At 34.5% G+C, this 72,089-nt stretch overlaps 1 pseudogene; it reads right to left on the reverse strand.

Moving 5' to 3' along the window:
- Positions 1-29,831: 29,831 nt before the first annotated feature.
- Positions 29,832-49,469, reverse strand: LOC141543918 (large ribosomal subunit protein eL31-like; annotated as a pseudogene).
- Positions 49,470-72,089: the final 22,620 nt, after the last annotated feature.

A 72,089-nucleotide genomic window follows, 5' to 3' on the forward strand; every position in this document is an offset into this window, starting at 1 on the left:
TGTGCTATGTAAACATTTCTGTAGTTGCTATTTAAACAAAGGCTTATCATAGACCAGTTTAGGGTCTGTTTTACTTTTTGAAAATGCTTCTGAAAATGTTGAACTTAAATGGAAAAAAGAACATTTCTGAACACTAACTCAAGCACAAAAAGAAAGTTCTTTATGAAAATGTGAACTCCGTTTAATATTGCTTGATTTTTTAAAAGAATAAATTTTACATGTGATTTTAATAAATATTGTCTTTATTTCCTTCTGATCATTCATCTGTTCTATTTTGTGTATTAAAAATATTAAAATGGCCATTTAAAAAATTTCACTAATATTGCCAACATCCTTTACCTCTTGACATTCCTCAATTAAAATCTGAGAGGGAAAAAAAAAAGATTTGTGACAATTAGGCAGAGTCAAGTATCATACAATTGCCATGAAAAATAATATATTGCTGCATGCTCACCTCTTTTGATAGAAGGTGGGTAACACACCTTATCATATATCTTCTAGATATTGGTCAGAATTATTAAATATTTCAAAGAAGTTTTTCTGTAGAAAGTTGTTGGCTTTGTGAAAATTGTTCTAATGGGACTACTAAGTTTACTCTTCATTAGTTACTTTTACCCACGATTATCATTTCTTGCAGAGCAAGATTATTCCATTATATTCATATGCCACAATCTGTTCAACCATTCCCAAATATATATAATGTTATCTAAGACATCTCTTTACATTTTAGCTCTTCTCCTTTCCCTCCCCATTTTTAATCTTATCTTCAGAATCAAAGAATAACTATTTCCATCAAGCATTATTTTTCTTCTTCAAAGCATCTTCCATCTCTGTTTTCTTCTTATTTCTATAGGAAACTCTATTTTTAATCCATTTTAGACAAAAAATGAGATTAATTTAATGCTTGCTCACCCATCCATTTTATTATTTGCATATTTTTCTTGTATCCCAATTGTTAGAAGTAGCAAGATCCACCATTTTATCCCCAAGTTTCTACTTAGTTCTGATCTTTTTATCAGGTAAGATTGAAAGTATTCTATTCAATTAAAGGTCATCCCTTATGGGAGTCTACTCAGCTTTTAGGGTATATTACTCCTGGGTATAAAAACATCTGCTTTTTGCCTTTTTGGAATTTTGTATTAAAAGATCTCCCCTGGTTTATAGGATTTTTATTTTTATTTATTTATTTATTTATTTTGTGATTCTAAGTTCCTAGGTATTTGAAATGCTTCTTTCTGGATATTTGCATTTTTTTCCTTTTGACTGGATATTGGCAATGACATTCCTGCTACTTTTCCTTTTATTGTTTCTTTTACAAAATGATCAATGAATTGATTTCACCTTGATTGGCTATCTGGTTTTTGTTATTTTTAACGTACATTTCTTTTTAAATCTTGAGTTCCAGATTCTCTCCTTCTCCAACTGATAGACATCTCAATTTTTAATTTAATTACAAAAAGAGCTGTTATGAATATTTTTGTATATATACAACTTTTTCTTATTATTTGGCTTTACTTTATTATTTCTTGATGTCTCATGGAGTTCTTAGCATCCACTTGCCCAATTCTAATTTTCAAGGAATTTTTTTTTAATGAACTTTTGTAACTTGTGTTCCATTTGGACAATTTTTTTTAAGGATCTTTATCTTCAGTGAATTTTTGTGCCTCTTTCACCAATAGGCTAATTATGATTTCTTTTTTTTCCTTTTTTTCTTTTTTTTTTTTCTGAGGCAACCCCAATTTTGCTGGGGTTAAGTGACTTGCCCAGGGTCACATAGCTAGGAAGTATTAAGTGTCTGAGAGCAGATTTGAACTCAGGTCCTTCTGAATTCAGGGCTGGTTCTCTAATGACTGCACCACCTAGCTGCCCCTAATTATTATTTTAAGGTGATATTTTCTTCAGTAATTTTGTGTCTCTTTTGCCACATTTTTCATTTTTATTTTCTTAATTTTTCTCATCAATTATTTCTTTTACCAAGTTTTCCTCTTTTTTCCAAGTGTTTCTAGAATTTCCTTTAATGAGCTATTTAATGAAGAATTTGTTTTTTTGTTGTAATGGTTATCATGTTTGCCTAACACATGAAAAGTACTTAATTCAAAATTGAGCAGAAACATCCTATATAGTTCTCATAGACTTAGACACTTTGATTTGTTATTTTTTTTAATGTAATATCCAGGATTTTTAAAAAATTATAATATTTAGGAAATACAATGATTCATCTTCCAAACTTTCATAACTCTCCTGAAATGCTCTCATTTCTTCTATCTCTTTTTTTTAGATCCTTTTTGAACTCTTCCAAGAGAACTTTTGAACTGGAGATTAGTTCATATTCTTCTTTGAGGCTTCACCTGAAGGCATTTTGCCTTTGCTGCTCTCTTCTGGGTTTGTGTTCTGGTCTACACCTCTCTCCATAGTAGTTCTTTGTGGTGAGAACTTTTTAAACTTCTTTGCTCCTTTTTAATGGTTGAGGTCTGCTCTTAGGGCATGGGGAGGTGGGGTGCTGAAGATTGTCCTGAGCTTACTTTGCAGGGCAACAGGGACTTCTCAGTGTTACAGTGGGGCTGATGCAACAAGTTTCCTTACTGCACTGAGTGGCCTGCCCAAGTTCCCCTTATCATGCTGGGGTTCAGGGGACCACAATTTTTTCTATGGCTCTGTCAGAGGTTTTACAGCTGGCCTGCTGATCTGGCTTTCTGAACTGGTACAGAGTATCCAATGATGCTATATTTTGGCTAAGGCCCTGTCCACACCATGCCTCTCCTGGGCCCCATTACCCCCTGTCCAATTGAGATAAACCTTACCTGAAGTCCTTCCAAGATATCTTAAGCTGGAAAATTATTACACTCTGAATGTTTGTGGGTTCTGTCACTCCTAAATCTACTCAAGAGTCTTGATCTACTGTTGATTCTGAGGGAAATCAGAAAAGCTTAGGCAAAGTCTAATTGACTCTCTACCATCTTGGCTTTGCCCCTGAATGCAATGATTTTTAAATCTCATTCACTGGTTTTCTGCTTGTTATTGTTGTTTTAAGATAATTTACATTTTCATCTATTTTTTCATTTTTTTAATTTTGTTTTAACATTTCTTCCTCCTTTATAAAATCATTAATTTGTTTTATTCTATTTTGGGTAAGTCTATTTCTTGCATGAATGAGGATTACTGATTTGTCTTCTGGGTTATTATTCTTGTGAGATTTTCTTGTGGAATGTTTATTTCATTTTTATCTTTTGCTTCATTTCTTGTAGATTTTATTGTATTTGTGGAAAACACTTTTTCCTCTGAATCTGTTTCTACTTATGCTTGCTACTCTTTTAAGGAATCTCTAGCTTTTCAATATTTTTATAGTAGTCAATGTTTTGCTTCACTAACTTTTCCAGCTTTGGTTCCTGAATTGGAGATAAGTGCCAGGTGTAGATTCTATCATGTGTTGCATTTTTGGTAGAGTGGTTGATCCTGATTGGCCTAAACCTGAGTATCCTGGGTTCCCATGCTTATCTAGAGCTCCCAGGATTGAGTGCCCTTAGATCTTTGAAGTTCAGAATTCAGGAACTTCAAAATACTTTCTTGGAATCTCAGGTTGGAGCTCAGAATTTCTGTGTATATAATGTTAACAAAAATATAAAGAAATTTTCACAAATGATTTTGCAGATTATGTCTTATTGTTATTAAAATTATTAATTATAATTATGTAATGTATAATCATACAACAGTACATATAATATATAATTATAGATAAATAATAAATATATGCAGTTAGAGTTTCTTGATTATAAAAAAGCATTTGACTCAGTTTTTAGAAAGATGTCTTCCACATGTTAAGATCATGTGTTAATCAATACAATTGTAGGGATAACTTTGTTCAAAGATTCTCTATTAGCTTAAAGCAAAACAAATATGAAGACATACACAGTAAGTTCTGTTATAATTTTACAAATACATTTATAAAAATCATTGAGCTATGCAAAACCACAAGATTAAAAACTGCAGAGCTAAGGAAGAAAATATTATGTTAGGGTTAAACAATAAAAGCTTTATCAGTGACCCATAGGACAAAGATAGGAACCTAATGAAATGACAGAACAGTATTATACACATTAAATGGTCAAGAAATACATATATAAAAAAGAAATACATAAATATTTAAGAGGTAAATATATGAATCTATAATAATAGAAATATACAAATATGATAATAAATTATAGAAATGTCTGTGGCCCAACATAACTAATGTGGAAACATGTTTAGCATGTTTGCACAAGAATAAGTTATATCAGATTGCTTGATATCTTGGGGAGAGAAGGGAAACGGTAGAGAAAGAATAATTTGGAACTCAAAATCTTATAAAAATGAATCTTGGAAATTATCTTAATATATAATTGGAAAAATAAAATGTTATTTACAAAAAGAAAAAAAAAAGAAATGTCTTTAGTCTTGGGTCACTGCTTGTCCTATGTCCTTAGTCCCACAGAGCTTCGACTGGCAAAGTTGAGTTGCTGCAACCTTGGAGTAAGTATACTCAGCCATGGTGGAGAGCCTTAGCCCACAGTGGTTCCTATTGTACCAGAAGAATCACAATAAATATGGCACTTGACTTTGAAAAAAAATCTGAGATTTGCTTGTAGAAATGATCATTGGAAAGGGTTGCAAGCTTGTGAGTTTTTGCAAAATGGTGTTATTTTCTGTATTGTCTAGCTGTTTCTGAAAGAAGAAATCTCACATAAGGAAACACAAAGCTTTAGTTACGCTCAAATCATTCTCTAATATATCAATCATGTAAAACAAATTCATATTTTCAAAACATTGTTACAGCAGAACTGACTACATTTGACAAAGGTGTTAACCACTTTTGGGGGGCATATTTTATATGAAATCTAAAGAATTTTGACTTCATTGAGAACTATAAACACAAAAGTCTAGGTAGGGAACCTATCAGTAGATGAAGGATGCATATTATGGAGATTATAGCATGTAGTTGGGTGAATGAGGTGAATTTTGGGAAGCATGGGAAAAATTCCATGCTTCTAAGCTGCTTCCTGCTGCCCAAACCCATCTTATTGTTATTAACATGATCTTGTAGGTACTATACAACTAACACAGTCACAGAATGGCATCATCTCAGCAAAATAAAAATTAATAGAAATTAAGGGATAATGAAAATCATATAATATATATTGGTGGGATGCAATATACTAATGATGATATTAGTATGAGAAATGGTATAAATGGCATCATCAAGGATATGTATATGTAGGAAAGGAAGTGGGCCAGAAAACTAAGAGCATACAATAGCATAGTAGCTACACTTTTTAGAATTAAATTTTCTTTAAAAATAAAAACAACTATATTGCTCAGGTTAGAACAAAGGCCACTCATAATACATTCTTATGAGTCTGGAATATTTAACCTACTCCATTTCTGCAAAACCTGTGATGATTCGCCCCTTCTTAGACAATCTGGTGAACCCCTGCTCCTGGGGGTTCATCATATTGGTGCCAGGGTTAATTTGGACATCTGATAACATTGCAGATCAATATGCCCAAGCTCAAGAGATGCATCAGTCTTGGCATCCCTCCTAGGGATTAACAGTTGACACCATACTCAATGGAAGCTAGGAAATATTAAGATACCTAGGGAAAAGCTTTTATCACATTGGGTAAATCCTCTGTGGGAGATTTAAAGAAATCCCTGAGCAATAATTACACAGGGGGATAGGTCATGATTCACACAGATGGGATAAATGCGGACAAGATGAGGTTATGGATCCATTGATTTAATAAAGTATCAAAGTTTGCTTATAATTTCTAATGCCTATCATCAAATATGGTCTCCACATCCATACTGATGGTGAATTATTCTACTATACTATCCTAGGGGCAGAAAGAGTGAGATTCAAATGCCACCACAGATTAGTTGAGGGGCCCTGGCCAACTCAAAATCTCTCAGACCTTCAACCATTTCTAATGGAATGAGTTGCATAGTAAGTACTGATATGAAAGTTGAACAGTAAGTACCTATCTCCAATTAAGAAAAAAAAAATTCTTTGCAACACAACATTCCACCAGACATGGTCTTCTCTTCAGAATTGCATAAACAACATTAAGAAGAAATGATCACATCCTCTTTGGCCCTCAAGAAACTTTCCTTTTCAGGGAGTTTTGGGAAATGTTCCGCAAACCTTGATTATACACTTTGATTTTAAAAAATCAACTTTACAAGTGAAAGATAGGGAAGATATGACTAGACAGAAATTTGAAAATCTGGGTTTTCAGTGGACTAAAAGTTCATATGAGTCAGCATTATAACCATAGCCAGAAAAGCTAATGAAACTTGAATGCAATCAGACAGTGTCTATATGTTCAGTTCTGGTGCAATGTCTTAGGGAGGACATCCAAAGTTAAATAGGGATCATAGATATAAAACTAGAAAGGACTTACAAGAGATCTAGTCCAACTTTAGGACTTTACAAATGAGAAAACTGAGTTCCAGAGTTTTAAGTGACTTGCCCAGAACAACTCTGCCTATTAGAATACCTAGCTTATTTCAAAACTCAGCTCATATACTACCTATTAAATAAATTATTCCTAATTCCCAGAAATTCTAGAAATTCTATATTATCTTGCATTTATTATACTATATTTTCTGCATACTTATATGTGAACATGGTATTTCTTCTAATAAAATGTAAACTTCTTGAAGGATTGTTTCATTTTTGTCATTCTATTTTCAGTGACTGGCACAGGGTCCAGTGCAATAGTAGGCAATAAATATTTTCTGACTGAGTTATTGATATTATACCTTAGAGCCAAATGAAAAATCATATCTTCTAATTCCACCATCCAAGCTCTTTCACTTCTCAATATCAAGTCATATGACAATATTTGAGCTGAGAAAAAGAAATATGGGTGGATAAGTGGTGGTAGTGTGGTGACAGAGAGGAGTATGATACTGTCTTTAAGTACTTGAAGAACTGCCATGTGGAAGAGAAATTAGGCTTGTTCAATTGCCCTTAAGAACAGTAGGAGGAACAATGGGTGGAAGTTTAGGTTTGATGTTAAGGAAAATTTCCTTAAAATTGGAGCTATGCAAAATGGACTGTCTCAGTAGGGAATGGGTTCTCCCTTATTTGAAGTCTTTGAGTAATGGCTACAAAATAACTCATCAGACATGTTGCAGAGATAATTCTTGTTTGGGTATAGTTTATATTTGGTTATCTACATAGCTCTAGACATCAGGAAGAACATTTGAAATCCAGCCTCAGATACTTACTGTGACTTTGAGCAAGTCACTTAATCAATGTTTTCCTAGGAAGTAGCTAGGTGGCTCAATGGATTGGGCCTGGAGTAGACAAGATTTGAATTCAAACACTCAATCAAACAATCATTAGCTGTGTGAAACTGGCCAAATTACTTCACCTGTGTTTTCTTTAATTTGTTGGAGAAAGAAATAGCTACTCCCCCCAAAAAACAACCCTATGGATATTATGGTCCATGAGGTCATAAAAAATCAGCCATTACTGGAGAACTGAATAAACAACAATGGCTTAGTGATCTCTGATATATCTTCCAATTCAAAGCTTCTGAGAGTCTGTGACCTCAATCCACACAGGTTTAAAGTTATCACCTTATCTTTTTTTCTGAATTCTGTGTTCACTTCACAATGGAAATTTCTAAAATAAAATATATCCATTTCATCCAAATGCCTGTGTTGCCAAATACAATGTCCTTTAAGGAATATAATATCTGGAGAGGAAAAGGAAAGGAAAAAAAAAAAAGATGTCTCTGGGATTGTCCAAATCCCAAAGGAAGAGAGAAATACATATCTCTTAGCAAGAATTCCCACAAGAATTAAGGACAGTATGTATTTGGGACAAGAGAAAATTGAATCACTGACAATTTTTCTTTCTATCTTGTTTACAAGTAAAAAGCTTTCAGCAATTTTTGAGTATCATGCTATATATGACATCTGTTAAAAATCATGATCTTTTCTTTGATTCTTTATTTCTTTGGCTATGAGATTTTCTCATTGATTTTTTTGTTTTGTTTTTAAAAGACAATAAAACATACTTAATAAACAGCTAGTGTTGAGTCAGTAAAACTCAAAAGCAAGTTCCACCTCCAATCCATAATGACAGTGTGATCCTAAACAAGTCACTTCATATGTGTGATAAGCTAATCCTTTGAGTCTATAGATAACACAGAAGGTGCTGGTCTGTTATAGTTGAGGAATATACTAGAAAATTCCTATAATAAAAACAAAAGTAAATATAAAAACCCCATTTTAAACCCCCAACCAAAAATTAAACTTGAAATACAAAAATTAAAAGGAGAAATCAATAAAATTGAAAGTAAAAAAACTATTGAATTAATAAATAAAACCAAGAGTTGGTTTTATGAAAAAGCCAATAAAATAGATAAACCTTTGGTAAATTTGATCAAAAAAAAGAAAGAGGAAAATCAAATTGATAGTCTTACAAATGAAAAGGGGGATCTTTCCACCAATGAAGAGGAAATTAGAGAAATAATAAGGAGTTACTTTGCCCAACTTTATGCCAATAAATTTGATAACTTAAGTGAAATGGATGACTTCCTCCAAAAATATAGGCTCCCTAGATTAACAGAGGAGGAGATAAATTGCTTAAATAGTCCCATTTCAGAAAAAGAAATAGAACAAGCTATTAATCAACTTCCCAGGAAAAAATCCCCAGGGCCAGATGGATTCACATGTGAATTCTACCAAACATTTAAAGAACAATTAGCCCCAATGTTATATAAATTATTTGAAAAAATAGGGGATGAAGGAGTCCTACCAAACTCCTTTTATGACACAGACATGGTACTGATACCTAAACCAGGTAGATCGAAAACTGAGAAAGAAAATTATAGACCAATCTCCTTAATGAATATTGATGCTAAAATCTTAAATAAGATATTAGCAAAAAGACTTCAGAAAATCATCTCCAAGATAATACACTATGATCAAGTAGGATTTATTCCAGGAATGCAGGGCTGGTTTAATATTAGGAAAACTATTAATATAATTGACCATATTAATAATCAAATTAATAAGAACCATATGATCATCTCAATAGATGCAGAAAAAGCATTTGACAAAATCCAACATCCATTCCTACTAAAAACTCTTGAGAGTATAGGAATAAATGGACTATTCCTTAAAATAATCAGGAGCATATATTTAAGACCTTCAGTAAGCATAATATGCAATAGAAATAAACTGCAACCTTTCCCAGTAAGATCAGGAGTGAAACAAGGTTGCCCACTATCACCATTACTATTCAATATAGTACTAGAAACGCTAGCCTCGGCAATAAGAGCCGAGAAAGAGATTCAAGGAATTAGAGTAGGAAATGAGGAAATTAAACTATCACTTTTTGCAGATGACATGATGGTATACTTAGAGAACCCCAAAGACTCTGCTAAAAAGCTACTAGAAATAATTCAAAATTTCAGCAAAGTGGCAGGATACAAAATAAATCCACATAAATCCTCGGCATTTTTATATATCACTAACAAAATGCAACAGCAAGAGATACAAAGAGAAATTCCATTCCAAACAAATGTTGAGAGTATAAAATATTTGGGAATCCATCTACCAAAGAAAAGTCAGGAATTATATGAGAAAAATTACAAAACACTTGCCACAAAAATAAAATCAGATTTATATAATTGGAAAGACATTCAGTGCTCTTGGATAGGCCGAGCGAATATAATAAAGATGACAATAATCCCCAAACTAATCTATTTATTTAGTGCTATACCAATCAGACTCCCAAGAAACTATTTCAATGACCTAGAAAAAATAACAACAAAATTCATATGGAAGAATAAAAGGTCGAGAATTGCAAGGGAACTAATGAAAAAAAACTCAGAGGAAGGTGGTCTAAGTGTACCTGATCTAAAGCTATATTATATAGCAGCAGTCACCAAAACCATTTGGTATTGGCTAAGAAATAGACCGGTAGATCAGTGGAACAGATTAGATACAAAGGACAAAAAAGGGTACATCTATAGCAATCTAATCTTTGACAAACCCAAAGATTCCAACATTAGGGATAAAAATTCATTATTCGGAAAAAACTGTTGGGAAAACTGGAAATTAGTATGGCAGAAATTAGATATGGATCCACACTTAACACCATATACCAAGATAAGATCAAAATGGATCCATGATTTAGGCATAAAGAGGGAGATAATAAATAGATTAGAGGAACAGAGGATAATCTACCTCTCAGACTTGTGGAGGAGGAAGGAATTTATGACCAGAGGAGAACTAGAGATCATTATTGATCACAAAATTGAAGATTTTGATTACATCAAACTAAAAAGTTTCTGTACAAATAATACTAATGCAAACAAGATTAGAAGGGAAGTAACAAATTGGGAAAATATTTTTAAAAACAAAGGTTCTGACAAAGGTCTCATTTCCAAAATATATAGAGAACTGACCATAATTTATAAGAAACCGAACCATTCTCCAATTGATAAATGGTCAAAGGATATGAACAGACAATTCTCAGAGGGAGAAATTAAAACTATATCCACTCACATGAAAGAGTGTTCCAAATCACTACTGATCAGAGAAATGCAAATTAAGACCACTCTGAGATACCACTACACACCTGTCAGATTGGCTAAGATGACAGGAACAAATAATGATAAATGTTGGAGGGGATGTGGGGAAATTGGGACACTAATACATTGCTGGTGGAGTTGCGAAAGAATCCAACCATTCTGGAGAGCAATCTGGAATTATGTCCAAAAAGTTATCAAACTGTGCATACCCTTTGACCCAGCAGCGCTACTACTGGGATTATATCCCAAAGAAATACTAAAGAGCGGAAAGAGTCATATATGTGCCAAAATGTTTGTGGCAGCTCTTTTTGTTGTAGCTAGAAACTGGAAGATGAATGGATGTCCATCAGTTGGAGAATGGTTGGGTAAATTGTGGTATATGAAGGTTATGGAATATTATTGCTCTGTAAGAAATGACCAGCAGGAGGAATACAGAGAGGCCTGGAGAGACTTAAATCAACTGATGCTGAGTGAAATGAGCAGAACCAGAAGATCACTGTACACTTCAACAACAATACTGTATGAGGATGTATTCTGATGGAAGTGGAAATCTTCAACATAAAGAAGATCCAACTCACTTCCAGTTGATCAATGATGGACAGAGGTAGCTACACCCAGAGAAGAAACACTGGGAAGTGAATGTAAATTGTTAGCACTAATATCTGTCTGCCCAGGTTGCATGTACCTTCGGATTCTAATGTTTATTGTGCAACAAGAAAATGATATTCACACACATGTATTGTAGCTAGACTATATTGTAACACATGTAAAATGTATGGGATTGCCTGTCATCGGGGGGAGGGAATAGAGGGAGGGGGGGTAATTTGGAAAAATGAATAAAAAAAAAAAACCCATTTTATGAAAAAAAATGATTATATTCATATCCAGATATATCTTTCCTCCTTCCCTTATCCAAAGGACTAATCTCAGAAAGAAGAAAAAAGATTTTTAAACATTTTAATGCTCCATATCAATAGTTTATTATTTATTAAGTTAAGGGAATAAAATCATTTTCTCCCTCATCTCTTCTTCAGGTTCTTGGTTGTTATAATTGAATTGAGTTCAGTTCTATTTTGGGGGATTGTTTCCATTCATATTTTTGTAGTCATTGTACATAATATTTGTTTGATTTCACATTTTGTATCAGTTCATGTAAGTCTTCCTGTGTTTTGTCCTTTATAATTTTTAAGTTTGATAGAATTCCATTATATTAATGTACCACAATCATTTTTAACATTTTCTAATCAATGAGTATCTGTTTTACAATTTGTTGCAACTACGAAAAGTGTTATCATATGTACTTTCATTTTTTTCTCTCTCTTTTTTATTGTTGACTTTCCTACAATATACCATGCCTAGTGGAGGGAGTTCCAGATCAAAGGGTGTGGGTCTTTCATTTACTTTTTAGCATAATGTCAAATTACTATTAAATATAGTCTTAGACACATGGGAAACTACAATCTCAGGATGAAAATAATAACATTATAACACCTACCTCCCAAGGTTGTTGTGAGGATCAAATGAACTTTTTGTAAAGCACTTAGCACAGTACCTAGCACCTAGTGAGAGCTAATGTTTTTATTATTATTATTGTAATATCAGATGTAACAGTAGCATGATATAAATCCCTTTGGTGGTTAAGAACCTAATTTAATGCCAAATGGTGCAAAGGGCATGTGATGGTTACTTTTTTGAAACTCCTTACAAAATGTTTAAACTATAGTATTGTCACTCAAAGACGACCTCCTCAAATCTCAGACATAGCAAATTGTTTCCCAGAGAGATGTTGATTAAGTTTATTTTAACAAATATCTGGAGAACTTATCATCTCCCTAGCTCTGTGTGATGAATTGAGGAAGCCACAAAAAAAAAAAAATTTCGATGATCTGCTCTTGACTTCAGGAGAATTAAGATCTCTTTGGAGAAGCAAACTCATGCAATTGGAAATCAATATGAGCAGTTATACAGACTCACAGTATCTTCAGGTTCACAAAGTGCTATTCTTACAACCACTTTATAAGACAGGTGATATCAACATAATTTTACAGATGAACTAAGTGACTTTTGCAAGAATACTCAGTTAACAAATTTCCCACATGGGATCTGAATTCAGATCTACTGAATAAAAATCTAATGTTCTTCTTGGTGTATTGTACTGTCTCACATCTCATTAAATGTATAAATAGTTAATTCAGGTGATTCATGTTAGAGATATTGTGGTAAGAGAGAGAAGTTTGGATTGGACCAGCCAGGAAAAGCTTGTGGAGGAGAAAAAACTTGTCATTGAAGGGTAGGGGTTTTGTTTATTTGATTTGTTCAATACATTTATTTTATAACTGAAGACAGATCCAAAAACAATGGGACTTGTGAAAAGTCACACAGATAATTAGTTCCAAAGTAGTATTAGTAGCTGTGGCATCAGCTTCTATTTAAACATTGTTTTACATACATTATCTAATTTGATTCTTAAAACAATGCTATTTGCCAGTGAAGAAACTGAGGTCCAGAGAAGTTAAATTTAAATTCAGGATCATTCATCTAGTAAATATCTAAAATTAGGTCTTCCCAACTCCAAACCCTTCATGCATCTTTTCTTGTTTAAATTTATTTAAACTTTTTGTCCTACCCCTTTACAATAACAATTATAAGAACAAGGGTTTCTCTTCCACTTTCCTTTTTCCCCACAGGAAAAAGGGGAAAAATAATAAATATGCAAAGTGAAGCAAAACAATTATTTCCAATGGTCACATAAAAAATCTTTGCATCATTCTCTACCATAGAGTACAACATTTATGTTAGGAGGTTCAAAGCATGCTTTGTTACTTGTCTTCTGGAATCATGCTTCATCATTGATCTTAAGTCTTTCAAGTATTTGAAGACCATTTTACTTGGAAAAGATAGTAGATATTAACTTTTCTTACTACTATCTTCTGTCATCAGATTTCTCAAACAAATGAGTCTATCTTTCCTTCATTTTGCTTTGCACATAGACAAGTTGGCTTTTGAATTATCTTTGCCAAATTTTGCATTCCATTTCCATTTATTCTGAATGTTCATCCTTTAGAAACAACCTTTGCCACTTTTTGGAATATTTTTATACTGTTCCTTAGTTATATGCAATTTCTTCTTTTTTGTATTTGTCTTTAAGTACTCATCAAAAAAATTTCCTGTGTACCCATACTTATCTCTTTAAATGTTTCTCATTTGTGTTTGGATATTTTAAAACTTTCTTTGGATAACATTTGGCTTTTTTTGCCTTTCCTTTATGATAAATAGATCAATAAAGCTTTTGGTGAATTAGTACAAGAATTGTAATATTTTTATTGATACCAATCACAGAATTAGGTAGCTCAGAGAGGGAACTCATTACTACCTATAATTCATTAATATCCCTGTTTTTTTCCTCATGCCCTACAGCATTTGTCATTTCTGATAGGTGTGAGTTGGTACATCAGAGTTGTTTTTATTTACCTTTCCCTAAGTAATAGTGATTTAGAGCATTTTTTCATGTCTATAAATAGCTTTGAGTTCTAATAACTTTTTAAAATCCTTTTATCATTTATCAATTGGCAAATGACTATTTTTATAAATATGACCCCCCGTTCATAGCATATATTTGAGAAATGAAGCATTTTATCAGAGAAACTTGTAGTAAAAGTTTTTGATATTACTTCATTGTCTATGATACTTGTTAACAAAATATAGTCTCCCTGATTATCCCTTTTAATTGGGCCTATTTTGTGTTTTTTTTTCCTCCATACCATTTTTCTTCTGTTTCTTGTTTTCTCTTTTTTATCCTTCCTGTACTCAAAAAAAACTATTTGTTTCTAACCATTGTCTCCCTTAATCTGTTCTTCCTTTTATCATCCCCCTCCATTTCTTTTAAACCTTTTACCTTCTATTTCCCTATTTGGTAGATTATATTTCTATATAAAACTGAGAGTGAGGTTGAAGCATTGCTACCCTAATTTTCCTTTCCACTGTTTAAGCTCTTCTTTTCATACCTCATTTATGTGATAAACTTTTCCTCATTCTGTCTCATCCTTTTGCCTTCTTGCAAATGTATTACTCTTTCCTATCTTTACTTTTTTTTTTTTTTTTTTTTTGGAGATCACTCAGACATAATTGGCTTATATCCATATCCCATGTCTATGTAAATCCCTTTCATGATAGAATATTGTCTTCTTATATAGGAATGAAAGGAGTTTAACTTTACTGAGACCTTTATGGTTATTGTTTCATATTTATCATTTTATGCTTCTCTTGAATGTTGTTTTTTAATGTCAATTCCTATTTAGCTGTGGTCTTTTCGTTAGCAGTGCTTCTTGGGAGTCCTGCATTTTTTCCCCATGAAAGATTACACTCAGTTTTGCTGGGTAGGTGATTCTTGGTTGTAATCCTAGCTCCATTTTTCTGCCTTGGATGCCATATTTCAAACCTCTACTTCTTTAATGTGGAAGCCATTGAATTGTGTGTGATCCTGACTAGTACCATCATTTCTGAATTATTTCTTTCTGGTATTTGCAATATTTTCTACTTGACCCAGGAGCTCTGGAATTTGGCTATACCTAAGAGCTTTCATTTTGGGAACACTTGAGGGATATGATTGGTGGATTTTTTTTTTTTTCCGCTCTCTATTTTAGCCTCTGGATCTAAGATATGAGGGTAGCTTGCCTGGATAATTTCTTGAAGTATGACATTTAGACTCTTTTAAAAAATTATGTTTGGCTTTCCAGTGGTCCAACGATCCTTAAATTATCTCTCCTTGATCTGTTTATGAAGTCAGTTATTTTTCCAATGAGATATTTCATATTTTCTTCTACTTTTTCATTCTTTGTGTTGTAAAAAATAAGCCAGATGATTTCTAAAAAATCTTGAAAGACTTACATGAACTGATACATAGTGAAGAGAACAGAACCAGAACTTTGTACATAGGAATAGTTACATTGTTTGATAAAGAACTGTGAATGACTTACCTATTCTCAGAAATGCAATGATCCAAGATTATTCCAAAGGAGTAATGATGAAGCATACTATCTGCCTCCAGAGAAATAACTGATATTTATTGAATACAGATGGAAGTATGCTATTTTCACTTTTTTTTCCTTTTATTCAAATCTTCTTATACAAAATGACTAATATATATAACTTCTATCTGATTATCATTTCTCAAGGAGGGGAGAGGAGAGAGAAGGGAGGAGGGATAGAATTTCAAAATCAAAAATTTAAATTAAAATATTTTTAAATGGGGAAAAACAAAGTTGTTCAGCATGATTTTAAAGTTGTTTGGAAGAGAATTTTGAGAGAATTCAGCTGTTTCTAATCTGGAGTTTGAAAAGTGGATAGGATATGGATAGTTGCATGAGATCAGGGACATTCTGGAGGAAAAATAATGCAACCAAACACTCAGGTAACATTAGGTCAGACATAAACAATATATTCTATGTATATCAGACTAATGTGACCAGAGAAAATATGAAAAGCTGTTGTTTTTAAATATATTGTTTGGCAATCTACAATTAATAAAAACAGCACCGGAGGAAAAAATAGAAAAGCTGATATTTATCAGATTAATAATAAAAAAGAATTTTTAAAAATCATCTGGAAGTTGTTTTAGCATTGTGAGAAAAACACTACAAGATAGAAATCAAATCCCCATTTAATTTTAGACTTTGTAGTTACAGCCCAAATAAACAGAATCCATTATTTCATCAATAAGGCAACACAGAGTAGCGGGTGATTAATAACAATTACTAGTATTTATGTAGCTTTTTAAGGTTTGTAAAACTTTGCAAATTTGTTCTCATTTGATTCTCAAAACAATTCTGTGAGATAGGTGCAATTATTAGCTCTCTTTTATAGATAAGGAAACTGTGGCTCAGTGAATTTTGGTCACTATCCCAGGATAACTTGAAAGTAAGGTGAGATTTGAGTTTGGCTCTTTTTTATTAAATCCATTGCTCTATACCAATGGAATAAGCCCAAAGTTACTACAGCACTTAGATGCCTTTAGAGTTAAAAAAAAATCTGGGTCTTCCTTCTCAAGAGCTATAAAATCCTGAGAGGTAGCATAATTGAATGGTTAGAGCACCAAGCTTGAAGTGAGGAAGAATTGGGTTTGAATTCCATCTCAGACACTCACTAGTTATGTAACTATGAGCAAATCACTTACCCTTTCTAAGCCTCAGTTTTATCATCTGCCAAATGGGAATAATAATAGCATCCCCTTCTTAAAGTTGCTGTGAGGCTTAAATGAAGCTATATAAAGTCTTTTGCAACATTAAAGTGCTACATATATTTTCATGTTATCATAATTATCATGGGCAAGTAGCTGAACTCAGTACCCTCAGGAACATTTCTAAGACTTTAAATTATAAGTCACTTAACAGGTGAGGCAGTAGATAGAATGCTGGGATTGGAATCAACAAGATTTGACTTCAGAACTGTCTTAGTTACTTGTATGTTGTGAGACAAATGATTTAACCTTTCTCAGCTATAGTTTCCTCTTCTGTAAAACGAGAGGCCCAAGATTCAAGGGTTTCTAAGGTCTTTTTTAAGTATAAATCTATAACCTCATGATCTTATATGATATCAATCAGTATTGGTTGAGGGAACTTCTCACACTGATAAAATCATAGATACTAACATATATACCCCAAACCACATGTTTATGCATATTAACTGATTATTAAGTTATAGGATATCTGAAACATAATTGATGTATCACTAAGCAATTAAACACTTGAAATTTTCATAGGCTGGCAATGGCTTGCCACTTTGTGGGGTCTAATTTCAAATAACCATTAAAAAAAAAAGTATGTCATTCTAAAGCTTTTCTCACAATTATAAAATGCTCCACAATCCAGGCAATGGTGATTAAATCTTTAATTCCTTGGAGACGTGGAAATGACCATTTGCTAAATAGAAATTATGCACATATAAACCTTTGGCCATTGTGAAAAAGGCTTGGAAATATGGGACCATGTGGTAGACAAGAAAGATAAAACTTTCCCATGACCTAAAGGGACTTTACAAAATAACCACAGATGTTTCATACCAGAAAAGTTGGAAAAATTGTATGAAGGGCTGTGAAAATCTTAGCTTGGGGGGGTGGGGGTGGGGAAGGAGAATGACAGTGGGAGAAGAAACAAATAAATACAAGTTAAATAAAAGTTAAAAGTTAAATCTTCAGAATAATCCTGTCTGGTTTTCACATGTGGACTGCCTAAATTATAAAGGCCTAGTTAGAAGATAAGACCCAAAGGAGGAAGCAAATATTGCATTTTATTATCCATTTTTAAGAGATCTATGCAAGTAACTCTTTTGCTTTCAATGCATTGATAAAAAGATTATGATTATTATTTTGGATCATTTTATAGAGGCAATGAAATCAATTGGGAAAAGCGCTGGGGTAAGAATCAGGACAACAGAAAATTATCTGTTTTAATGATGAACTGTGTGAATGAGAAAATGAACAATCTCCAAGTTTCTTTATTTTATCTGCAATATGGGGGTAATATAGCAGTCTGGGAAAATTCTCAGGATGTCAATTCCAGTGGAATTTTCACCCAAAATATAAGACTAAAATTTTTAAAGCTGCAAAACACTTTAAATATTATATAATCTCTCCTTTCAAAAGAGGAAACTAAAGTCCAGAGAGATTCAACTGCACCACTTAATTTTCAAAAGAGGAAAGTGAGTTAGTCTCACTTGGTAAAAATAAAGCCTCCTTAGCTGGCATTTAAGGCCTCCTAGTATTTAAATCTAATTTATCTTTACAATCTCCTTTTTTTTCACAATATCTTCTCCTTCCTGATTTCTGAACCTTAGCTTCCCTAGTTTCCTTCAAAATTTAGCTAAAATTCTATTTTCTACAACAGTCTTTCCTGGTCTTCTCCGCACATCTGCTTCCAGTTCCTTCCCTCTAAAATTACCTTCCATCATTTTGAACTGATCTAACCATTCTGGAGAGCAATTTGGAACTATGCCTAAAGGGTTATCAGACTGTGCATACCCTTTGGTTCTATTGGATCTGTATCCCAAAGAGATCATAAAAAAGAGAATATAAGTCATATGTGCAAGAATGGCTGTAGCAACCCCTTTTGTAGTGGCAAGGTACTGGAAACTGAGTGGATGTCCATCAGTTGGAGAATGGCTGAATAAGTTATGGTATATGAATGTTATGGAATATTATTGTTCTATAAGAAATGATAAGCAGAATGATTTCAAAGAGGCTTGGAGAGACTTGCATGAACTGATGCTAAATGAGTAGAACCAAGAGAATATTATACACAACAAACAACAAGATTATGCAATGATCAATTTTGATGGACATAGATCTTTTTAACAATGAGGTGATTCAGGCCAATTGGAATAGACTTGTGATTGAGAGAGTCATTTGCACCCAGAGAAAGGACTATGCATACTGAATGTGAATCACAACAATATTTTCACCTATTTATTATTGTTTGCTTGCTTCTTATTTTCTTTCTCATTTTTCCCCTTTTTGATCTAATTTTTTTTTTGGTCCAGCATGATAATTGTGGAAATATGGCACATATTTAACATGTGCCATAACAAATATTGGATTACTTGCTGTCAAGGGGAAAGGGAGGGAGAAAATTCGGAACACGGTTTTCTAAGGGTGAATGTTGAAAACTATCTTCATAAATTTTGAAAATAAAAAGCTATTTAAAAAAAAAACAAAACAAAAATGAAATGATCTTCCATTATTCTCTCTATATATTGAATGCACATAGTTATTTGCATGTTGCTTCTTTCATCTAGAAAGAGTAGATAATAGCTAACTTTGTCTCTCTCTGAGCGTGTGTGTGTGTGTGTGTGTGTGTGTATTTCTCTCTCCCTCTTGTACCACTATCAAAAGAAAGGACTGCATTAATGTCTTTCTTTGTATTTGCAGCACTTATCGATTTATTGACTTATTATTCACTTTAATGCTGTCAACATTCTAGCCAAACTGAACTCTTAATTGGTCCCTGATCTTGTTCAGCAATCTCTCAACTTCACATATTTTTGTGGTATATGACCCATTCTTGCAATGCATTCCTTTGAATTTAGCTTATTCAAGGCTCATCTCCAGTGCCATCTCTTCCATGAAACCTACTATGACTTTCCCCAGCTAAGAGTGATCATTATCTCCTCAAGTTTGGCTAAAGGATTTGTGGGTGTTTTCTGTCACAGTCTACCTTATATAATGTTGTGTACTTCCATGACATATTCCTCCCAATAGACTGAAAAGTCCTTGAGGAAGGGATTATATATTTTTTTTTATTCTTTATCCCTAGTGCCCATAATGTCTAGCAAATAATAAATGCTAAATGTGAGAATATTTGTATGTTTATTGAACCAAATTAGAAAATCTAGTTATTTTTAATTCAGGCAAACATGGAAAGTCATATCTAAACTGGTAAAAAGTGAAGCCAGATGCAGAAGTACAATAAAATCAGTCAACTCACCACCAAAGAATTATTAGGCATCTACTATGTATCTGCCACTATGTTAACACAAAGGACCAAAAAGCAATAAAGAAATGAAAAGAAAAGAAAAACCCCTGATCTCAAGAACAATACACACACACACAAACACACACACACACACACACACACACACACAAATAGGAAACAAATATATAAAAAATAATAAATACAAGAAAAAGGAAGGAAGGAAAAGACATAAGGAAAGAAACAAAGAAAGGAGACAAGATGGACAGAAGAAAAAAGGAAGGAAGGAAGCAAGCAAGAAAGGAAGAAAAAACAAATACAATATAGTTATAGATAGAGTGTAAAGTTCCGTCGTCTCTAAGTTATAATCCTTCTCTGGGAGGAGGTTTCTTTTCTTTATAATCTTTTCCTCTGTAAGCAAGTTTCTTGGGAGGCTTCTGGAGCCTTCCCCTCCAAAAGTGAGGGATTGCTAGACTTGCAAATCCATGGGATGTCTTCTCTTTGACTCAATCCAGACTGCTCTTCAGACTCAATGTTGCCTCTTTTTATCCTCCCAGAGAATGGGCTTGTGAGTACTCCTACAGCCAATGAACTTGCTCCTTTTTAAAATTGTGTAAACTCCTTTTCAGAACTCCTTTTAAAGGTGTGAACTAAAGGTGTGAACTCTGAGCTACAGAATTGTTTAGACAACCTGAGTTAGCACCTTGTAATCCTAACAATGGAGGGCACCGGAAAGATTTTTTGTAGATGTTGCTTGAATGAGACTTTAAAAGTATACTCTGAAATACTTGTAAGGAATATATTCAAGGTATGAAAAACAGCCAGTGGAAAACTATAGAGGTGGGATATGTGGTCCCATGCCCAAAGAACCAAAAAATTGCTGTCTGTTTTAATCTTTACAAGGAGAGAGTAGATACAAAGAATAAAGAATATGGGGTTGGGTTAAGACCTTAAAAACATTGGGAAACATATGGAATAGAAATTCTGTTGACTTCATTAGTACATGAACTAAAGACTGATCAAAGAATGTTTAAGATAGCTGACCAGTAATTAAGAAGTATAAAATTATTTGTTAAAAATGAATTTCTGCCAAGATAGTATAATGAAGTAAGCAACTATACATGAAATGAGACTATGGAGGAGATGGTAGGAAGAATTAATAGCTTAGAACAGATGATATGCTTTAACTCATAAATTGGCTGAAAATCAGAATGGATCAAACTGAAATTGGAGGCTCATGAAAAAAGAGAGCTATTATAATAAAAGATTAGGAAAAGTGAAGAAAACATATTTATATTATAAATAAAAGACCTGGAAAACAAGTTAGAAAGAAATTATCTAAGAATAAATTCAAGAACTTAAATCCATCACAAAGAAGACAGCATTTCAAGAAGTTGTGAGTCAAAAATTCTTAGAAATAGGATAATAAAAATAGAAAGAATCTATCGATCACCTCATGGAAAAAAAAATTATGAAAACTCTTCAGAAATGTCAGAGCTAAAATCCAGACTTCCTAATTCAAAGAAAAAAATACAAGCACCTGGAACAAAATTCAATTCCCAAGGAACCATAGAAAAGCAAATACAAATACAAAGAAATACAAAGAAACAAAGCAGAGATAGAAAATTATAGAAAAATAATCCTATTATGAACAACCAAAAAAAACCTATTAAATATAGTCTAATATATAATATGTTACATATAACTACATATTTGTAACATGCCCTCCTGGCAGTTACTATTACCAGTCTGTCCTAGGCCCAACAGAGTACCTTTGACCACTGACCTTTGCAGTGTCAACTCTACCCTCTGAGGCCTTCAAAGGTCTCTGGCCACAATTTCTTGAATCTATAGTTAATAACCGGTAGCACGCTCAAGAACAGCCACGTGTAATCTTAAAAGCCTGTATTATACCTACCCAGATAATGCCCTGACTTGTTAACTCCCTAGTGAACAGCTGGTCTGAAGATCCACTTGTTCACTATCAAACTCCTTACCTCTCTCAGCTATCCATCAGCTTGGCTCTGCTAGGGAGCCAGGTTAAAGAGAGCGACTTGCTGCCTGCATTGGGCTTATAAAGGGCCTGTGAGGTCACACACACAAGCCAATCAACGATGAAGTCTACATCCCGAACTTGACCTAGACTTCAGAGTGAGATCTAGGTTCTGGCCATGGTGGAGGTCCCACCTACAAAGGAACTCCCTAAGTACTCAACTCTTTAGCACATCCAAGGATAAAGACCATTGGTCCACTTACATCTCAATTGTGCTGGTCTGACCTTTCTTGGACCCTTACACATACTGTATAATAAATATACAATACAAAAAGTATTTGTCATATAAACAGTAAGTATAGATTGAGTATAATCAAAGAGACTGCAGCAACCCATGAAAAAGATTATATATTATGACTAGGTTAAATCTGTGTCAGGAATTCAAATGGGATCAATTCAATGTTAGGGAAAACTCCAAAAATAACTTGACATCTAATTAGTAAAAAATACTTAAAACAATTTTATCAATAGAGACAGAAAAAAAAAAAAACTTTTGAGAGAACATAATACTCTCATTTCTGTTAAAAAAAAAAAAAAAGAATAAATGATAAAGATATATCTGTCTAAAACCAACAATCAATATTATATGTAATGGAAAAAGTCTGAAAACCTTTCCATTAAAATCAGAAATAAATTAAGGATATAGATTAACTTCACAACTATATAATATATATACACATACATAATGGCTATTATACAAAGTTACATAAATCATCAATTTTTCTGAGTTACCAATAAAATCTTGAGTAAAAAAAAAATTTTAATCAACTTTTTACAGAATATATTTTATACAGAAATGTTTTGGAGTCTTGTCTACCAAGACACATAAACCACCATAAACATGCAACTACTAAACACTCTTTTACAGAAATAAAGACATGGAAATCAGTATTAAGTTGCTCATGATTGGGCTATGCCCATAAATGAAAATAGCTATAGTATTTATATTAATTTGCTTACTCAGTACCATAAAAATCAACTTACCGAAGCATTACTTTGAAGACCTAGAAAGTGTCCATCTGGAGAAATAGAAGGTCGAGAATATGGGGGAAAATAATTGATGATGATGATGATGACGACAACAAGTTATAACATGAGACAAAAAAATCCCAGAAGTACCACATCAGAGAATATTCACAAAGTAGTACTCATCAAAACTTTGTCATAATTTATAAACACAAAAGTCAATCAGTGAAACAAATGAAACACTCAGACGAACTATTGGGATAATGACAAAGTTTTTTGATTAAAAAATAAAAACCAAACACACGAATAAAAAAGTCTTGGGCAAACAGCAGAGTGGTCTGGCAGAAAATGGGTCTACACCGACAATGTACCCCAGTACCAATTATGAGCTCCAAACAGAGGCATGACCTAAAAGGTCACACCAGGTCGTCGTGGCAACGAGCTGTCGCTGCAAGAATCGTGGGCTAGACCTCGAGGAAGTGGAGAAGATTCGGGAGGCCTAAACACACAGAAAACCCGGTTCAGCTAGGCCTGGTCCCTTCGTGTCCGCCTGCGAGGTCGCGGGGAGGAGACCGCGACTGAGCTAGCGGGCGTCCAGCCGCCTGTTAGAGCAGGCTGTTCCACCTCCCGAGCCTTTGTCTAGGTCGGCCCTCTCTTTCTCCTACTGGCACCATGGGCCCCAGCAGCCCACGCACTCCGCTGCAGTTCAACAGGAAACTTCCTGCCCTCTCCGACAACCTGGCGGTCAGGTACGCCCTCCAGCATCCGACTGACATTGAGAAAGTGAAGTCCTCTGACGCCCCCGCTGATCTGGGTCTTCCAGATAAGTCTGGGCTCCAGACTTCGGTTCCCCTTACGGTCATATGTGAAGAAAAGTTAAATCTGACCAAAAGAAATGTTAAGAGAAAGCAACTCGAAGAGCTTGTGAAAGCACGTTTTCCTCAAGGTCAGCTCCAAGTCCCAGGGAAGCTTGCACAAAGAAAGAGTAAACTGACTGATTTCCGAAACGATGACAGTAAATCGAAAGCTCAGGGCTTTCTTCAAGGCAGTCAGTTCTCCTCCAAGGACGAGATGGCCAGCCCCGGGGTCAAACTCTACCTGTACCCCTCTCTGCAGAAGTCGGTTTTCCCTCGGTCCCATTCGCTGCCCACCGCTGAAGAAAGCCCTAAGCCATGTTCCAGTGCAGTTGAGTCCCCGAGCATGCTGGAACTTCGACGCCTGCAGGAAGAGCTGAGCGGCTGTATTCAGAAGATTGAAGGAGTGGTCACAAAAGATAAACTAGAGGAAGGTCTTGATCCAACCCAGGCAGAACAAAACTTCGTCCAAAGGCAAGAACAGGCTGTTCGCACTACTTTGGTGCTCTATAGTCTCCTAGAGCAAGTCAAAGAAATCCAAGAAGATCTGGATAAATTAAGTCCACATCAAATTCAGAACACTACAGAGGAATTGGATTCCCTCCTGGAAAAAACACAGTCCCTCAGAAAGAAAAAGAAATTTTTCCCTAGAATTCGAAGCCAGTTTCCAGTGAATTTCCCAAAGGGCTTGGAGAACACCTCTATATCATCCCTGAGTAAAGAAAAGAAGTTCCCTTTGACAAAGAATGGGAGCCAGCCTGCTGTGAGGACGCTCCTGGAAGAGAAGGGCAGATGTTCTTCAGTGTTCCCCCTGCTCCAGATTTTGAATGATGAGCTGAGGGGGCAGTCTGGGGAGGGCCTCTCTTCTTTGGAACAGAGCGACATTGTCAAAGTAAAACCAGCCTCAGTCAAAGCAAAAGCCATGAAAAAACAGCCTCTGGCCTCTAATGAGCAAAGCATTTGGACATCTACGAAATCACAGCAAATATGAACTGGCCTTAGGGATCAGGACGGGCATTCCTTCTGTCTGTCCAAAGCAGGGCATTTGCTGCACTCTAAGCCCCAGAAATTAGAATTATTTGGAAGGACCAAATCCAGGTTTCCTGGAGTCCTCATTCTGCTGCCAAACTCTGCTGTCAGCAGGGGCAAGTTGCTTCATCTCCCTGAGTCTGCTTACTCATGGACTAGGGGAGTCTTGCTAGCCCCCAACTGATACTACCTTTGTTCTTGTGGCATTTATTCAGTGAACACAGACTGAAGCATCTATATCTCCTCAGTGGAATGGCCATTTGATTTTAATGAACATTCCATACCTATGGATGGCAAGACTTCTTGAATCTTTCATAAATCACAATTGCTGAATTATGTGAGGCAGAATAATAAACATAGGCCCTAAATTTGCTTTATCAGAATTCATTTCCAGGTAGATTGCAAGATGTCTCCCCCACATACATAATTTGTTATGTTTTAAAAGTAACATTTATTTTCTCTTATTTTTACTCTCATGAAAAAAGAAAAACAAAACTTTTATAGCAAATGTGTACAATCAAGCAAAACAGCCTCCCAAGCTGGCTGTGTCCCCCAAATGTGTATTAGGAAATAGGCAAGCCATGTCATTGTAGGCCCTCTGTAATCATGGTGGGTAAATCACAATCTGGACAATAACCAGAACTCTTTGATCTTTCAGAATTGTTAGTTTTTATAGTGCTGATGTTTTAATATAAACTGGTTTTGCTCACTACCCTCTGTATCATGTCTTACATGTCTTCCCAAGTTTCTATGAAACCATTTCTTTCATCACTTCTTATAATAGGATTCCATCACATTCATATACCACACCTTGTTCAGCAATGACCCAATCAATGAACACTGTCTTGGTTTCTAGTTCTTTGCCATCATAAAAAGGGTTGCAATAAAAAAGCCACAATATAAACATGTTAGAGGAACAAGAAAGGAGATACTTTTCCTAAGTATGGAAAGAAGAGAAAGAAAAGATCACAGGAGATAAAGTGGACAATTTTGATCATTTAAAATTGAAAAGTTTCTGTAGTATTGAAATAAATGTAGTTAAAATTAGAAGAGAAACAATGAACTGGGAAAACATCATTGAAGCTAATTTCTCTTATAAAGATGGGCTATCCAAGATAATATAAGGAATTGATCTAGATATGTAAGAACAAAAGCCATTCCTCTGTAAATAAATGGTCAGAGGAAATGAACAGGCAGTTATGAAAAGAAATGCAAGCTACCTACAGCCATGTGACTAGAATTGCTGTATTTGACTCAGGAACTGAATGAGGATGAAAAATAAATTTAGCAAAAGGAAAGAAATATGAGAGGAAAGTCTAAGAAATTGTGTTTCAGAGAGGAGAATTTCAGAGGTGAGTTTGAGATATTGGATGTGGAATAGTTATGAGTTATGTTGAAGTCCAAAATATGGCCACATTTGTGGTAAAGGTGAGAGACATTGAAATTGTGGTTAAGGAACTATGGATTCAGAATGTTAGAGACATTATAAACATGTATGTTGTAGTTATTAATAATATTGTCAGTTTATGAGTTCTAAATATTGTGCTATGAAAACAAAGACTAGTGAGGAATGGAGATGTACCCTCCTTGGAGTTGGATGATTCCAACAATAAGGGAAACAGGATGTAAGTGAACAGTGGGAAGGAAAGCAGGAAGTTGTAGTGAAATGAGGATAGATAAGAACTTGAGTACAAATCTTATCTTTAGATTGTGACCTTAAGGAAATCACAATTTTTAAACTTCATTTTCCTCATCTGCAAAAATGGGAAAATAACAACCTCTTCACAGGGTTCTTATAAGCATCAAATGAATGTATGTTAAACATGATCTAAGTTTAAACTATTATTTCTTCAAATTGATCAATAAGCACTTAAGTACCCACTTTTAATTTTTTCAACAAAAACAGACTTCAGAAAAGTTGCTACCCTGCTTTTTTTTTCTTTTAGATCTACTGTGTTGTTATTCACACAGTATAAGTATTAAGATATAAGTTCATTCATCATAAAACATCATCACAATCCCAGCAGCAGGGAAGTTAAAGGATTGATAATCTGGGAACATCCCATATGATTTTGATCTTTTCTTTAAAAAAAAAAATCTTCCACATAGGTCAAATTATGACCATTTGGTACTGCTAAGTGCCATCTGCATCACCATCTCCCCCTTGAAAAAAACTGGGAGATACTTTAATAAAAGACTATGACATGGAAGCAGATGGAGAGAGAAGTGAGGAGAAGGTTTTTGAAAGATGGACAAGAGTCCTGGATAATCAGTTACTGAGGAAATCCAGCTGAACTTTCAAGTCTAAAGTTCCTAGAGATTTCATCATTCTCAGTTGAGGAGCTCATTTACTGTTATGCATTTTTATATTTATATTTTATTTCTTTTTGGTGTTTTATTTGGATAAAGAAAATTACTCGGTATTATTATTTAACTAACATTTGATGAAAAGGGATTAAACTGGTGAGTGTAAATTATGGTCTACCCTTCCCTTTGAGAGCAAATTAGGGAAAACTTTCTTTCTGAATCCAGATTTTATGCTCCTAGGTTTGAGGGATGAGGACAGATATAATTCCAGTCTAACAATTCTCTTGTAGCTTGGAGGAAAGATCATACTGCGAAAATTATCATGGTGTCTGCTACCTTTGTTTCCCCCAGTTAGGCTGCTGACAGTACAGATCCAGCCCTTCTCCTATCCTCACAAAAATGAGGCTGATAACATGCCACTCACGAGTCAAGTTGTTTAAATATTTAGGCAACACATTAACATATTCAGACAGAGAAAGAGGGAGAGAAAGATTCTTAAATATACCATCCATGATCTCAAGGAACTATTGAGCCTCCCTCCCCCATCTCTCTCTCTCTCTCTTTGTCTCTCTCTGTCTCTGTCTCTGTCTCTCTCTCTGTCTCTGTCTCTCTCTCTGTCTCTGTCTCTCTGTTTCTCTCTCTCTGTTTCTCTCTCTCTGTCTCTGTCTCTCTCTGTCTCTCTCTCTCTTTCTCTCTCCCTTTCTCTCTCCCTCCCTCTTTCCATTCTTCCCCCCCCTCCCTCCCTCCCTCTCTCCCTCTCTTTCTCTCTCTCTCTGTCTCTTTCAATTTTGCCCTGTTGTACTAGGTCTTTGGGGCAGCTTAGGTGGGGCAGAGGATAAAACCCTGAGCCTGGAGTCAAGAAGACCTGAATTCAAATTTAACCTAAGATCCTGGGCAAGTCACTTAACCCTGCCTGCCTTAGTATCTCATCTGCAAAATGATCTGGAGAAGGAAATGACAATCACTCCAGTATTTCTGTCCAGCAAATCCCAAACGGAATAATGAAGAGTGAGTTTTGATTGAAATAAGTGATCACCACAACAAATGCCTACAAACATCCCTGGGTCATCCCTATCCTTAAAAAACAAGTAAACAACTTTGTTGTCACCTCAAACTATCATCCAATAACTCCAATCTCCTTCAGAGTCATATTCCTAGAGAGATCTACATCTACATTGTTTTAGTTATTTTACCTCTCATATGTTTTATTCTGAACTAAACACCAAATAAAATAGGTATTTTCTTATAAATAGTACATGAGAAAATAAAATTTTAAATAAGACACATTGCATTGCTTACAATTTTTTAAAAAATGTGTATAATTCAACATATATAAATAATGTAAAATAAAATATAATTTAAAGCTTTTACACTTGCTTTACAATTTTTCTGGACTTATGTTTATTCTGTGTACTTCTTTAAATGCTTCAATAACTGCTTTTTCCTTTTTTCATTTTTGGTTAATTGAGTCTTTTGCCCCATTCTTCTTCCAATCTATCTCCAAATGTAAAAATAAAATGAACGCCTTTGTAACAAATATACATAGTTAAGCAAAACAAAATTCCTAACTAGCTGCATATGAGACTGTATGTCTTTTTCTGCATCCTGAGTCTATCACTTCTGTCTCAGCATACATATATACGTATATACGCACACATTATGCATATATATTATATATATGTAGATATGTGTGTATGTATGTATATGTATATGTGTATATATATATGTTATATATGTGTGTGTGTGTGTATATATATATATATATATATATATATATATATATATATATGCTTGTTTTTCTTTTTTGAAAAGGCCTAATAGTGGTATTGTTAGGTCAAAGGATATGCTTAATCAAATTACTTTGGGGGCATAAGTCCAAATTGCTTTTCAGTATGACTGGACTAATTCATAGTTCCACAAACAGTGACTCTCATTCACTTTTCAGTCCCTTGTAATTTATTTTCTCATCCTACCACTTGACAAGAATTCTTCTGTGCAAGTTCAGTAATGATCTCTTTACTCCTAAATATCTTTTGACAGTTCTTATCCTTCTTGATCTTAGTATAGTTAAAAAAAAAAAAAAAAAACCACACACACACACACACACCACTGGCTCCTCTTTCTGTACCTTCTTCCACTGCTTTCATGAAACTGTTCTATCTTGGCTTTCTTTCCACCAATATCTTTACTCCTTTGTAGTATTTTTTGCCTTACCATCTTCCATTTTCAACCCATTAAGTGATTATCCAATTAATGTGGGTAGCTGTCAAATCTCTTTATTGGGTTCTGTTTTCTCTTTCTGCAAAGTCTTTTGTTGATCTCATCTTTTTGAGGGATGGGTGCAATTATCTTTCTGTCATCTGACTCCCTTGATCTCTCTCTGAATTTTAGTCTTACACTTCCAATTCCTGAATATGTTCATCAAGATCTCCCATCCACATCACAAATTCATCCCTTCTGTATAATTCCCATTGAGCCCATGAGAATTATAGCCACAAAGAAATAAAGATATTTAAATGTAATGTGCTTTACAAACTGACTCCTGTATTTACTTTTCCAGAATTATTTTGCATCATCCTCTTACAGTGTTCCTCTTTCCAATCAAACTGGCTTTCTCATTGTTCCAGGACCACAGCATTCCATTTAACACTTCCACACCTTTGCCCAGGCTGGGATGTACTTCCTTCAGACGTAAGCCTCTTGGAATTAGAAGGTTGATTGAAGATTAAGTCCTGCAATCTTACCAGATCTCCAATTAGTGTTTTTTCTTCGGAAATAAGTTATCATTTGTTTATGTTTGGGGTGTGTCTCTCAGTAAACTATAATATTATTGAGAGTAGATAATCCTTTGTTTTTTCTTTGGATCTCCATTATACTATCTTGCACCCAGTAATTATTTAATAAATGTAACCCAACTGAAAAAATTAATGTAACTCAAGAACCTGGTCCCCCTCTGAAGGCCAGATATGTTAGATGTCATTCCTTCCCCTAGGATTTTCTGGTAACCTTTAAGGGAACTGGAGTCTAAGCTCTTTGCAAATGGTTCAGCCCCCACTCATAGTATTCCCTCAAGTATAGGGTCCCTTGCATCCTAATTCCATTAGCTAATAGCAATTGCATTACCTTTTATGTGGTAATATTTACTTCAGAATTTATAAACACAAATATACAAATGTCTCCAAAATGTTGATATTATTCTCCTGACCATGCTCTGTCCCTCCCTTTCCTACCTAAGTCTCTAAGAAGAAGAAAGGGATTAGGTTCATATTTTAGTTTGGTCTTATAGTGTACAGACCTAGTTCCTCCAAATTCCAAGGACTTGCCTAGGCAGGTTGGTTTCTCCAGGCTCCCCTGAAAGACTGTATAGTTGCACCACCTCATCTGCAATACTGATTCCAAGATCACCATGGCTCATTTCTGGTCCTGGGAGGTTGATCTCTGGCATCTCAAACTGAAGAACAGAGCAGCAACAAACCTCTTAGGCCCATTTCTCAGAGCTGGAGTAAAATAAGGAGAGCAGGAGAAGAACATACTTTCTATATCATTGGTTCAGTTCATCTCATCCATAATGTGAATGAACTTAAATTTTCATCAAATGGGCAAAGCAGCGAACAGTGGAAAAAGAGAATGACTGATTCAGTCTTGCCAGTTTTAAAGATGCAGATAGCCAATCAAAACTGGCTACTCCTGCCAACTTGATAGGCCTCATGTAAATAAACTAGACATGCTTAAAAGACTGGAATTTCATAGTGGGAAAACTGGGTACTCTCAGAAAAACCCAGGTTACATAAATATTTGTTGAACTAAACTGAATCCCTTGCCTCAAATTGTGTCCAATTTTCTAAAGAAACCCTCTTGAGATCTCAATTGTTAGTCCTATTTCCCTTCTCAAATGACCCCATATTTACTTCTCTGGGTACATCCATCCAATAGATTATAAACTTTACATGGACAGGTTATTTTTGCCAATGTATCCACAGTACCTAGTTCAATACTTTAGTAGTAGGTGTTTAATAATAATTAGTTATATTGAATTAAGCTAACAGCTGCTTGAGGTGGCTGCCAACATTTCCCCTATGTAGAACAACTTTGTTTGCAAAATAGAAATCTAGGTTGAAATAATCAGTGTAATCTGAGTTTTTCTAATCATTTTGGAAAGAAAATGATACAATATGCCTACTTATATAGAAAGTATAATTAATTAACTGGCCAGATAATTCCCTACAGGTTCATTCAAATTTTTTTGTTTGTTTTGCCCTGTATATCAAGTCCAATTGAAGTTTCCTTTATTAGTGTTAACATTTTCCAAAAGAAAAAATGTTAAGTTGTCTTGATAATATCTCAGATCACCTATGACCCTTCAGTTTACAAACTGGTTTCTGGTCTCTGAACCCCAGGGAGCTGAGAAAAGAAATGCTTTTCCTTTGAAGTCAATAATTAGAATTGTTCCAAGGGAGTATAACAGCAGATGAAAAAATAAATACTATGAGAAGAGATAAGGAATATTTAATGTATCTATAATCATTGAATGAACTATTTATATATCATCCTGAGCATTTTGAGAAACCAAAAATTAGCAAACAAGATAGAATTTCATGGATAATTACTGACATTATTACTTGACTAGATATTCACATTTTTATCCTTCTATCCTTCATTGTGTCATAAAGGTATGTGAAGGGTAATCGGAGCCTCAAGATTTAAAGTTTTCTTTTTAAACTCAATTTTCCAAGTCTAATTGCACAAATGAAAAAGGGGAAGGGGAGTAGGGAGTATGGCCTGCTTTCCAGGGCCTAACACATTGTGGCTTTCTTCTTTTCCTGTCAATAACTTTGGATTCCCTGTAGGTATGTTCTAACAGCCCTTGGAGATTTTTACCCTTCTACAGCAGGGAAAAAAAAAATGACTGAGGAACTCTGACGACACAGTGGTACATGGGCAAGAAATGGTAATGATCCAGATGCTAAGTCAGAGAATCTTTTATGATCAACCAGTGAAAAGATATTATGATCTATGACTACAAATTCAAGATTTTTACTTGTTTAAAATACAATAAGTACTTGGGAACAATAACAATCCAATTAATTTTTGAAGCTTAAACACAATACAAGAATTAAAAGGATATAAAACATGACATCCCTTTTACAATCAGGAAAGCACAGAGGGCATTTCAAGCTTAAGAAAACATTTCTTGCCTTTTTCTCACCCCAGTCCAAACCTTTTATAATTCCACAACACATGCAAAGCTTCAGGTGAGACTAAGGAAAGAGGCAAGGCAGAAGGGATAGGCTAAGTTTGAAATAGCTACAATAGCCAAAAAAAGTCAGACTAGTATATGTCATTTGAGGAATAAGCAGAATCAAGAAGAACAATCCCTACATTGGCCCTGGACAATGCTTATTCATTACATTGGCCTGACAAACTCCCATGACATATACTAACCTAATATTTCCTGTCCTCATGATTGGGAGGCATAGTAAATCAAGACATTATTGGCACATTAGGAAGAATAATAGCGTCTGGATCCAGAGGACCTGGGTTTAAATCCACCATAATGATTACTATGTGATCTTGGACAAATAACTTAAATCTTTTGGACTTCAGCTTTGTCATCTATAAAGGAGGTTGAAATAGAGGGCATCTGAGGTTCCCTCCATACCTAGTATACTGCATTAGCCATAGAGCTGAATCCAGGCCTTCTTGCAATCTTCTATCTTTAGAGAATAGGAGGTAGTTTTTGGCTTAGTTTGAACAATATATGTTAGGAGAATTTGTTTTATATGGTTTTCTGCCATAACAAGAGTTAAATATTTATGCTCCATCTGATAATATTGGGTCTTGTGTCTGAAGTTAGCCCTGCCCATGAAGTCAGAAAACTGATCAAAGTAGAGAAGAATTTTTGGAGAAAAAGTAATGGGAGATGCAGATTGTAGTAGGCAATGAATTTGTTCTAATAGTTTGCAGCAGTACAGGACCCTGAGAAAATTGGGGATTTAAGGGTCACCATGAGCAAGGGGTATGGGAGGAATTTCCCACTATTCTTTGGCCTGCTCTTGATAGTACTGCCTGCTATTCAAAAGTGATGGAAAGGTCAGGAAGAGTAACTGGAATCCTACATAGCACAGCCAAAGAAAAAGACTGCCAGGAAGCAGTCAGAATTTTCTGGCAATGACCGAAACGTAAGCAGAAAAGAGGTGGTATCAAATCTTTCCAACCGCCTTGATTTGAGCAGCATAGCTCGTCCCTCCCCCATTCTGTGAGTGAAACAGCAATGGGAGGAATGCTTGTAATCAGTTGGACAGATGAGTCTAGACAACTGAATTGTGTCTTTCTTAATTCCTGGATTTGGGATGTGCCAGTGAATTGGCTAAGGATTTCTTAAATTTGGAAAGAGCTATGCATGCAATTGTACAGCGGAATTTAAATACATTGTACTTTTATTCCTTTTGTTAATTTGTCACCTAGGAGTAAAGAAAACATGGGTTTTTAAAATTACCTGTATGGCTAACATTTTTACTACAGTCATGCAATCAGGCTACTTTGAAATATAACAGAGTCAAGGAAAAGAGACTTCTAGTTCAGTCAATTAATGAACATTTATTAAGCACCTTGAATATGCCAAGTACTCAGAGTGTTGGGAATACACACCCACACAAACAGCAAAAGGCAGCTCTTAATCTCAAGGAACTCATAATCTAATGGGAGAGACAAAATGTAAACAACTATGCATACCTAAAACATAATACAAGATAAATTGGAGATAATCCACAAACAGTAGGCAATAGAATCAAGGAGGATTGGGAAATAGCTGAGACTAAGGAGAATATCTGCCAGTCATAAATCAATCTAAAGGCAAATCTTTTGTTGGATGGGGAAAGTAACCATCAAAATCATTATGGGCTTACTCTAAGATTGGCTATACCATATTGGCTACAACAGGGGCTGGGCGTGAATCAGAAATACCATCTTCAATACTCCTCATCTGTAAAGTGAAGGAGTGGGACCAGAAGACCTCTAAGGTCCCTTTGAACAATAAATCTTTGACTCTAAAATCCTTTTCTTCTACACACTTTATGGTGAACAAGATTAGACTAGTTCCTAGTGGCACCACTTGGGGATCAAATTGCAATTTACTCTGTCTTTCTATTTTAAGTAATTTTAATAAAATCAACTGATCATAGATTTAGAGTTGGAAAAGACCTTGGGTGTAATCTAGAACTATCCCCTCATTTAAAAAACTCAGGGAAAGAGAAGTTAATTTGCCCAAGATTTTATTATTAATAAATGGTAAAGTTGGGCTTGGAACCTAGGTCCTGCCTAGATCCCTAGTGAAGGAGAACCCATTATCTTTGGAGGAAGCTTGAGATTACTCTCTGCCTTGGGATAAAAATAACATCTGCCTATCTGAAACTTCCAAACATAAGATCTTTTAAAATTCATTAAAGTATGTGATAGGACTTGAAACAATTCAACTAAACTAGCATTAGATGTCCTCAGTAAAGGCCATTTGAACCTTCTTCTCACTTCTTACTCCTTCACAAAGACTGCTGGATTTGGAGATTTTTTTTTTTTTTTCTGTCTTAGCTCTGACAATTATGAAACTTTCAGCACCACTTTACTTCTCTGTCTCAACTTGATCATCTGTGAAATGGGAATATAAATAATTTTACTACTCACTTTATAGAGTTTATATAGATGTGGTGATTTCTGTGGCCTCACTCTATCCAAATCAAGGAGGCTTGACCTTCTTGAGATTCTAGGAATAATTCTGAGTAGTAGTAGGATGGAGTTGTAAAATATCAGCTTGAGCCATCATTTTAGGATACTTCTTCTATTGACTGCTAGTAACTAGCTCCAAAATTCCATTTTACCCATGAACATAAATTAGCTTTTACAAAGGGCATTTGGGTACTACAGCAGAAAGAATATCAGGCCTGGAGAAAGGAAGATTCATCTTCCTGACTTCAAATAAGTCCTCAAACTCTTACTAGTTATATGACCTTGAATCAATCACTTAACCCTGTTTGGCTGTTTCCTTATTTATTAAATGGGTTGGGGAAAGAAATGATAAATCACTCTAGCAACATTGCTGACAAAATCCCAAATGGGATCAGAAGGAGTCATGTACAACAACTCTCATGACTGAACAGTAGCAGCAGCTTTGAAGATATGAGAAGGATACTAACCAAAGAGGAATACCCAGGAATATACAACTTTCCCTTTATGACTCTGGTCTTTGGAGAGAGTAAGCTGACCTAACATGGTTTCTACATAGTAATGGTTACATCAATTTCATGTCCAAATGCCACATCACTGGTAGATGACTCCTTATCTCAGCTATTACTGAGCTGGACCCTGACGATTATTACTAAATTTGGGCTATACTGGCTGGCTAAAACCCAAACTCTTGGGCTACTTGTTGGCTTAATCTACATATATAAAACATAATTATGCATGCTTATATACATACATATATATTTATATAAATATATACATACATTATATTGTGCTTGGGGTCTGTTGTGATCACTCACTCTGATAAAACTTGTGTTTTATTCTTTGTATTTATATTTCCTAGGGCCTATATTACTAGCACTAGGAGTTAATAAATACTTATTGATTGGTTGATCTTGAGCTAGAATCCAGGTCTTCAAGGTTTTCCGAAGTAATTTTCCCACCCTACTGCAATAAATAGAGATATAAGAAGAAGAAGAAAGAAGAAGAAGAAGAAAAAGAAGAAGAAGAAAAAGAAGAAGAAGAAGAAGAAGAAGAAGAAGAAGAAGAAGAAGAAGAAGAAGAAGAAGAAGAAGAAGAAGAAGAAGAAGAAGAAGAAGAAGAAGAAGAAGAAGAAGAAGAAGAAGAAGAAGAACGAGAACAAGAAAGGAACAACAAGAACAATAATGAGAAAAGGAAGAGGAGAATATGATGAAGAAAAGTAGAACACTGGGAAAATTCTATATAATCAGAACTAAGTAATGACAGCAATGGGAGAGAATGAAGAGAGCAAAAAATAGTAAACAGGAATTCTTAATTGGGCAAAGTTCAAGGTTTAATTTTTCTATCTCTAAGGAGATACGTATGTATTGCTGCACAAATCACAAACTCATTTAGCCTCAGTTTCCTCATCTAAAAATAAAAATAAAAAGATTGGGTTAAATAATTTCTGTGATCTTTTTCCAGTTCAATTATATTTGATGATTTTATAGTACCCAACTCTAGACTCTGGTAACCCTGTCTGCATTTTAATAGTTCTCTATAATTTTTGTATTTCTAAAAATGGCTTATTCCAAGCAGCAAGTCAACAGTGGAGGGAGTTCATTGATGTGAAACATATTTTCTTATGTACTATAACATGAGGGGCATTACAACTCCCACAAAAGATCACTTCATTTCCTGTTTTTCCTCACTTGCACATTTTTTCCACAATCTTTTCCACTAGGGAGCTATGGTCCCAATTTTCCTAGCTTGTCATATGAAATATAGTGGGAAATTTCAGCTGTCACTTCACCGAATTTAAAACCACTTTTTTGTCTAGAATGTGTCTATAAACTGGAAAAATGATGGATCATTATTGCCATCTTCTGGTAGATATGAAAACATACATGCAATAATGAATTCTGTTAGATTAAAATTTGGGGAAGGACTGATCATTTTGAAAATTTATTGATGTAAAATTTTAGGAATGCATTTAAGATTCACTATCACTATAATTTCTATAATTCTGACTTGCTATATTAAAATAAAGTGAAATAAAAATTAGTTTTCAATGAATCTGAGTTTGGGAATAAGATATTGACTAAGACAAACTGAAACTTTAGCTATTCCAAGATAATCTCCATGCAAAAAATACAAAAACCTTTGTTTTAAAACTTATAAGTTGTATGACCAACATAGGACATTAGTAAGATGGAAAAAAAAAAGGTTCTATGGTAATGGAAGATTCTGCTTCCTTTGGAGATTCTGATTCTGAAATTCATATTCTAAACTAGAAGTTGCAAGTCTAGTTTCAGAGCAGATGTTAGCATTCAAAATAAACTTGTAGGTGGGGAAGTTACATGGTGAAGTGGATAGAACACTATACCTGAAGTCAGGAAGGGAGCCTGAGTTCAAATTTGGCTTAGACACTTCCCACTTCCCATGTACTAGTTGTATGACCCTGTGGAAATCACTTAACCCCAAAGGGGAAAATAATTTCTTAAAAAAAAAAAAAAAGATGAGAAGTAATTATCTTTGTAGGCACTGAACTTTTTACCCAGACTTCTTTCCTATTTGTACCTAATCATGTTATCAAAGTGAGCTAGTGATATTAATTTATATGATCTACATAGATAATCAATATATAATTCAGGCAAAAGTTGGAGACTTTTTTTAGAAGGCTATCCCACTGTTTTGATCTGATTGTATAAACCTCTATGACTATATCTTCTTCCTTAAAACTTTTAATGGATTTTCACAGTCATATCAAACTCATTCTATTTCTAAATCACTTGTTCCAAGCAGCAAGTCAACAGTGGAGGGAGTTCATTGATGTGAAACATATTTTCTTATGTACTATAACATGAAGGGCATTGCAACTCTCACAAAAGATCACTTCATTTTGCCAAAGAGATATTAAAGAAGGGAAAGGGATCTGTATGTACAAGAATGTTTGTGGCAGCCCTTTTTGTAGTGGCCAGAAACTGGAAATTGAATGAACTGATGCTGAGTGAAATGAGCAGGACCAGGAGATCATTATATACTTCAATAACAATATTATATGATGATCAATTCTGATCTCTTCAACAATGAGATGATCCAAATCAATTCCAATTGTTCAGTAATGAAGAGAACCAGCTATATCCAGTAAAAAAAAAAAAAAGCTACAGAAAATGAGTGTGATCACAACATAGCATTTCCATTCTTTCTGTTATTGTCTGCTTGCATTTTTGCTTTCCTCTTCAGGTTACTTTTACTTTCTTTCCAAATCCAATTTTTCTTGTGCAGCAAGATAACTATATAAATATGTGTGTGTGTGTGTGTGTGTGTGTGTGTGTGTGTGTGTGTGTGTGTATATATATATATATATATATACATATGATTTAACATATACTTAACATATTTAACATGTATTGGACTACCTGGCATTTAGGGGAGGGGATGGGGGGAAAAGTTGGAACAGAAGGTTTTGCAAGGGTCAATGTTGAAAAATTACCCATGCATATGTTTTGTCAACAAAATGCTATAATAAAAAAAGATCACTTAATTTCTTGTTTTTCCTCACTTGCACATTTTCCCATAATCTTTTCCACTTTTCCAAACTCCCCAGAATATCCATTTAAATACAGTAAGTGCCCAGAATGTGTAAAATTCTTCACTAATTTACATCCCACATTATAATGGGTTTACTTTTCCTAGTCAGAGATTGTAATTAATACTAATGATAATAATAACTAGTGTTTATATGACATACCTATTCTGTGCCAGGCACTGTGTTAAGTGCTTTATGAATTCTCATTTGATCTTCACAATCACCTGGGAAATAAATGCCATTATTATCCCCATTTCACAAATGGGGAAATTAAGACAAGCAGAGATTAAGTGAGTGGTCCAACCAGGATCACATAGCTAGTAAATGTCTGAGGCTAGATTTGAATTTATGTTTACCTTTCCTTCAGACCATGTCATATACTACTTAACAGTCTCTAATTCATTAGTTCAATGCAAATTTTATAAAATGAAATACATAGTAAAAAAAACTAGCAATGGCATTTTGTCTCCTTAAACCTAGAGCATTCCTTCACTAATATGTATGCCAAGTGTGGAAAGATTGACACAGAGAGGGATTAAAGAAGGTGGGATATATCAAAGGAACACATGTGGCTATGTAATACATTACAAAAGCATACATGTAAAAAATCTATTTGACTTTATTACATGGTTAAAGGGTAATTCATGCCTTAGACATTACAAGACTATTGACTCTTCTGGTGATATAATTATGCTGCTCTGATGTACCTGCTATGATGGGCACTTTATCTCTATGGTTCCCCACTGCTCACTCATTCGATGGATTGCTTCCTGTTGCTGCCTATTGGCCTCAGGTGCAACTTCATCTAAATTATGACCTTTTCTTCATAAAATAAGTATTGATTTTTTTCCTTCTTTTTAACTTGTTTTAAAGAGGCTAAGTTTTAGTTCTATTAGCGAGTTCTCTTAGTCTTCAAAATAGGAAAAAAAAAAAAAAAACAAAAACAAAAACAAAAAACCACACACACACACAAAAAACTACAGCTACTTATTTCCATGAAGAAGAAACTCTCAACTTCAAGCATCCATTAATCCATAGATTCCACTACTGGGATTTTACTCCTGAAGTTAATTATCACAAGTAAAGACCCACTTGTATAATGTTATTCATGTAAATATCATTTATGATAAGAAAATGATGGCAATAAAATTTATATTTAAAGAATGGCTGAATACACTAAGGTACAATGGAAGGGGAGGATGAGAGAATACATAAATCAGAATAGTAATCCACTCAATGAAATTATAAGCCAGAACTCCTGATTAAGGATAAAGACAGTGATTGGGCTCCACTGATTATCCCACCCACTTAAAAGAAAATGCCTTTGTTAAGTAAGAACTCTCTCTTATTGAATAAACCAATAAAAACCAAATGTAAACAGAACCAGTGTACTTTGAATCAGTAAAAACTATTTCCTGAGAGATTTGGAATTTGTATTAAAGAGAAGAGCTATCTCATTACTAGATTTAAATTCCAAAGGATAAAAGTAAAGAGGAAGGTTAAGAGTTTAACCCAGAATTGGCATCCTCAGAGTTAATAGAGAAAGGAACATCAGAAAGTAAGATTGAGCTGAGAAGGAAGATTTTTAAAGAGGACCATCAACTTTATAGATATCTTGGACAGGAAGATTTAGGCTGATGTCATTCATGTATCCACAAACTCAAGAACAGAGGGAAATCCTAAGAAAATATCTGTTTTTCCCCTAGCTTTCCCAACCAATGTTTCTCTAGCCACAGACATATAATATATTCTTGCTATTTTGCTACTCAAATATTTTAGTAACTTAATTTTTTTCCTTCTTCACCAAGAGGCGATGGGTTAGCTAGTGCTAGATATAGATGTAAATTTCTAATTCACTATTTATTTATTTTTATCACTAATAAAATTAGGTTCCAGATTCTTTTTTTTCCATCTCACACCTTACCCATCCACTGAGAAGGCAAACAAAATACTAATTATACATGTGAAATCATGCAAAATGTATTTCCATATTAATCATATTGCCAAAAGTAAGAAAATTATATTCCAATTTGCATTCAGAAATTCATCTCTGAAAGTGGATAGTATTTTTTCATCATGATCCCTTTGGAATTGTCTTGGATCACTGGATTGATCAGAGGAGTCAAGTCTTTCACAATTGTTCATCATTACAACACTGATGTTACAAAACTCTATGATTTCCTGGTTCTTCTCACTTCACTTGACATCGATTCATATATTTATCCCATTTTTTTTTTCTGAAGCCACCCTCCTCCTCATTTCTTATAAAATAGTACTTTATCATAATCATATGCCACAACTTGTTCAGTCATTTCTCAATTGATGAACATTGCCTCTTCTCCAATTCTTTAACACCAAAAAAGATGCTATAAATATTTTTGTACATATAATCCTTTTCCTTTTTATTTAATCTCTTTGGGATGAAGCAGTGCATCAAAGAGCACGCACAATTTTATAGCCCTTCAGGCATAATCCTGGATTATTCCCCAGAATGGTTGGACCAGTTCACTATTCTATCAATAACTCATTAGTATATCTATATTCCCTCATCCCCTCCCACTTTTGTCATTTCTGAAACCTGTGAGGTGTTATCCCAGAGTTGTTTTAATTAGAGCATTTTTTCTATGTAATCATAGATAGCCTGACTTCTGAAAACTGCCTATTCATGTACATTGAATTAGGGAATGGCTATTATTATTATTTTTTTTTAATTTGATTTAGTTCCATATATATTTGAGAAATGAGGTGTTTATCAGAAAAAGCTTGCTGTAAAATGTTTTTATATTACTTCATTGTCTATGATACTTTTAGCACAATGTAGTTTCCCTGATTATCTCTATCAATTAAGATAAATTTTTGCTTTTTCTGAGATTATGATTGCTACCCTTTCATCCTTCACTCCAGTTGAAGGAAAGTAGACTCTGATTCAGCTATTTATTTTAACTTTGTATGTGTCTTTCTCTCCCAAGTGTATCTCCTGTATACAACATATTGCTGGATTCTGCTTTCTAATCCATTCTGCCATCTTCTTCTGTTCTAGAGGTTGCACATCCTCATTCACATTCATAGTTATATATGCTAATTGCCCATTTTCCTCTATTCCATTTTCCTCTATTTATACTTCTATGTCTATTTTCATCCTTTCCGCAAAAGTTTATCTTGCTTCTAACCATTACCTTCCCTAATATGCCCCCATATCTTATCTTCCTCCTGTCCTGTAACTTTATTGTTTAAGATAAATTTCTATACGCATCTAAGAGTGTATATATTTTGTTGCCTCTTTGAGCCAAATCTAATGAGAGTGAGGCTTAAAACTTGCCCACCCCCATCGTTCCCTTTGCTATAAAAGCTCTTTTTTCCATGCCTCCTTTATGTGAAACAATTTGCTTTATTTTATCTCATCCTTCCATCTTCTCCCAGTGCATAATATCTTTCTCACCCTTAATTCGTTTTTTTATAATTATCTCAACAAAATCTATTCATATCCACGCTCTCTCTATTCACTCTTTCTAACTATCCCATAAAAGATATAATCTTTCCACATAGGAATGTAAATAATTTAATTTTACTGAGTCCTTTATAAATACTTTTACATATTTACTTTTTAATGTTTCTCTTGATCTTTTCAATTAGGAATATTTGGAAGTCCTTTATTTTTATTGATTATTTATTTTCCTCCCAAAGGATTATATTTACTTTTACTGGGTAAGTTGTTCTTGTTGCAATCCTAACTTTCTTGCCCTCTGGAATATTATGTTCCAAGCCTTTCATTCCCTAAAAAGTGGAAGCTGCTAAATTTTATGTATCTTGACTGTAGCCCCATGGTATTTGAATTATTTCTTTCTAGATGCTTGCAATATTTTCTCCTTGACCTAGGAGCTCTGAAATTTGGCTATAAAATTCTTACGAGCTTTCATTTTGGGATCTCTTTTAAAGGGAAGTAATTGATTGATTTTTAAATTTTCTATTTTGCTCTCAGGATCTAAGATGTCAAAGCAGTTTTCCTGGATAATTTCTTAAAATATGATGCCTAGATTCTTTTTTTATTATAACTTTCAAGTAGTTTAAGAATTCTTAAATTATCTTTTCTCAATCTATTTTTCATGTCAATTATTTTTCTAATGAAATATTTCACATTTTCTTCTATTTTCCATTCACTTAACTTTTAACTTTTAATAAATTAGTTTTAATGCCTTTTTGTACTCTATTTTCTCTATTTGTCCAATTCTGCATTTTAAGGAGTCTTTTTCTTTAGTGAATATCAGCGTCTTTTTTATACTAGGCCAATTCTGGTTTTTAAGGTGATATTTTCTTAGTATTTTTATGACTCTTTTTACCAAGTTGTTAATTATTCTCTTTTCATAAATTTCTCACATCATTCTCATTTCTTATTCCAATTGTTCCTCTACCACTCCTATCTTTTTCTTTTACTCTTCCAAAATTTCTTAATGAGCTTAGGTTAAAACGAACAACTTTCTTTGAGGTTTTGTTTATAATTGTTGCATTGTTGTCTTTTAAGTTTGTCTTACTCTTCTCTGCTGCCATAGTAGTTTTTTATAGTCAAGTTCTCTCTGTTGTTTTTCATTTTTCCAGTCTATTTCTTTACTTTGAATTTTATATAAAAATAGGATTCTACTCACCTGGGGTTGGGGGGACATTGTGACACACTTCAGTCTTTTCAAAGTTAGTTCTGAGGGTATGCAAGTTTTTAGTTCTTCCAAGCTATCCTTGAAGAGATGTTCTTACTGTTCTAATCTATGCTCTGCTCTTTTTCCGGGAAAAACCTTTGTTCTCCTGCCATGACACATACTCCTTTTGACCCTGGAAGTGTGACTAGGTCCCTATTCTCTTGTTACAGAGCAGTGTTCTTCTCTACCTTGGAGCTGTGAACTAGAAGTGCTTATGACCAATATAGTTGCTAATCAGCACCAGCTTCATGCTATGCTGTACAAGGTCCCTTGTAATCTTTTTCAGACCTAAAGGCCTCATTTCTAAAACATATAGAGAATTGACTCAAATATATAAGAATTCAAGCCATTTTCCAATTGATAAATGGTCAAAGGATATGAACAATTTTCAGATGAAGAAATTAAAACCATTTCTAGTCATATGAAAAAATGCTCTAAATCTCTATTGATCAGAGAAATGCAAATTAAGACAACTCTGAGATACCACTACACACCTGTCAGATTGGCTAAGATGATAGGAACAAATAATGATGAATGTTGGAGGGGATGTGAGAAAACTGGGACACTGATGCATTGTTGATGGAATTGTGAATACATCCAGCCATTCTGGAGAGCAATTTGGAACTATTCCCAAAATACAAATCCATTGGTCTAGAAGTATCTCTACAGGGACTGTATCCCAAAGAGATCATAAATTGTTCTAAAAGAAATGACCAGAAAGATGATTTCAGAAAGATCTGGAGAGACTTACATGAACTGATGCTAAGTAAAGTGAGTAGAACCAGGAGAACATTGTACTCAGCAACATCAAGATTATATAATGATCAGTTCTGACAGACATGGCTCTTTTCAACAAGGTAATTCATGGAAGTTCCCATAGTCTAGTTATGAAGAGAGCCATCTTTATCTAGAAAGAGGACTTTGGGGACTGAGTGTGGATCACAGCATAGTAGTTTCACTTTTTTGTTGTCTGCTTACATTTTGTTTTCTTTCTCACTTTTTTCCTTTTTGATCTGATTTTTCTTGTGTGGCATGATAATTATGGAAATATATATATATATAAATGGCACATTTAACATATATCGGATTATTTGCTGTCTAGAAAAAAGGATGAGGGGAGAAGAGGGAAAAATTTGGAACACAAGGTTTTGCAAGCATGAATGTTGAAAATTATCTATGCATATATTTTGAAAATAAAAAAGCTTTAACAAAAAAACAAAAACAAAAAACTTTTTCAGACCAATTGTCCAACCCTCTTACTGCCTTGGGGATGAGAATTCTTGAAGTTCCAAGACCCACTGCTCATGCTTCTGCCATGGTTTAGACCTGAATCTATCTCAATAATAAAGATTTCTTCTGAAGCCCTTCTAAGTTGCCTTGGGCAAGAAAAAAAAAAAAGTATATGATCTTTTGTTTTCTCTGCCAATCCAAAATTTGATTAGAGATGTTATTTTAAAGTTGTTTGGAGGGGGATATTGGAAAACTTAGATGAGTTTTGATCTGCATTACACCAGTACTCCATCTTGACTCTATTGGAGGAAGCATAAATGTAAATCTTGGCAGAAATCCTACCTAACCTTTTCCTAAATGTTAGGAATTTTCTCACCTGGAGATAGTGATTTAACTTGTAACTTGTCATCTTAAAAACAAACTCCCAGAGGAGTGAACCACATAGACCTTATTGTTGTTCTTGAATCATTTTTAAATTCCATCATACTTTTCATGATTCTGTTTGGGATTTTCTTGGCAAAGTGCTTTGTCATTTCCTTCTACAGATTACTTTATGGATGTGGAAATAAGGCAAACAAGACTAAGAGATAAGTGGCTATAAAATTCTTAAGAGCTTTCATTTTGGGATCTCTTTTAAAGGGAAGTAATTGATTGATTTTTAAAGTTTCTATTTTGCTCTCAGGATCTAAGATATCAAAGCAGTTTTCCTGGATAATTTCTTAAAATATGATGCCTAGATTCTTTTTTTAGGTGTCTAGTAGGTGTCTGAAGCTAGACTGAATTCAAGAAAAATATCTTCCTGACTCTAAACCCAGAATTCTATCCTTCACTATCTCACTGCCTTCATAGATCTTAGGACCAATTACATTGCCCCAGGCTTAAATTTGCAAATCATTGTACCAAGGAGTTATGGGACATAAGGAAATCTAGTTCCATTCTTTTTGACTGGGAATTGCCTTGAGCATGATTTGTAATTGAAGATAAGGTTAGGGTATGAAGCAAATTCTTGTCTAAAGAACTTCCCCTATAAGAGTGAATTATTGAAATAGCTTTCTCTTTTCAGACCATTATACCTCATCCCAAGATTTCTTTCCCTCCTACTTCCAGAAAAAAAGGATCTGGAATAAGATGACTGTCTCTCCTTCTCCCCACTGAAAATTGCAATGAACATCTCTGGTAGAGGCACATGATATCCAGAAACTTGATAGTCCAGATAAACTGAGATAGGAGTTTCTTAAACTTTCAATTCTTGATTATTTTTTTCTACCTTATCATTTTCTTTTCTGTGAAAAGTCCATTAATAGTGATCTGAAAAATGAAAGTTTCCAGCATTGGTGATTTCTTCTTTAATAATCCTGAATTTGGAAATTCTTGGGTTCCAGAATCAAGATTTAGTTGACCAGAGGAAAAAAAGATTTCTTTAACAATGCATTTCTCAGAGAAAGATGATCTGTAGCGTTGCCCTGAAGCAGGAGGATTAAAAACATGCAACAAGGCACCAAGAGACCTGGACATTGGTTGCCAAAGATCCAGTATGATTGGTTTGTTTCATTTGAATAGTGAAAGTTTAAGGTAAATATACAATATCTTTTAAATGGATTCATTGTCACTCTTCTTGATTTATGTCTTGACTTTTGGATTCCAATAATTCTGCAGGAGAAAGAGGCACTAATGATTTTGCACAGCTCTGCCCCATTTAAATGGATTTCACTTGCAAGTCATGACATCACCTCCATAATGTTATTGGTCTGCTTGAGAATGAAGGAGGAGCCACAGCAATAAACCATGGTGGATGTTTACCTTTTGAGGGAATATAATAAACATAATAGGATATTTGGATATTAAGGTACCTATTAGAGTAAACAATAATGCCCTTGAAGTGGTCACATTATTCAAATTCAAACAGTATGTTGCAATTTGCCTAGAACCAATTTGCAGATTTTCCATATGCTTAATTTCAAGTAGTATGAATTCAAATATATGTTAATTCGGACCTAGCTGATTCCACACTCTACCTTTATTTGTTCATGCCCATCTGGGAGTCCTTTGTGTTTATACAGTTTCTATGGTCAAATAAAATAAAAATCTGTCTCATATCTTATATCTTTATTGTATTTTTAGTACCTTTGTATATTGGAAGCTGTAACTGACATTTGAGGAGACATTAGACATGAGCTTTAAAATTAAACATTATTTTAAAGATTTTTATGGAGAAATATCATGAGAGAATTAATAAGTCAAAGAGAACATGATCTCTTTGAAATCAGGCCTCTAGGACACAGCCAGATATATTTAGGTTCATAGTCTTATAGGGGAAGAGGACCTTGGCCTACCAGATACATAGCATACAAATGTAATCAAACATTGTTGCGTTCTGGTTATTTTAATTGTGTCTAACTCTTTGTTTGGGAGTTTTCTTGGCAAAAATACTGGAATGGCATGCCATTTCCTTTTTCAGCTCCTTTTACAGATGAGGAAACTGAGGCAAATGGAGTAAAATGACTTGCCCAAGGTCACAAAGGTAGTAAGTGTCTGAAGCCGTATTTGATCTCAGGTCTTCCTGACTCCCAGCCGTTCACTATGCTACTTAGCTGGTCTAATTGAACATTAAGCACTGAAAAGAATGACAAATGTGAAGTCAGAGAAAGATTTTTAAATGAAGCAATACAGAATGGAGAAATCAGAGAATGACATACAAAAACAAACGTCATTATAAAAAGAACACTGCATGGAAATGGATAATATTGATACCATACTATGAAAACTAAAACATATGACCTTAATTTCTATAAGCAATCAGTAAAACTCAAAAGTAAAAAGTGACACTATCCCAAACATTCTTTTCAACATTCTGCTTAACTCTCTTTAAAGAATTTTCTTTGCTAGAGGGTTTGTTGCAAACTATCACTGTTCAATGAAAAATTAGATAAATGTATCTTAAACAAATTTTAGATATGCATAAGTATCAAATTGATAAATTTAATTTTTATGTAAAAATTTTTATTTTGTCAAAATAAGATGCATCAATTTTTAAGGCATTGACTTCATAGCATTTTTTGGTAAGCGTGTATTTTTTAAAATCTAACCAATAACATAACTACCATTCTATAGAGCTCTGCTCATGAATAAAAATTACATTAAAATAATCTTAATTTTAAAAGATTGGGAATTATGTTGCTGAATAATCTTTATACCTACTTCTAGCAGAAAATTCTATATTACTGATTTGAATAAAAATGTAGTCTGTTTTCTCAAGATATTTAATAATTAAAAGGCATGTTAAAATAGATTCTAATAACTTATCAAGAATTTTAAAATATGTTGAAAATTATAATAAAGGAAAAGAAATAAGACATCTTAAACAGAAAAAAAGTTCTCAAAATAACTTTTTTCTGGTCTCAAAGATTTTGAATATGAATTAGAGTGGGCCTGGGATTTAAAAGTTGAAAATGGAGGGGGGGAGTGCGGGGGATGAGGGAGTGAGTGGGGTAGCAGGCAAACAAAGTTCAGGTCAAAGTTTTTGAAAATTTTGGCAGTCATTATAATCTTTTTTTACCAGAAATACTTCTCAACTTCCACACGATGGCAGTGTTTAAGAATGTTACTAGACTAATGTGTCTGGAAAAAAACATCAATTAAACATTTAGAAATATACACTAGAAAAGCAGAAAAAAGTTTAGAAGAGGACACAGGAAAGCACAATAATATTGGAACTATTATGAAATAAAATACATACATACATATACATATGTGTGTATCTATATTTATATTCATAAATACCTTTCTTTAAAAAAAAAAAGCTTATTAACAATTTCATGATAACCACAATGTATGTGTGTATGTAATTCCAAGTAAGAATTATTAGATTTTGATATGGCCTATCATGGCACAGAAGCAACTCTGAGTTTTTAAAAGTTATGCCAATATAATGCTTTGGTAAACTATAACAAACTGAGAAGAATTTAGAGAGAGTGTATATCTACAATCCAAAGAGAAACTTGGTTGAATATAAGGAGGCTCATCACCAGCAGATTGACCATTATATAACAAATTATTCATAATTTCCCTAAAATAGTGGATTCATAAGGATATTAATATTGATTGAAGAGAAGGGACAGTATTCAATATTTGAGAATAGTGGTCAAAGGAGTCATCAGGTAGTGACTATTAATATGAAATGTTAATCATCAATTGTATTTTAACATGTAATTTTCTCTATTGAAGATTTTTATAAATGATACTTCAAACTGTCTTGACAAAATGAACATATTTAGGGCTATGAAGAAACTATACAGATCAGATATCTTTCTAAACTAGAAATGGTTGTATGTTGAATAATGCCAAATTTAATAAAAATTTGTTTCTATCAGATTTATGACTAAAACAGAGTATAATATAGATATATTTTTTCCTTGACAGCTTAAATGGTGTCATGACTCAGACTGAAATACCCAAGGGAAGTCAGCATGGGTCCAAGATTTCATCTCTTCAAAAGAACTTCGATGGCCAGATAAAGGTGAAGGAACTTGTATTTCTTTCTTTCTTTCTTTCTTTCTTTTTTTTTTTTCTTTTTCTTTTTTTTTTTTTTTTTTTTTTTTACATTTTACAACTTTATTTAAATAAAGTTCAGCTTGGTTTTCATCCATATTAACTATCTATAAGCTTTTGAAAGTAATGAGAATCAATAAGAAATCAATGTATGGAGCTTGTTTGGTAAATTTTCAACCTCATTGAATTTCCTGGACAAATTCACTCAGATACTATATGGGACATCCCTTATCCCTTTAGGCCAAAGAACTTTAAGTGTAGTATCAATGCATACATCTGGAGTTCCCATTTCTTTCATGTTAAATTTGTGGATTTCTTTCAGAGGCTGAGGAGCTCATTTTTTGAAGTCTTTCCCATGAATTGTTTTATAAATATTGATGGTATACTCTCTAGTCACCACCTAATTGATGGGAGAACAGCCCTTCTTTTTCTTTCCACCTTTCTTTGTGGGAGCCATCCTACCCCAGGACAGTTTGGAGAAGAAGGGCCCAAATCTAATTGATGAGAGAACTTTTAAACACTCATAGGAAGCTTTTCAGAATAGAGTTGCCCAATCTTACTGACTCCTGATTAGATTTTTAAAATTTGTCTTCATGATTTAAGACAAAAACCAAATCTCCTAGACACAACAATAGATATTTGTGAATGTCTGTGCATGACTTCATTTTAGCCATCATGTGTGTTATATAAGGTCGTAAATTTAACAGCTGTAAATCACCATTCTGCTTAGTACTGCTCAGAATAAATCATACCTGGAATTAGTGGTCAAACCCATGAGCAGGAGATTAATTGCTACAAAACCTGAGATTTCCACAACCTTGTGGCTCTGGTAAAAAGTGAGGGCTTTCCTTTATTCTTGCTATCTTGTTTAGTTTATGAATCTATTCTTGTATTTAGAGATATAAAAGTCTAAGGAATAAGTAATCTTTAATTATCTGAGAGCAAGATAGAGTTTAGACAGTAACCCAAAATGCCCATTGCTCAGCACAACAATCACAATTTCTGGCTTTTCAGTGATAAATCTTTATTACTGCAACAAGAAAATGAAAGTGATTTAAGTCATTATTACTTACTATGTGAATATCTACGTCATAGTGTTGTTATGGAGAAATAATGCTTGAGTTTAAGCTTTGAATGTCATGTGCAAAGTAATTTGTTCTTTCAAATAAAAGTAGTATATTAAAAAAAAAAAAAAAAAAAAGAATAGCTGATCTTGAAATTAGCAGATCTTCCATAGTAAATAGAACTCAAGGTTCTTTCTAGAGGTACATGTTCTCTTGCATGGAAATCCTTATTTTATTTTGAAGGGATTGGCTAAAAATTGGTCAACATTGGTCTGAGAGGTTGATTTGAAGATTAGATTCTCAGCATTAGCATTGGAAAATGAAGCTAACACTTCTGTGTTCAGAAAAAAGCCCAGATCCCCCCCAGGTACTGAAATTAATCATGAGACTTAATGAGTTTTGACAACAGGTATTCCTTATCAGCAAGGAATTGTCTGAGGCCACATTTGAATTCAGGTCCTCCTGATTTCAGGGCCAATGCTCTATCCACTGAACCATCTAACTGCCCCTATCATAGTATTTTGTAAGTCATAATTTCTAGTATTGGTGATGTGAAAATCGAACCATATTGCTAGTCAGTTCATAAGTATTCCTAAAATAATACCAAATTTTGGTATAAAATAGAGAATTGGTGAACTTTTTTAAGCTTTACAACCATCCAGATCCATTCCATGCAAAATTTTGAAATGAAGATAAAATCTCAATTCTTGATAAGATTTGTTGTATAGGACAAATTATAGCAAGTGCACTCCTCAGTTGAATTATGAGATAGCATATAAACTCAGAATATCTATTCTGTCCTGAGCAACAGATTGGGAGAATAGAGTTCTAATTATTTCTTATATTGGGCCACTTGGATCTCAGTTTTGTTCATCTGGCTACTTTTCTGACTACCCTTCAAGTCAGCTAGAGACTCAAATATTTCTGAATATAGGTGTTTTTGTCTTTAATCATTACACTGTTTTCTGCATCCCAATTCAAATCAAAGTCAAGTCTTGTCAATACATCATACATCAGCTAATTGTTGTCATTTTACTATTTTACATAATCACTATGTTAAAGAAAAACAGAGAGAACTACATATTTTGAGGAAAACTGGAGTAAAGGATTTTGCAAATGATTAGATAATTTAAAAATGAGAACATAGAATTAATGTAGATCACACTTGATTATTAATAGATAAAAAACAAAAGGTTCTCCTCCTCTTCCTCCTCCTCCTCCTCTAATATATTTTATCATCTAAATAAGTATCTTTGAAACATTATATCATTTAAGAGGAACAGTGTACTTAATATCAAATAATTTGCCAAATGTAAATCTATTACTGCTTGCTGTCACCATCAGAGTTCAAGGCTCTGAGGCAATGTGACAGAGGACAAATGACTTGAAGGAGAAAGAACCATTTAGAAAAGAAGTGAAGAAAGGTTCCTGGTTGTTTTGGTTAGGTACCCTAGGTAAACAATGGTCAGTATGACAACACTGTAATTTCTGGAAGGAGATAAAATGAGGAAAGGAAACATAAAATGGTGGAGGGAACAGGTTAGATATAATCTACTTCAAAATTTTCTTAGACTCCTCTGTTATTGTTGAATTGTTTCAGTAATACTGATGAGATTTGTATCCCCTCAATTCCCTATGGTGATGAGGTTAGTGGCAATAAGAGAGTTGTTAAAATCCCCTTTCGGTTGGCTCACAGGTTTAAAATGAAAGAATTCACTTATCCTGAATTATTAATTGGCAAAATGAAAATTTATGGTTATATAGAAACCAGTTTGTTAAGAGACTGACTTCTATAGCGGCAAAGTCCTGTTAGGGAAATGGAGTCTGACACTGAGAAAAGAATGCCTTCTTAGCCGGCAGAGGATTCTAGCAGCTGAGCAAGCTACTTTAGGCCTTCTTCAAGGAGTGAGTCCAGAAACTGCTCTTTTTAAGGAGTCTTAAGGCTTCAGGAAGCCAAGGTTCCCAGCCTTAGATGCTGATCAGTTTCCAGCCCAGATCTCCTATTGGAATTAACAACACTTCAAAGGGATGCTTTTGACCAGGATTTCTAATTGAATCAAAGGGTCTGGTATCCCTGAAAGATAACTTATCTGGCAGAGTATGGGAATAGGTTATTAAGGGCTTTGAACATCAAATAGAGGATTTTGTATTTGCTCTTGAAGGTAATAGAGAGACTTTTCCCTTGTATTTGTATTCATAGTTTAACACCATGCCTGGAACATAGTAAGTGTTTTAAAAATGCTTGTTGAGTGGACTGAAGAAAAAGAGAACTTAAGCAGATGTTTTTTTTCTTTTAGTTTAGGATAATGAAATTCACCGGTCATTGAATTTCCTTTTATTTGTTTTCCTTTTGATTTGGGTTGAGATTGTTATTTATGATCTTTGTGCTTGGACTACCATGCACAATTATGTTACGTGATTCTTTCTACTATGTACCCATAAATGATCTCTATATCTGATAAAGGGTTAACGTAGTAAATAAATGAAGGATTTGTGATTTTATCAGTATGGGAAATTCCCACCACGAAAACAGATTATAATTCATCTGTGGATTAATAATTAAGTATAAAGGAGTTGCTCAAAATGCATAGAGGCTAAGGGACTTTCTTCAGACAATTAATCTGAGTTTATAAGTATCAGCACTTGAACCTAGGCCTTCTTGACTCCAGACCTATTGATGAGGTTTAGAGTGGTCTAGATTCCTGGTGATCTAGAGGTTAGTGGCTATAAGAGAGTTACTAAGAATCCCTTTAAATCAGCCGCAGGTTTTAGAAGTGAAAGAATTTACTTATTCCTGAATATTAATTGCAAAATGAAAGTTTATTGTTAGATAGAAATCAATTTACCCAGAGACTGACTTCTATCGTGGCAGACCTATGGAAAATGGAGTTTTGCACTGAGAATGCAGTTCTCAGTGAACAGAAGTTCCTGGCAGTAAAGAGGGCTGCCAAGGTCCATCTGCAAATTCATTGATGGAAGCTATTTTATTGAATGTCTTGGTGGGAGGGACAACCCAAGCAGATCAGAACCAGTGGGGGTTGGGTGGCCCAAGCAAGTCAGAATGGGGGCTGGGACAATCTCCTATTGGAATTCAAAGGGATGCTTTTTGACTAGGATTTGTAATTGAATCAAAGGCTCTGGCATTCTGGAAAGACAACTTGTCTGGGGAGGATATGCTTCAGCCAGGAGGGGCTGGGAATCTGAAAGGAATCGCAGATCAATAGAAAATACAATTTCTTAAAAGGACCCCAAACTGCTTCACTGTCTATTACACCACCTTGCCTCTAGTATGCATGTGAATTAATATATTATATGTGAATAATTGTGGTATATGTAATACTATTACATGTGAATGAATGGATTTTTGTCTTAAGTATAACTTCCAGAGGTTTCAGGTTTTTGGAAGAAAGTATGAATGAGATACTCATCTAGGTATAATTATAGAAATTCAGGGAATTGGTTACAAGTTTTTCCTTCCCTTTCAGTGTTGCTAAGTGCCTCTCTGAGGCTTCTCAAAGAGAGATTGCATAGCTTTCCCATTAGCTGCCAGGAGCATGGTAGTTATGGTAAGGAAATAATACCTCATCTCAACCTAATCATAAAGCAAGTAAATGGAAGGGGAAAAGGGAAGGGAAGGGGATTTTGTGGAAGAAAAATAATTCTTGACATGAATGGTTCTTTTTTGTGCCAGCCATTAGACTTAACAAAAGATCTAAAAATTTATTGATTAACTTAAAACTTGTATTGATTCAGCAGTCACAAAAAATATATATATTACCATTGCATTTGAGAATGGAGCCTTAGTAACCAAAGATAACTCTAGGAAATGGAAGCAATTGTATGAAAAAATAGCATGTGGCATCATTGGAGGCAAAGAAGAAAATACCCTGTGCAGATGTGGAATGTAGTTTGAGGAGACAAAACTGGTTGTTGAGAGAGGACACATGAGAGCTGTTCCAATGGAAAAGTAATCCTATATGAGTTTTCTAGACAATGTTCACTTTCCCTGGGTAACAGAATTCTGTGTGACATGTACCTTTTTTGGTATTGTGGGGGAGGGGGACTTTCCCTTGTTATTTATTCTGTTATTCTGTCCTAATTCAAAGCTTTGTTTTAATCTTATAGATCCCAATTTCTTAAACTAGTTTGCAACCCCTTATAGGTTCTTGTAATTGAACATGGAGGGCAATGAAATGATGATTTATTATCAGTAAATGTTTAGTTTGTATACCTATTTTATATACCTTTATACTGGGGTCACAAAAAATTTCTCAGGCAAAAAGGGAGTCAAAAGTGAAAAAACATTAAGAAGCCCTGTTTCAGATAAGGCCTTGAGACATTGCCTATAAAACCTCTTTTGAAAGAAGGAAGGAAGGAAGGAAGGAAGGAAGGAAGGAAGGAAGGAAGGAAGGAAGGAAGGAAGGAAGGAAGGAAGGAAGGAAGGAAGGAAGGAAGGAAGGAAGGAAGGAAGGAAGGAAGGAAGGAAGGAAGGAAGGAAGGAAGGAAGGAAGGAAGGAGGGAAGGAAGGAAGGAAGAAAAGAAGGAGGGAAGGAAGGAAGGAAGGAAGGAAGGAGAGAAGGAGGGAAGGAGGGAGGGAAGGAAGGAGAGAAGGAGGGAAGGAAGGAGAGAAGGAGGGAAGGAAGGAGGGAAGGAAGGAAGGAAAGCTAATCTGAAAACAAATATATTAGTTTAAAACTTTGGGGATGCAGTCGGTTGACTTATGGTTTCACTATAAAACACAAAAAACATACCTATTGATTATGTGCCCTTGACACTTTCTATTGGGAATTTCAAACTTATGTGATCTTTGACTTTGGGTCTGCTGCTGGATCTGCCCCATCTTAGTTATGTAGCTATGGTCAAACTAAATCACTTGACCTAAAATTCTAGGCATGGGAATGAAGGAAAATAATGAAATTGTTGCACTCCTTCTTAGAATGTAGATTGTTAAAATGTATATATTGCTTACGTATCATCCTATTTGAAAATTATCTTCCTTTTTATTAACAATTAGTCACTAGGAAGAAAATTGTAACAGTAATATTTAATTAGTACATTCCCATCTATTAAAAAAACATTTTTAAATACTATGTGCCAAACACTGTTCTAAGTTCAATGCTTGACTCATAGCCCTGTGAAGTAATACAAAAATTCTTTCAATAGAGATTGACTTGGGAGAGTTAAGGTTTGGTTATTTATTTAGATATTTTTGTCTTTGCTTTATTTGTTATTAGTTGTGCCATTTACTAACAGTTCATAATCGAGCCATAAAGCCTTAGAAAAATTCTTAAGCAGCTATAGTTGCATACATAATGAACATGGAATGAGTAACTTTGGGATAATATGTTTCATTGCCTCCAACCTAGTTTATCTCCAAGGTCCTGACTTGAGTATGATAAAAACGATTTTAACTGGAATTAAAACTTCTGTCTTAGTCTTTATCTATATAGATTCTGAAAGGGAAAAATATTAGGAACATTATATCCCATAATGCGGAGATAAGGTTTCTCCTATCAATGTCAGAAGTCTCCAGCCTTTTGCTACTGCTTTCATTGTTGATCTCCTCAGCTTATGGAATTTACACAGGTATGGGTCTTATATAATATGAGATATAAAGACACATAAGTGTCTGTATATATTTTTTCTTATATGTTAAAGAGAAAAGTGAAGACTTTCATGTCTTTTATAAAAAAGAAAAGACATATCTGTACACAGTTTTTCTTGTTATGAAAGAATTTTTTTAAACATGTAAAGAAACACTTATGTATCTTTACTTTTCTCATTATTTAAACAATATAAGAAAAATAAAAGAAATGTATTCAGGGCAATGATGTAGATCTAGACTTTCAAGAAGTGAAGGGTCTCAAGCCTTAAATATATTCCATATATGAAAAAGAATAGAATTGTTTGCAAATGTGTAATAGTTAAATGACAAAGATATTAACAACACTGGATACTTCCTAGAATGAATCTCTATTTAGAATTGTTTATTAGAATCATTTGACTTCTAGGAACTTGTAGATGACTTAAAGGTTACATACTTGGCAATGGTCTTTTATTTTCCTGTGGGATAACTGTTACATATTAATAACTATCTAATAATAAATCCACTTCTGTTTCCATGCCAAAGTTCTATATAAAGACAGTTCCTGTCTGATAAAAATGTTTACCTTCAATGGTAGTTTCATAAAGATATAGGAAAGAATAAGCAGATTTAGGCCTGACTTTATAAGCAGGCAATGAAAATTATATAATTTAAGAGATATTGCAGATACTCTCATCAAAAACATTTACTTTTCACAATATCTATCTTAAAGAATGAAATTTAGCCATTAGAGAAATAGATTCTATATAATGGAAAGATAGTTCTGGATTTCAAGTTAGGAGAGTCTGGGTTCAAATTTCTCTTCAGAAACTTACTAATTATGCAACAATGGGCAAGACACTGAACTTCTCCAAACCTAAGTTTTATTATCTCTTCAATGGGAACAAAAACTGCTTGAAGGTTAGGATCAGATATTTTTATCTAGAAGAAATATTAAATATCATCTAGTCCAAATCTCTCATTTGATAGTTGAAGAAAATGAAACTTTTATAATGACTTACCTAAGGTCTATAGAAAGATAGAATCAAATTTTGAGTGCCCATTTTCTAACTCTAAATCTAGCCCATTTCCCCCCACTATACCATCCTACTTACCTTATAGGATTGTTGTGAGGATCAGATGAAGAAATAAGTATAAATAATTTGCAAGCCTCATATGAAGTCAGCTATTATTATTTTTATTTAATTCTTCTCATCTTTTTCAATGAGGTCAAATAGAAACAATCTAGAAATACAATTAACTATCTTGCTGATATTATTTTATACCAAATGTCCAAAAACTCTTTGTACAATTTTAACCTATTGAAACTTTAAAATGCACTAAAATTTTTAGTACATCTTATATTTAATGCTTCATGTATGGCTGCACAGGTAGATTTTTAAAAATTTCCTAGTGTAATTGAATAAGAAAATTAAAATATGTTTTATAAAATTACTACAGTAATTTCCTCAGTAATTTTAATAACAGAATATTATTTTGAGATCCTCTGCTAGGTCTCTTTGGAAATCTTTTTGTTCCATGTAGTTTGAGATTATGAATATTTGGCATGATGGCTTTTAAAAATATTTTTATTGTTTTTTATGGATCAGTATGTCTGGGAGAAAGTAAAAAAAAGAATTTCACTAGGAAAATGATATAGTTCTGTTGTAGTTTATTGATAGATTGAGTTTTCTAGGATATTTTGAGGTCTATATTTGTAAAGTGGGAATTTGTTATCTATTAACCAAACAAGAACAGAAAGCTTTTATTGTAGCACACATATTCTGTCTTTGCTATTTATTTAGTAACTGATAACATTTTTAGTCTGAAATTATTTGTGGGGCAGCTTCTATCATTCCTTTGTATAAGTTATATTTATCACTAAATCTGAGCTCAAGTATAATTGTTCTACAATTTTTGGTGGCGATGATCTGGTTCTGAATTGCCATTTTAAGGTTCACTTTTACCACAAATTCATGATTTAGCCACATAGATTTTTTTTTAAATTTTCTTGGTCAACATATTATTGACCAAATTTATGTGGCTATTACTCAGTGCAAGCACTTGATTACAATCTTGGATCTTGGCCATTTGATAAGCTCCCTCCAGAGCTAAACCATTTTCATGTGTATTCAATAAATCCCAGGTCCCTACAGGTTATTATCCTTAACTCTTATGTAGTGAAATTTCCATTTGTTCCAAACTTATTTCCATGGGGTTTTGCTGTTGTAGTTGTGAATGGATTTGTTTGTTACTGCTGCTGCTGCTGTTTTAACATATATAACACCTCTGTTACTTTTTCTGAGTAGTGACTGGAAAGACAACCTTATGACCTGGTACTAAGAACCTTCAGAGCCTCATGAGAAAGCTGGCTTCCCCACATATCCCTTGAATCTCAGTTTTTCTTTTTCTCCTGGCTCAAGAGACAGCTAACTGTAGGCTCCCCCTTGTAGAATATTCTCTGTTTTTCCCTGAAGCTGAGATTTTTTTCTTGCCCTCCACTAAGAGCTCTTTTTTCCTTGGTTCATTTTAATCTGTATAGATTCATTGATGTCTATTCACTATTTACTTCAAAAAATAAGTATGATATTTTTAACAGTATTTTGTGAAAGCAGCATTTGATAGGGAAAAAATTAAGCTGATCATAGTAAAATACCTTTCTTTTCTCCCCTTGAGAGATGTAAGGAAAAGTCCTTTTGTTCTGACCCCTTTCTCTTAGATACCCTTAGAGCATCACTTTGAGTTATAGTAATATAATTATAGCTCAAGACCCTTAGAGAGAAGTAAGTTGAAGGGAAGATTGTTTAGCCATGGTCTTTATCTTAATCTCCACAAAGATGGAAATCTTAATCTCCCTTTGAGAGTCAGATTAAATATCTACACCTGTCACAAGTGAGTGTAGCCACCTTTATATCACAAGGTCTAACCATCTCTAAGAATATTTATTAATCCTCTTCCTCCTTTTTGTCCAAGAAGTGCTCATTTTTCTATTTAGTTTTATGGCAATTACTACTGTTGTTAAAATAAAAGGTCTTGTGGTCTTTTAAATAGACTAGTGAGTCCCCTCCCAAAATGTAAATACTCCTGGAAGTTTCCTGAAATCAAGATAGCTCCTTAGTGGGGATTTTCCCTGTGAAGTGAGAGCTAGGCCCTTGAGAATAGAATAGAAAATAAGTCCATAGCTGCTGCTCTACCAATCTTGAGTCTTGATTAGCTAAGCGAATGGATGCCTAGAATTTTTGCTCTGTGGTGTGATTATCCATATTAGGGATGGCTAATGGTTGGAAGCTGCATAGACCCATTTGTGTTGAAGAAGGTACAAGTAGTAAAAACTAAGAAGAATCTCAGAAAGATGTCATATATAACAGCAGGTATTTATAAGAAGTTGAGTTTGATGCTCAACTATTGTGAGGCTATTCTTTAGAGGTTTAGAGAGTAGGAATATCTGAGCAGGTCGGTAAGGGTCATCATCATGGAAGTTTGGCAACAGGTAGTCTATGTCAACAAGGTAAGGTATCAGAATTCAAAAATTCAGGGAAGTAAGGCATAAATAGAAGGGCAAGTTTCTAGGCCCTAGTAAGACTGATGAAAAGGAAATAGGCCATATAATACCAGCCTAAATGGAGTATGAAGACAAGAATAAATACAATGTAAGTGAAAACAATTCTAAAAGATTGCCACAATTTGATTCATTATAATGATGGATCTCAAGGCCAGAGAACAAAAGACGTAACACAGCTCACCCCTCTTCGTAGAGGGGTGGGAGTTAATAAGTCCAGAATGTGAATATGCTGACATATGTGGTCTTTATTGTTAGGTTTTGCTTATCTGTTTTTCTGTATTGCAAGAGAAGGTTCAATGTCAGGGGGTGGGGAAGAGTGGATTGTGAAATGACTGATGTAAAAACAAAAGGCATCAATAAAGCATTAGAAAAACTGGGACACATAGAGATAATTTCTCTTCATTCTCTGACTCTTCGATCTAATCTGCTTAATTCCATTGCTGAAGAGAAGTCTCATTTTCTCTGCACTGGTGGTTCTTGTGGTAGCTTTCCCTTCATAAGCTTCAGATTGCTCCTTTACTTCAGCTTCAATAAAGATGGTAGTGAGTTTCCAAAGGACTTCCTCTTTTTTAGTTGAGGAGTTAGACACAGTAGTCAGGAAGAAAGTCAGTGAGCTGACTGTGATTGATGAAACAACAGTTGAAGTTGTTAACATTTTTCCTGAAAAGCCAATGACTGCAGCTTGAGTCCCCCCATAAGGTGAGGGAGTGTTCTTTCAGGGATCTTAATAACCATATAAAAAGATTCTGAGCTTTGGAACAAACCATTTCAGTGGGATTGTACAGACTACGGAAGATATTCTGTCTAAATTGGGTACTTGATGTGCTTGTCATTTTTTATGTTATGGCTTATAGGAATGAAGGACTTTTAATCTCCTCATTTTGCAGATTAATCAACAGGTCCAGTGGCAAATTTTTTAAAAAGTAAGTTATTTATGTGGGTGGGAGAAAATTGAACATCTTGATGGGTGGGAGTTTCGTTGTGCTTTTATTTTTTTTAATTGAGACATTTTATTTTCCTTCTGGTTTCATACTGCCCGCAAGGTGGCCCAGGAGGTCTAAGAATATGCCAATCTCAGACTCATTTCATCTCTTTCTCTCCATTTCAAGGACTCATCTTGTGAGTGCTGTATCCATTTTTGCCTCAACTTTCCACCATTTTCCACCAGAAATAATTCGAATATAATCAAAGCTCGTCCTGGCCCCTAGGATCAAGGATACCATTTGAACTAATTAAGAAATACACTTTTTGTTTCACCTCCTTTTGGATGCAATAGATAATCATCCATTCTATATTCTATGATTATGCAAACTTTATGCCAATAAAGATAGTAAATCCTCAATTATAACTCCTTTTCCCGCAAATCACAACAACTAGGAATGGGATATGAATGAAGTTAACTGTGAAAGCTATCTCACAAGATGGAGACAGTGTTCTAAAGACTGAGTGAAAGTCAGTTGTGCCCCAGGGCTAGGTTTCTTTCTCCAGAAATCACGTTTTAAAAGGAGTAGGACCTTTTCTTTGTGAGACTAAGTTGGGGCCACCTTGGCACTGAAACTCCTACATAAGGTAATTTAGTCATCCTAAAGATGTAGTTGGGTTGAATAAGTTTTTCCTCATTTATGACTTAGAATGGGAAGTCATTTGTCCTGGCTAATCAGGGCAAAGATCCAACCAATAGGGAGTTTATCCCAGGTCCCTATATAATTCTTGTTAACTGGGCTTTGCCTCTCTTTGACTAACTGCTTATGGGGAGGGAGACACCCTTTTTTGCGAGATCATAATAAAATTCCTTTCTGCTTTTGCCTTGAGAAATCTCCTTTATTTATTTGACTTATTTGAGCCAGTGGTCTTGTCACACACAGATAGCATAACAAAAATTTTTGAATATGTAATTGGGGAAAATTCCTTTTGCATATTCATATAAACATGAATGTTCCCCAGGCATTACTTTGATCCTATATAGAAAGTGACCAAAAAATTGACTTCATATATTGTGCTACAGTTCTCTTTTATTATCCTGGCTTATTTTCCCTAATTTTCCTGACTTAGTTTCCCTAAATTGTTCTGCCTCAGTTCCTAATTGTTCTGCAATCCCATCCCTTCTTCCTAATCATGATCATTCAGATAAGGAGAAAAACCTTCTACATCATGATCCCAGCCAGCACTTCTCTGCTTATCAGAATGTCTCTTCTCCCCTTACCCTTTCCCTCTTCCCCCCCCCCCTTCCCCAGTCAGAACAGGATTAATGATAATCCCATTTCTGCTCTTAGCACCCTGACTCTGCCCCTGCCTTGGTCTACCCCTGTAGCTTAACCACATATATATATATATATATATATATATGTATATATATATATATATATATATATATATATATATATATATGCCATTGAGAACTCACACAGGTGCTGGATTCTTGGAGACAATAATCTTATTCAGCCCTGGGACCAAACCATGGATCCATTTGGTCCCAGTAAATCTCTCCCTTTCAAATAAAATATTAAAAATTCTCTAATCTCTATCTTGCCTCAGTTTCTCTGGCATTACATTTAGATCTCTTCTAGTTCTGAAATTCTGATTGCCCACTTTGACCTCCACTATATATTTGGTATAACACAGCTTGTTTATACATTCCTGACTGTATTTCCCTGTCTTACTTTTTTAAAAAGCCCAACCAAACCTCAGATACTTTGAACATTCTTCCCTAATAGCTCTAATCCTGGGATATCTCACTCTTCTTATCTTCTATAGAACTTGCTACTCATACTCCAACTAGATCAAAAGCTGTTTGAGGCAAGAACTATGTTTTTATTCTCACCTCCTAGGATCATAGGATTATGAGAACATAGACATAAAGATAAAAAGGATGTTAGAGGTCAACTAATTCAATCCTCTTATTCTACAGGTAAGGAACCCAAGGCCTGAGAAGCTCAGTAGATTGGATAAGGTTAAAAAGATAATAAGTAGCAGATCTGGGATTTTAATTTTAGTCATAATCACCAAGGTCCTGTGACTCCAAGTTCAATCTTGTTTCAACTGTGCTATACTCTGAACTTAATAAATTATGTTAATTAAATGTTAATTAATGATGATGATAATAATGATGTTTACAAAGCAAAATTAATGATGTATTATCTTTGTGTCAGGGGTTTTGGCATTTTTGGCAGTTCCCTGTACAGCAGTGTCCTTGTGCGTCCATTTGCTATCAGTCACCCAAATGTCTAAGGTTTAGAAAGAGGGATTGTTGCCAGGAAAGGGGATGTGACAGCAATGCATCATTTCTATTTAAAGATCCAGCTTTAATTAGACAGTGGACTGAAGGGATACAGACCAAAAGCAAGGTGCAGCAAAGATTGAAGACAAGAGATGTTTGAAGCAAAAGTTAGGAAGAGGCTAGAATATCCATATTAATGAAATTAATGGTCAATTCTTTTCAATAGCATTTCATATTTCTTATTCCTTTCTCACATACCTGAACAGAGAATTGCATTATAATAATTTGTGAGTTTCTTTTGTCCTGTTACTAACTTGAAATTTCCTTGGGGGGGGGGGGGTTGGTAATGTTTTTGTTCATTTATGTCTTTTCTTATTTAATGGGAGACATTATCTTTGCATATCCCACAGGAATATTAGAAAAGGGCCTTGAACATACCCTCAACTTGTATTGTAACTGAAAATAACAACCAGAAACAGTGTCCTTTTAAAACTTGATTTTACATTTCTAAAATTACATTTCAAATGCAACATATATATATATCAACTGCTTTTTTTGTCTGATGTTATACAGGACTACATGAATTCAGGAATCAGTCAGTAATTCAGTTTATTTGAGACAAGTTCTGTAGAAGAGTAATATGGAAAATAATTAGAGGAATGATTGGAATTAGGTTGTGCAAGAGTCTTAAAGACTAACCCAGAATCATTCTCAGTAAGATCAGGGGTGAAACAATCACTATCACTATTAAAATTCAAAAATTGAATTAAAAATGTGAGTTTTAGCAATAAGAGAAGAAAAAGAAATTGAAGGAATTAGAGTATGTAATGAGGAAATCAAATTATTATTCTTTGCAGATGATATGATTATACATTTAGACAATCTTAGAGAATCAATTTAAAAAATACTAGAAACAATTCACAATTTTAGCAAAGTTGCAAGACTTTAACTCCCACTGCTCACCTCAGCAGGGTCAACTAGCATCTTACCTTCACCAGGTCTTTGGACTTCAAGGCATCGATTATCTGAATTGAAGAATGACTTCAAGAGATCCCCCAAAGAACACAAATATGCAGCAACAAATCTTTATTCACTACATTACTTCACTACATAGAGTTCCCTCCATCCTAATGCTCTAATCCTAAGGCATAATGAATCAAATCTGCTACTCCTCCCCTTTCTGCAACCCCTTTTTCTATACTCCCCAGGTCACGTGTCAGAGAGTGTCAGAGCCAGGTGCATAATCAATCAAGAGTAAGGAGGGCTTCCACCTCGTTGGATGAGGCTTACTCAATGCCATCAACATGTTGAGCTCAGGCAGAGTAAGCCTCTGAGTGCCTCAAACTTTGCTCTTGAGATTTGCCCTCAACCCTAAAAGCAGGACACAAAATAAATCCACATAAATCATCAGCATTTCTATATGTTATCAACAAAATCCAGCAGCAATAGATACAAAGAGAAACTCCATTTAAAATAATTATAGACAGATCTAAAACTATATTATAAAGCAGTGGTCATCAAAACCATTTGGTACTGGCTAAGAAACAGTTAAGTCGATCCGTGGATGGGTTAGGTTCACAGGACAAAAAAGTCAATGATTATAGTAATCTGATATTTGACAAACCCAGAGACCCCAGCTTTTGGTATAAGAATTCACTGTTTGACAAAAACTGCTAGGAAAATTGGAAACTAGTATGGCAGAAACTAATACTATATACCAAGATAAGGTTGAAATGTGTTCATGATCTAGACATAAAGAGTGATATTATATTAGAAGAACAGTTAGAAGAACAAATTAGAAGAACATAGGATAGTTTACCTCTCAGACCTGGAGAAGGAAAGAATTTGTGACCAAAAAAGAAATGGAGATCATTATTGATCACAAAATAGATAATTTTGATTATATTAAGTTAAAAAGATTTTATACAAACAAAACTAATATAGACGAGATTAGAAGGAAAGCAATAAACTGGGAAAACAATTTTACTTTCAAGGGTTCTGATAAAGACCTCATTTCTAAAATATATAGAGAAATGATTCAAATTTATAAGAATTCAAGACATATTCCAATTGATATGTGGTCAAAGGATATGAACAGACAATTTCCAGATGAAGAAATTGAAACCATATCTAATCATATGAAAAAATAATCTAAATCATCTATTGATCAGAAAAATGCAAATTAAGGTAATTCTGAGATACCACTACACACCTCTCAGATTGGCTAAAATGACCAGAAAAGATAATGAGGAATGTTGGAGGGGATATAGAACACTAATACATTGTTGGTAGAATTGTGAATGGATCCAACATTCTGGAGAGCAGTTTGGAACTATGCCCAAAGAGTTATAAAAATGTGCATATCCTTTGATCCATCAGTACTTCTCCTGGGCTTATATCCCAAAGAGAACTTAAAGGAGGGAAAAGAACCCACATGTGCAAAAATGTCTGTGGCAGTTCTTTTTGTAATGGCAAGAAACTGGAAATTGAGTGGATGCCCATCAGCTGAAGAATGGCTGCATAAGTTATGGTATATGCATGTGATGGAATATTATTGTTCTGTGAGAAACAATCAGCAGGATGATTTCAGAGAGGCTTAGAGAGACTTACATGAACTGATGCTAAGTGAAATGAGCAGAACCAGGAGATCATTGTGCATAGAAACAACAAGATTATACAATGATCAATTTTCATGCACATGGCTCTCTTCAACAATGAGATGATTCAGACCAGTGATCTTGTGATGAAGAGAGCCATCTACACTGAGAAAGAGGACTGTGGGAACTGAGTGTGGTTTACAACATAGCATTTTCACTATTTTTGTTGTTGCTTTCATTCTTTCTTTCTCATTTTTTTCCAATCTGATTTGATTTTTCTTATGCTACAAGATAATTGTATAAATATATATGCATATATTGGATTTGACATATATTTCTACCATGTTCAACATATTGGACTACTTGCCATCTAGGGGAGGTGATGAGAAAAAGGGAGGAAATTGGAACACAAGGTTTTGCAAGGGTTAATGTTGAAGAATTGGCATGCAAATGCTTTGAAAAACAAAAAGCTTTAATAAAAAAAAAATTATTATTTTTTCCTCTGAGGCTGGGGTTAAGTGACTTGCCCAGGGTCACACAACTAGGAAGTGTCTGAGACCAGATTTGAACTCTGGTCCTCCTGAATTCAAGGCTGGTGCTCTATCCACAGCGCCACTTAGCTGCCCCCCAAAAAAATAGTTAAAAATAACTGTAAATAAGGCTGACCTAAGAGTTGATATTAATCCTATAAGCAACAGGGAGTTAATGACAAATTGTTGGTTGATAGACATTGAACTCATGGCCAACAGCACTGTAAGTCATGTGTGAATGAAATTTATTTAAGACATGTATTTTCGGGGGGGCGGAGCCAAGATGGCGGAGAAGAAACACACTACTCAGTGAACGTCCTCACTCCCTCACAACCAATTAGATAAATTAAGTCTCAGAATTAGCTCAGGACTGATAGATACCACAAGGACTGGAAGCACGACTTACCAGCTGAAGAGAATCTGGAGTTTCAACAGGAAAGGTCAGTTCTCAGGGGAGGAATAAGAAAGACCAGCACAGACGGTGGGGTAGGGGCACACTGCGCCCATTGCGCTGGGGGGGGCTCTGGGATCAGAGAAGCCACTGAGGTAAAGGAATCTGGCACAGGCTGTTAGCTCTTCTCTGCTAATTATTTAGCAGTTCAGAAGAGAAAGCCAAAATATTTTAAAACTCAGATTAGATTTCCCCCTCCCCCCCCCACCCTGGGGGTGACTCGGCAGACTCGGCACCAGGGGGTGTGGCCTCAGCTACCTCCTGAGAATAGTTAAGAGACTGACAAGTGGGTGGATACGGCCCAAGGCAACACACACGGCCTAGCTTAGCTGGAGGGAGTGGAACTCAGCTCCAGGAAGTCCCAGAGAAGCGGAACCTTTGAACTAGGGACCGCGGTTTCTGGCAGACACTTCCAGTTTGAGCGCAGGGGCTTCTCACGTCACCTGCTGCAGACATCCACTCCCCACCCGGACACATAGGCTGGGCTTCTTGCTGTCTTCACTATTCTACGCCCTCAAAGCACAGCAGTGCTAATCACCTCTGGGGCACCTCCAGGGAGGGGGTGGGGAACTCTCTCCCAGAGCTCTCTCTTAGCTCGGGCGCAGGGGCCGCTGCATCCATCCGGTCTGGGAGGAAGCTGGTAAAGAAGTAAATAATTTCCTACCCCAGGGACAGACCCCAAAACATTTTTTAAGTATGAGCAAAAAAGCTAGAAAAACTATAGATTCCTTCTATACAGAGAAAGAGCGGGTACCCAACCCCGAGGAAGTTAACAGCAAAGATTCAGAAGATAACAACCTAAAGGGGAACGATTCCTGCCCCCCATCACATAACTCTCTCCTAGAAGAAGCTCTTAAGAAATTGAGGGAGATCGAAGAAAAATGGGGCAAGGAAAGGGAAGTTATGATAGAGAATAACAACGTCCTGAAATTGGAGTTGGAAAAAATAAAGAATTCACAGGAGATGCAGGGAAACAAAATTAGTGAATTAGAAAAGGTTAAAAAAAACACAGGAAAGTAGGATTTCTGAATTGGAAAAGATAAAAAAGTCTCAAGAAAATAGAATTTCTGAATTGGAAAAAGAAAATAATTCTCAAAAAAAAAAATTAGGGAAATGGAAAAAAATTCAATAGAGCAAAATAATTCATTTAAAAACGAAATTGGGCATTTACAAAAAGAACTAAAAACTGTGAAAGAAGAAAATAACTCCTTAAAAGTCAGGATGGAACAAATAGAAATGAATGATTCACAGAGAACCCAAGAATCAGTCAAACAAAACAAAAAAAATGAGAAGCTGGAGAACAACGTCAAATACTTACTGGGAAAATCTATAGACCTGGAAAATAGATCTAGGAGAGATAATCTGCGGATTATTGGACTTCCAGAAAACTATGACCAAAAAAAGAGCCTAGATTCTATTTTACAGGAAATTATCAAAGAGAACTGTCCAGAGATAATAGAAACAGAAGGGAAAGTAGATGTGGAAAGAATTCATCGAACTCCTTCTGAAATAGACCCTAAAAAAAGAACACCACGGAATATTGTGGCTAAACTGCAGAATTACCACACAAAGGAGAAAATCCTGCAAGCAGCTAGAAAAAAACAATTTAAATACCAAGGTGCCACAATAAGGGTCACCCAAGATCTGGCTGCCTCCACATTAAAAGATAGAAGGGCCTGGAACCTGATATTCCGTAAGGCAAAAGATCAAGGACTACAACCAAGAATGAACTACCCAGCTAAGTTTAGCATCTTTTTCCACGGAAGAAGATGGTCATTCAATGAAACAGAGGAATTCTATATGTTTCTAAGAAAAAAACCAGACTTAAACAAAAAATTTGATCTACATCCACAAGACTGAAGAGAAACAGAAAAAGGTACACAGAACCCTTGAGAACTGTAACTCTGTTGTGGGTATATAAAAAATACTCAAGGATAATTTGATTTTACTGATATAAAAGAAAAAAAGGGGGGTGTAGTAAAGGGAAGGAGGTCGGTTCAGAAAAAGGGGAAGGAGTGATAAAAAGAGGGAAACTACATCCCAGGAAGAGACATAGAAAATACACCATATCTGAGGGAACTTAGTGAGGGGGAGAATCATTGTGTGAATCTTACTCTCATCAGGAGAGGCTCAAAGAGTAAATAATTAACATATTTGTTTTTCAGAGAATTTTCTCTCACCTCATTAAAAGGGGGGAGAGGAAAAGGGAAAAGGAAAAGGGGAATAAGTGAAGGGACTTGGAGGGAGGGGGGAGGGATCCTAAAAAAAAAAAATAAAAAAAAAAAAGAGGGAGGGTTGCGCGTCACAAGGGGGGTCTGTAAATTAAATATCGGGGAGGGGGATCAGGGGGGTCAAGGGAAAAAAGCATAATCTGGGGATAATACGATGGCAGGAAATACAGAATTAGTAATTTTAACTGTAAATGTAAATGGGATGAACGATCCCATCAAACGGAGACGGATAGTAGATTGGATCAAAAAGCAGAACCCTACAATATGTTGCCTACAGGAAACACACTTAAAGCAGGGAGATACATACAGAGTAAAGGTAAAAGGTTGGAACAGAGCCTATTATGCTTCAGGTAAAGCCAAAAAAGCAGGGGTAGCTATCCTTATCTCAGATCAAGCAAAAGCAGAAGTAGATCTCGTTAAAAAAGATAAGGAAGGAAACTATATCCTGCTGAAAGGTAGCATAAATAATGAAGCCATATCAATACTAAACATATATGCACCAAGTGGTATAGCATCTAACTTTCTAAAGGAAAAGTTAAGAGAACTGCAAGAAGAAATAGACAGTAAAACTATAATAGTGGGAGATCTCAACCTTGCACTCTCAGATTTAGACAAATCAAACCACAAAACAAACAAGAAAGAAATTAAAAAAGTAAATAGAACATTAGAAAAACTAGGTATGATAGACCTTTGGAGAAAACTGAATGGCAATAGGAAGGAATATACTTTCTTCTCAGCAGTTCATGGATCCTATACAAAAATTGACCATATACTAGGACATAAAGATCTCAAAATTAAATGTAGGAAGGCAGAAATAATAAATGCCTTCTTCTCAGATCACAATGCAATAAAAGCTACATTCAGTAAAAAGTTAGGGGTAAATAGACCAAAAAGTAATTGGAAACTGAATAATCTCATCTTAAAGAATGACTGGGTGAAAGAGCAAATTATAGAAACAATTAACAATTTCACCCAAGATAATGATAATGATGAGACATCATATCAAAATCTTTGGGATGCAGCTAAAGCGGTAATAAGGGGAAATTTTATATCTTTAGAAGCTTATTTGAAGAAAATTGAGAAAGAGAAGATTAACGAATTGGGCTTACAACTTAAAAGGCTAGAAAAAGACCAAATTATAAACCCCCAACCAAAAATTAAACTCGAAATACAAAAATTAAAAGGAGAAATCAATAAAATTGAAAGTAAAAAAACTATTGAATTAATAAATAAAACCAAGAGTTGGTTTTATGAAAAAGCCAATAAAATAGATAAACCTTTGGTAAATTTGATCAAAAAAAAGAAAGAGGAAAATCAAATTGATAGTCTTACAAATGAAAAGGGGGATCTTTCCACCAATGAAGAGGAAATTAGAGAAATAATAAGGAGTTACTTTGCCCAACTTTATGCCAATAAATTTGATAACTTAAGTGAAATGGATGACTTTCTCCAAAAATATAGGCTCCCTAGATTAACAGAGGAGGAGATAAATTGCTTAAATAGTCCCATTTCAGAAAAAGAAATAGAACAAGCTATTAATCAACTCCCCAGGAAAAAATCCCCAGGGCCAGATGGATTCACATGTGAATTCTACCAAACATTTAAAGAACAATTAGCCCCAATGTTATATAAATTATTTGAAAAAATAGGGGATGAAGGAGTCCTACCAAACTCCTTTTATGACACAGACATGGTACTGATACCTAAACCTGGTAGATCGAAAACTGAGAAAGAAAATTATAGACCAATCTCCTTAATGAATATTGATGCTAAAATCTTAAATAAGATATTAGCAAAAAGACTTCAGAAAATCATCTCCAAGATAATACACTATGATCAAGTAGGATTTATTCCAGGAATGCAGGGCTGGTTTAATATTAGGAAAACTATTAATATAATTGACCATATTAATAATCAAATTAATAAGAACCATATGATCATCTCAATAGATGCAGAAAAAGCATTTGACAAAATCCAACATCCATTCCTACTAAAAACTCTTGAGAGTATAGGAATAAATGGATTATTCCTTAGAATAATCAGGAGTATATATTTAAGACCGTCAGTAAGCATAATATGCAATAGAAATAAACTGCAACCTTTCCCAGTAAGATCAGGAGTGAAACAAGGTTGCCCACTATCACCATTACTATTCAATATAGTACTAGAAACGCTAGCCTCGGCAATAAGAGCCGAGAAAGAGATTCAAGGAATTAGAGTAGGAAATGAGGAAATTAAACTATCACTTTTTGCAGATGACATGATGGTATACTTAGAGAACCCCAAAGACTCTGCTAAAAAGCTACTAGAAATAATTCAAAATTTCAGCAAAGTGGCAGGATACAAAATAAATCCACATAAATCCTCGGCATTTTTATATATCACTAACAAAATGCAACAGCAAGAGATACAAAGAGAAATTCCATTCCAAACAAATGTTGATAGTATAAAATATTTGGGAATCCATCTACCAAAGAAAAGTCAGGAATTATATGAGAAAAATTACAAAACACTTGCCACAAAAATAAAATCAGATTTAAATAATTGGAAAGACATTCAGTGCTCTTGGATAGGCCGAGCGAATATAATAAAGATGACAATACTCCCCAAACTAATCTATTTATTTAGTGCTATACCAATCAGACTCCCAAGAAACTATTTTAATGACCTAGAAAAAATAACAACAAAATTCATATGGAAGAATAAAAGGTCAAGAATTGCAAGGGAACTAATGAAAAAAAAACTCAGAGGAAGGTGGTCTAAGTGTACCTGATCTAAAGCTATATTATATAGCAGCAGTCACCAAAACCATTTGGTATTGGCTAAGAAATAGACCGGTAGATCAGTGGAACAGATTAGATACAAAGGACAAAAAAGGGTACATCTATAGCAATCTAATCTTTGACAAACCCAAAGATTCCAACATTAGGGATAAAAATTCATTATTCGGAAAAAACTGTTGGGAAAACTGGAAATTAGTATGGCAGAAATTAGATATGGATCCACACTTAACACCATATACCAAGATAAGATCAAAATGGGTCCATGATTTAGGCATAAAGAGGGAGATAATAAATAGATTAGAGGAACAGAGGATAATCTACCTCTCAGACTTGTGGAGGAGGAAGGAATTTATGACCAGAGGAGAACTAGAGATCATTATTGATCACAAAATAGAAGATTTTGATTACATCAAACTAAAAAGTTTCTGTACAAATAATACTAATGCAAACAAGATTAGAAGGGAAGTAACAAATTGGGAAAATATTTTTAAAAACAAAGGTTCTGACAAAGGTCTCATTTCCAAAATATATAGAGAACTGACCATAATTTATAAGAAACCAAACCATTCTCCAATTGATAAATGGTCAAAGGATATGAACAGACAATTCTCAGAGGAAGAAATTGAAACTATATCCACTCACATGAAAGAGTGTTCCAAATCACTACTGATCAGAGAAATGCAAATTAAGACCACTCTGAGATACCACTACACACCTGTCAGATTGGCTAAGATGACAGGAACAAATAATGACAAATGTTGGAGGGGATGTGGGGAAATTGGGACACTAATACATTGCTGGTGGAGTTGTGAAAGAATCCAGCCATTCTGGAGAGCAATCTGGAATTATGCCCAAAAAGTTATCAAACTGTGCATACCCTTTGACCCAGCAGCGCTACTACTGGGATTATATCCCAAAGAAATACTAAAGAGCGGAAAGAGACATATATGTGCCAAAATGTTTGTGGCAGCTCTTTTTGTTGTAGCTAGAAACTGGAAGATGAATGGATGTCCATCAGTTGGAGAATGGTTGGGTAAATTGTGGTATATGAAAGTTAT

Source organism: Sminthopsis crassicaudata, chromosome 5 (assembly GCF_048593235.1).
Source record: "Sminthopsis crassicaudata isolate SCR6 chromosome 5, ASM4859323v1, whole genome shotgun sequence".
Lineage (NCBI taxonomy): Eukaryota > Metazoa > Chordata > Mammalia > Dasyuromorphia > Dasyuridae > Sminthopsis > Sminthopsis crassicaudata.